General features: G+C 40.2%; 3 non-coding genes across 3 annotated transcripts; 1 reads left to right on the forward strand and 2 right to left on the reverse strand.

The window, feature by feature from the left end:
• Positions 1-9,873: 9,873 nt before the first annotated feature.
• LOC148572072 (small nucleolar RNA R71) lies at positions 9,874-9,981 on the reverse strand. Its single transcript, XR_015908469.1, has one exon. It is a non-coding gene; the product is annotated as a small nucleolar RNA R71 (small nucleolar RNA).
• A 19,894-nt stretch (positions 9,982-29,875) lies between these two features.
• LOC148572073 (small nucleolar RNA R71) lies at positions 29,876-29,983 on the forward strand. Its single transcript, XR_015908742.1, has one exon. It is a non-coding gene; the product is annotated as a small nucleolar RNA R71 (small nucleolar RNA).
• Positions 29,984-66,342: 36,359 nt separating this feature from the next.
• LOC148572074 (small nucleolar RNA R71) lies at positions 66,343-66,449 on the reverse strand. Its single transcript, XR_015880535.1, has one exon. It is a non-coding gene; the product is annotated as a small nucleolar RNA R71 (small nucleolar RNA).
• Between the last annotated feature and the right edge of the window lie 5,640 nt (positions 66,450-72,089).

Raw genomic sequence — 72,089 nt, forward strand, 5'->3', positions numbered from 1 at the left:
TCTGCCTCCGTTCACCCTCCCCTTGCCATTTTCTGTTTCTGCTTCTTCTGCAGGTTGTCAATTTTTTTTCCTAATTACATTTTCTTAGTTTAATTAGTTTGTTCAGTTTTGTTAGATTAGCCAGTTTAGTTATGCATGCTTAGTGGATTATAGGTGGTTAGGAAGTTATATCTGATTTGTAGTGGATTTAGGTTGAACTTTTTGGTTGCTGCTGATGCCTGGAATGAATGATTTTCTGAGCTGTTTTAATTGATAAATGATGGTTGTTGCAGTTTTGTTTCAAATTGTATGGTACTGCTTTATCCTTGTTAATGGCTGATGTCATGCCTTGCTTTATCCTTGCTACTGATTGCCATTTTTGTCTGTTAAATTCATATAAATTGATCCTGATTAGTGCTGATTTGATTTTAGTGAGTTTATATGGGTTGATTCTGCTGTTTGTTTAAATTTAGAAATGTCCTATTTACTGTCAGAATGCTGCCAAAATTTCTAAAAATTTGTGTTAATTGAATTCCAATTTGTGAATTGAATTTGGTAATTTGTTACTTTAGTTTTGTTTCGTGACCAAATTTAACTCAATAGGTTACTTTAATTTGTTCTTTTTTTTTTCAATTAAATATCTTATAAATCAATAAGAGGGATGGTATATAATTAGTATCTTTGTATAGAGACAACAGTGAAGAAAACACGAGGACCTACACAATGCTTGAAGATTCATGCAAGACAGTTGGAAGATAGAGAAGAAATTACTCTAGATATTGAAGGAGAGGCAATTGGTCCTACTGATGAAGCTGTAAACAACTTGAGCAAATTTTTGGGCACAGTGGCAAGGAATTCAAATTTTTGTCCATTCATTTACACAAATTGGAAGGGGATTAAAGATAAAGAAGCCATTTGGGAATATGTTCAAGTGAGAACTTTAGTCTTGTTTCTTTTAGAAAGTATCTGGAAATGTACACATGTATTTTATTCTTACTAGCAAATAATATTTGTGGACATGATGACTATTTGCTACTTAGCTATTTCAACTGTCTTTTGTTATTATATTTTTTGCAAACTTAGATGATATTGTAGATCTTACAACAATTTTTATAAGTTAAATTTGATGGAAAATGTTCAATTATTTTTCTTTAGTAACTAGATTCAAATAGTTTAGATTATTTATTGACACTAAATAATTAAAAAAAAAAACTGAAATCAAAGATAACCACATAATAAAACCGTTGCCAAAATACGACTCCAACGGTAACGCTTTAAAATCGTTATCTTAGATGACTATTAAATGGCAATAGCATCAAAACCGTTACCGAAAAACGACATCAACGGTAACGCTTTAAAACCGTTGTCCTAGATGTCTATAAACTGGCAATGGTTTTAAAACCGTTGCCGAAACTTGGCACCAACGGTAACGGTTTAAAATCGTTGGCTATTGAATAATAAAATCACAACAGTTTAAAACCGTTGCCTATCTAGTTACGGTATTAAACCGTTGTCATATTAACAGGAACGGTTTGAAACCGTTGCTTATTGAGTAACGGATGAAAACCGTTGTTTAAAATTTTCTGTTAAAACTGTTGTCTATGCTACTAACTGTGGCAACGGTTTTTCTGTTACCGTTGTCTTAGGTAAAAAACCGTTGCCTTTGAGCATTGGTAACGGCCGCATATACCACAGGTCAAAAACCATTGCCAAATTGCCTAAAGTTTTGGGAACGGTTTTTCAATCTACGGCAACGATTTTTGACCGTTGCGAAAAGCCTTATTTGTTGTAGTGTGATCCTCTCTTCTTTCTCTACATGATCATATGACTTATCAAGGCTGGAATCAAGGTGAGTTGGCTGCACCATCTCTCTTTTGATTCGGTTTCAAGGAAACATGGTTAAATATGTGTTTTCTTGATGTGATTTAGGAGGAAAAAATGCTTAAGGACCACCTGAAAGTTTAATTGAATTAGGAGCAGCAAAACCAGGTAGGGTGTCACGAAATTAATCTTGATTATTTGTGTTTGAGTTGTGTGAATGTTGTATAAATTGGCTGTGCTAAAAATTGGTTGCATATATGATTGATTCTTGGTGAAAATTTGGTGAAATTTTGATGAAATTTGATGAAATTCAAGCTTTAAAGTTCATGTTCTTGGGCAGCTGGAAAAACGAAACCCTAAGCTTAAATTCAGGTTCAATTTGTTTTAAAATCATGTAGAAAAGATGGGGTTTTAGTGGCTGGGAATTTATTTTGAATTTTGGTAAAAATCGGTTGCTGAAAAGACTGAAAAACGGGTAAAAACAGAGAAAGAATTTGAAGAATATACGAAGAACATGAAGAACACTTTGAGTGTGGTGAAGAACAATGAAGAACACCTTTTTGATTCATAAAAGGGCAAGGAAGTAATTAATTTGGTGTTTGGGGGTTATTTGGTAATTTCTGAAAGTTAGGGTGGTAAAAGTAGAAATATTAAAAGTTACGGGTGGTAAAAAGTAAATTTTAAAGGTTAAAAGTAAAAGTAAGTTAATTTTCGAAAATTTAATGATAAAATAATAAATAATAATAAAATATTAAATAATAATATTTAATTAAAAATAATATTTTAATAAAAATAATAAAATAATGCGAAAAAGGCAGTTTTCTGTAAAAGGTTTAGAAAGACAACTTTAAGCGTAGAATCTCATAATTACCTTCATAAAACACTTAGGGAGTGGTAATAACATGATAGTGAGGCAAAGATAAAGAAAAGATAAAAAGTTAAAGAAAAGATAAAAACCAAAGAAAAAGTCTGTAAAATTTTAATGACAGAAAAACAGACAGAGACTAGTGAACGAACTAGGGCAATTTAGTTAGTACTTGAGTTGCGACTAGGGTTAGGTGTTATATGAAAAGTTAAACTATTTCAGTATAGACTTAATGAACCTATACTTGGGACATGCTAACTATTCATACCGAAATTTACATAAGCTTTAAATACATATGTTAAACAGAGAAATCAGAGCAGAGTAAAGAAACACAGAGAACAGAGTAACCAGAGAAGAATAAAGGGATACAGAGAAAAGAGTAATTAGAGGAAAGTAAAAAGACAAAGAGAAAAGAGTAATGTGATAAAGAGAAATGGTTTGAGTTAAGATGTTATAAAAGTAAAAGCTGTAGAGTTTGTATAGCATGATTGAACAGAGAAAGAAAGAGGTACTACATAAGAATGTGAAAGTGATGATGAATAATGAGAATGTTAATGAATGATGATAATGAGAATGATTATGTAAGAATCTAATGCAGAGAGGCAATCAGATAGATGGTGGTACGACCACTGAGAACGCTTTCCTGGGATACCTTGCTATAATGCTTTGCTGTAAGACAGAGGTTGCTTACAGAGGTATCGAGATGAGTGTGCTCCTGTAAGACAGAGGTTGCTTACAGTGAGTGTGTTGTTGCTCCTGTAAGACAGAAGTTGCTTACAGTGAGTATGTTGTTGCTCCTGTAAGACAGAGCTTGCTTACAGTGAGTCTGTTGGGCGTATATCGGCTAATAAGTGCCGCCCTGCAAGACAAATGTTGCTTGCAGTGGATACCCTGCAAGACAAAGGTTGCTTGCAGTAGATATTGCCAACAGGAAAGCCTTATCCAGACAAAGGTTGCTGGGTAACGTCGGGAGCGGGTATGTAACCGACAGATGAGCTCATTACCTGCACTAGGGCTAGACATGCATCATACTTGGCTGTGCATTTTCCTCTGTTATGATTGTTGTATGAATGTATGCTTTCCTTGTTTGTATTCTATTCTCTGTGTCTGTGTTGTATTTTCTTGTATTTTTCTGTTTGTGTTCTGTTTTCTATTTTCTCTATTTCCTCTATTTATATGTATCTTCTATTTACTGCTTCTTGTATCCTGCTATTTGTCTACTAAACAACACAGAATTAATGAACTTAACTAATAACTCCGACCCTACTAAGAACTCCCCAGTTCTTACCCCTTCTCTCTCCCTTCCCCCTTTAGATGGAAGCATGAGTACCCTTCGGTAATTCGCTGACGATCGTTCCCAAAAAGGATTCTGCTCTAGATAGTCTTCTGAGTCTAGGGTGAATATCGTTCTCTGATTATATGTATATACTGTGAGACCAGCCAACGTCTGCACCCCGTTCATATGCGCACTTTAACCTAAATCCTATGTACAAGACTCCTGTTGTGTGGCTACTTGATGAGGTACTAGAGAGACGTCATATGGCAATGACTGATCGTGCAGAGGAGTAGCAGATGATGTTCTACCTTTTGATGACGTTCCACCTGACTTGAGTTTTGAAGACTTAGAACATACTTTCCCTCGCTTTAGTAGTTTAGAGGGACTAGGTGAGTATAGATTCTAGGCTAGCCTGGGCGCCAGCTTAGGGACTTCTTGAATAGGTCACGACCTGGGATATACAATATATATATATATTTATTATTTAGCTATATCTAGGGGTGAGTATAGATTCTAGGCTAGCCTGGGCGCCAGCTTAGGGACTTCTTGAACAGGTCACGACCTGGGATGTTGTATGTATATGTATATATATATATATATATATATATATATATATATATTATTTAGCTATATCTAGGGGTGTTCTAACTAAAAGGCTATACTCTAATAAAGCTGGATCACGGAATGTTATCAACTGCTTGAGATGTGTATTTATGTGTGGTTGTTTATAATTGTTTTATGTATTATCAGTTGTGAATTGATTATGAATGATACTGTTTGTTTTAAAAAAAAGTATCTCGCAAACTAATTACGCTTTTAACAATGACTCAGGCTCATATAATAAATAATAGATAATAATTAGGAAGACAAGTTGGTAGCGCTCAGTTTCTAGTATGATCATGACGTACCAGAAATTGGGTCGTTACACACTGGGCGTTTTTCTAAACGCCCAGGATGCTACAATTCTGGCGTTAAACGCCTATAATGGTACCCATTCTGGCATTTAACGCCCAAAAAGGTATCTTTGCTGGTGTTAAACGCCTAGTTGATGCTTCTTTTCGGCATTAAACGCCCAAAAACACCTCTTACTGGCGTTTTCATGACAGTGAGCTCCTTTTCTCTGTGAATCCTCTATATCTTTCTGTAACTCTGTGAACTCCTATAATTGAAAATTAATCTTGAAGATAATTTATATCAAACTCATATAATTATTATTTGAATAAGAAATAAACCTTGCTAATGGCTGGGTTGCCTCCCAACAAGCGCTTCTTTATTGTCTTTAGCTGGACCTTACTGAGCTTTTAATCTAGTCTCAGCCTTGAGCATTCTTGCTCAACATTACCTTCAAGATAATGCTTGACTCTCTATCTATTAATAATGAACTTCTTATTAGAATCAATGTCTTGAAGCTCCACATAGCCATATGGTGACACACTTGTAATCACATATGGTCCTCTCCACCGGGATTTCAGTTTCCCGGGGAAGAATCTGAGCCTAGAGTTAAACAGCAGAACCTTTAGTCCTGGTTCAAAGACTCTGGATGACAGTTTCTTATCATGCCACCTTTTTGCTTTCTCCTTGTAAATTTTTGCATTTTCGAAAGCATTGAGTCTGAATTCCTCTAGCTCGTTTAACTAGAGTAATCTCTTCTCTCCAGCTAACTTAGCATCTAGGTTTAGGAATCTGGTTGCCCAGTAGGCCTTATGCTCCAGTTCCACGGGCAGATGACAAGCCTTGCCATACACAAGCTGCTATGGAGAGGTTCCTATAGGAGTCTTGAATGCTGTTCTGTATGCCCACTGATGAGCGGATAATTTATACGCTTTTTGGCATTGTTTTTAGTATGTTTTCAGTAGAATCTAGTTACTTTTAGGGATGTTTTCCTTAGTTTTTATGTTAAATTCACATTTCTGGACTTTACTATGAGTTTGTGTGTTTTTCTGTGATTTCAGGTATTTTCTGGCTGAAATTGAGGAACTTGAGCAAAAATCAGATTCAGAGGTTGAAGAAGGACTACTGATGCTGTTGGATTCTGATCTCCCTGCACTCAAAATGAGTTTTATGGAGCTACAGAACTCAAAATGGCGCGCTACCAATTGCGTTGGAAAGTAGACATCCAGGGCTTTCCAGAAATATATAATAGTCCATACTTTGGAAAGAATAGATGATGCAAACTGGCGTTCAACACCAGCTCTCTGCCCAATTCTGGCGTCCAGCGCCAGAAAAGGATCCAAAACCAGAGTTGAATGCCCAAACTAGCACAAATGCTGGCGTTCAACTCCAAGAAGGACCTCTACACGTGCAACACTCAAGCTCAGCCCAAGCACACACCAAGTGGGCCCCGGAAGTGGATTTATGCATCAATTACTTATTTCTGTAAACCCTAGTGACTAGTTTATTATATATAGGACCTTTTACTATTGTATTAGACATCCTGGATTGTATTCTGATCCTGTGATCACGTTTTAGAGGGCTGGCCATTCGGCCAAGCCTGGACCTTTCACTTATGTATTTTCAACGGTAGAGTTTCTACACTCCATAGATTAAGGTGTGGAGTTCTGCTGTTCCTCAAAGATTAATGCAAAGTACTACTGTTTTTCTATTCAATTCAACTTATTCCGCTTCTAAGATATCCATTCGCACCCAAGAACATGATGAAGGTGATGATTATGTGACGCTCATCATCATTCTCCCTTATGAACACGTGCCTGACAAACACTTCCATTCTACATGCAACAAGCTAGAATGAATATCTCTTGGATTCCTTAATCAGGATCTTCGTGGTATAAGTTAGAACCCATGGATGGCCATTCATGAGGATCCGGAAGGTCTAAACCTTGTCTGTGGTATTCCGAGTAGGATTCAGGGATTGAATGACTGTGACGAGCTTCAAACTCGCGATTGCTGGGCGTAGTGACAGACGCAAAAGGATAGTAAATCCTATTCCAGCATGATCGAGAACCGACAGATGAATAGCCGTGCCGTGACAGGGTGCGTTGACCATTTTCACTGAGAGGATAGGATGTAACCATTGACAAGGGTGATGCCTCCAGACGATTAGCCATGCCGTGACAGGGCATTTGGATCATTTTCCCGAGAGAAGACCGAAAGTAGCCATTGACAATGGTGATGCATTACATAAAGCTTGCCATGGAAAGGAGTAAGACTGATTGGATGAAGATAGCAGGAAAGCAGAGGTTCAGAGGAACGAAAGCATCTCTATTCGCTTATCTGAAATTCTCACCAATGATTTACATAAGTATTTCTATCCCTATTTTATTATTTAATTTCGAAAATCCCATTACTATTTTATATCCGCCTGACTGAGATTTTCAAGGTGACCATAGCTTGCTTCATACCAACAATCTCCGTGGGATTCGACCCTTACTCACATAAGGTATTACTTGGACGACCCAGTGCACTTGCTGGTTAGTTGTGCGAAGTTGTGAACCATGGTATTGGCATCATGTTTTTGGTGCCATTACCAGGGAAAGAAAGAGCGATGAATTTTACATAATCAAAGTGTAATCACAATTTCTGCACACGAAGTTTTTGGCGCCGTTGCCGGGGATTGTTTGAGTTTGGACAACTGATGGTTCATCTTGTTGCTCAGATTAGGTAATTTTCTTTTTGTTTTCTCTTCAAAATTTTCAAAAATCTTTCAAAATTTTTTCCTTTGTTTTCAAAAAAAAAAAAAAAGAAAATTTTTTAAAATAAAAATGTTTTCAAAAATAAATTATTCTATGGCTTCAAAACTTTCAAGAATGAATTCTAGAGTTTCATGGTAACATGTTGAATCCTATCTGGCTGAAAAGCCATACCCAAACCCCTTTGGGATTGGTCTTCAACTAATCACCTCAATGGATGTAAATCCTTTCTAAAGCTTGAATGGCTATTAAGCCATGTCTGACCCTTTGATTGGAGCTTTAGACTAAAGAGCACAAGATTCCTGGAATTCATATTAAAGATTTTGAAATCCTTATTTTTGTTTTCCAAATAATTTTCGAAAAAAATACAAAAAAAAATTAGAAAATCATAAAAATCAAAAATATTTTTTGTGTTCTTGTTTGAGTCTTGAGTCATGTTATAAGTTTGGTGTCAATTGCATGTGCATCTTGCATTTTTCAAAAAAATCATGCATTCATAGTGCTCTTCATGATCTTCAAGTTGTTCTTGGTAAGTCTTCTTGTTTGATCTTTGCATTTGCATGTTTTGTGTCTTTTCTTGTTTTTCATATGCATTCTTGGATTCTTAGTGTCTAAGCATTAAAGAATTCTAAGTTTGGTGTCTTGCATGTTTTCTTTGCATTAAAAATTTTTCAAAAATGTGTTCTTGATGTTCATCATGATCTTCATAGTGTTCTTGGTGTTCATCTTGACATTCATAGCATTCTTGCATGCATTCATTGTTTTGATCCATAACTTTCATGCATTGCATCATTTTTCTTGTTTTTCTCTCTCTTCATTAAAAATTCAAAAATAAAAAAAAATATCTTTCCCTTTTTCTCTCATCAATTTCGAAAATTGGATTGACTTTTTCAAAAATTTTTAAAATCAAGTTGTTTCTTATGAGTCAAATCAAATTTTCAATTTGAAAGTCTTATCTTTTTCAAAATCTTTTTCAAAAATCAAATCTTTTTCAAATTTCTTAGTTATTTTCAAAAATTCCAAAAATATTTTTCAAAAATCTTTTTCTTATTTTTATATCAAATTTTCGAAAATAACAATAACAATTAATGTTTTGATTCAAAAATTTCAAGTTTGTTACTTGCTTGTTAAGAAAGATTCAAACTTTAAGTTTCAGAATCATATCTTGTAATTTCTTGTGAATCAAGTCATTAATTGTACTTTTAAAATCAAATCTTTTTTTCAAAAACTAATTTCTATCATATCTTTTCAAAAATATCTTCTTATCTCACCTTTTCCAAAAATTTGATTTCAAAATATCTTTTCTAATTTCCTAACTTCTTATCTTTTCAAAATTTGTTTCAACTAACTAACTAACTTTTTGTTCGTTTCTCATCTTTTTCAAAACCACCTAACTAACTCTCTCTCTATTTTCGAAAATATCTTCCCCCTTTCTCAAAAAGTTCTTTTTAATTAACTAATTATTTTAATTTTCGAAAGACTACTAACCTTTTTCAAAACTATTTTTCGAAAATTACTAACTCTTTTTCAAATATTATTTTCGAAAATCCTCTCCCTCTCTCATCTTATTCTATTTATTTATTCATCTACTAACATCTCTTCCTCACATCACAACACCAAATTCAAACCCCCTCTTCTATTTGTGTTCGAATTTTTTTCTTCTTCCTCTCTTCTTCTACTAACAATAAGGAACCTCTTTACTGTGACATAGAGGATTCCTCTTCTTTTCTTTTTCTCTTCTCTTTCTTATGAGCAGGGACAAAGAAAAAGGCATTCTTGTTAAAGCTGATCTAGAACCTGAAAGGACTCTGAAGAGGAAACTAAGAGAAGCTAAATTACAACAATCCAGAGAAAACCTTATTGAAAATTTCGAACAAGTAAAGGAGATGGCAGCCAAACCCAACAACAATAATGCAAGGAGAATGCTTGGTGACTTTACTGCACCTAATTCCAATTTACATGGAAGAAGCATCTCCATTCCTGCCATTGGAGCAAACAACTTTGAGCTGAAACCTCAATTAGTTTCTCTAATGCAGCAGAACTGCAAGTTTCATGGACTTCCATCTGAAGATCCTTTTCAGTTCTTAACTGAATTCTTGCAGATATGTGATACTGTTAAGACTAATAGAGTAGATCCTGAAGTCTACAGGCTCATGCTTTTCCCTTTTGCTGTAAGAGACAGAGCTAGAGTGTGGTTGGACTCTCAACCCAAAGACAGCCTGAACTCTTGGGATAAGCTGGTCACAGCTTTCTTAGCCAAGTTCTTTCTTCCTCAAAAGCTGAGCAAGCTTAGAGTGGATGTTCAAACCTTCAGACAGAAAGAAGGTGAATCCCTCTATGAAGCTTGGGAAAGATACAAACAGTTGACCAAAAAGTGTCCTTCTGACATGCTTTCAGAATGGACCATCCTGGATATATTCTATGATGGTCTGTCTGAGTTATCTAAGATGTCATTGGATACCTCTGCAGGTGGATCCATTCACCTAAAGAAAATGCCTGCAGAAGCTTAAGAACTCATTGACATGGTTGCAAATAACCAGTTCATGTACACTTCTGAAAGGAATCCTGTGAATAATGGGACGCCTATGAAGAAGGGAGTTCTTGAGGTTGATACTCTGAATGCCATATTGGCTCAGAACAAAATATTGACTCAGCAAGTCAATATGATTTCTCAGAGTCTGAATGGAATGCAAGCTGCATCCAACAGCACTCAAGAGGCATCTTCTGAAGAAGAAGCTTATGATCCTGAGAACCCTGCAATAGCAGAGGTGAATTACTTAGGTGAACCTTATGGAAACACCTATAACTCATCATGGAGAAATCATCCAAATTTCTCATGGAAGGATCAAAAGCCTCAACAAGGCTTTAATAATGGTGGAAGAAACAGGTTTAGCAATAGCAAGCCTTTTCCATCATCCACTCAGCAACAGACAGAGAATTCTGAGCAGAACCCATCTAGCTTAGCAAACTTAGTCTCTGATCTATCTAAGGCCACTGTGAGTTTCATGAATGAAACAAGGTCTTCCATTAGAAATTTGGAAGCACAAGTGGGCCAGCTGAGTAAAAGGATCACTGAAATCCCTCCTAGTACTCTCCCAAGCAATACAGAAGAGAATCCAAAAGGAGAGTGCAAGGCCATTAACATAACCAAAATGGCCGAACCCAATGAGGGAGAGGAGGACGTGAATCCCAAGGAGGAAGACCTCCTGGGACGTCCAGTGATCAATAAGGAGCTTCCCTCTGAGGAACCAAAGGACTCTGAGGCTCATCTAGAGACCATAGAGATTCCATTGAACCTCCTTATGCCATTCATGAGCTCTGATGAGTATTCCTCTTCTGAAGAGAATGAGGATGTTACTGAAGAGCAAACTGCCAAGTTTCTTGGTGCAATCATGAAGCTAAATGCCAAATTATTTGGCATTGATACTTGGGAAGTTTAACCTCCCTTGTTCATCAATGAACTAAGTGATCTGGATCAACTAACATTGCCTCAGAAGAGACAAGATCCTGGAAAGTTCATAATACCTTGTACTATAGGCACCATGATCTTTAAGGCTCTGTGTGACCTTGGTTCAGGGATAAACCTCATGCCCCTCTCTGTAATAGAGAAACTGGGAATCTATGGGGTGCAAGCTGCTAGAATCTCATTAGAGATGGCAGATAATTCAAGAAAACAGGCTTATGGACAAGTAGAGGACGTGTTAGTAAAGGTTAAAGGCCTTTACATCCCTGCTGATTTCATAGTCCTGGATACTGGAAAGGAAGAGGATGAATCCATCATCCTAGGAAGACCTTTCCTAGCCATAGCAAGAGCTGTGATTAATGTGGACATAGGAGAATTGATCCTTCAATTAAATGAGGACAACCTTGTGTTTACAACTCAAGGATCTCTCTCTGCATCCATGGAAAGGAAGCATAAAAAGCTTCTCTCAAAACAGAGTCAACCAGAGCCCCCACAATCAAACTCTAAGTTTGGTGTTGGGAGGCCACAACCAAACTCTAAGTTTGGTGTTGAACTCCCATATCCAAACTCTAAGTTTGGTGTTGGAGAGTCTCAACAATGCTCTGAACATCTGTGAAGCTCCATGAGAGCCCACTGTCAAGCTATTGACATTAAAGAAGCGCTTGTTGGGAGGCAACCCAATTTTTATCTAACTATATTTTTCTTAGTTATATGTCTTTATAGGTTCATGATCATGTGGAGTCACAAAATAAATATAAAAATTGAAAACGGAATCAAAAACAGCAGAAGAAAAATCACACCCTGGAGGAAGCATCTGCCTGGCGTTCAACGCCAGAACAGAGCATGGTTCTGGCACTGAACGCCCAAAATGGGCAGTATCTGGGCGCTGAACGCCCAAAATGGGCATCATCTGGGCGCTGAACGCCAGAAATGCACCCTGGAGAAGAGCTGGCACTGAACGCCCAGAACAAGCATGGTTCTGGCGTTCAATGCCAGAAATGGCCAGTAAATGGGCGTTGAACACCCAAAATGGGCACCAACCTGGCGCTGAACGCCCAGAGTTGCGTGCAAGGGCATTTTGCATGCCTAATTTGGTGCAAGGGTGTAAATCCTTGAACACCTCAGGATCTGTGGACCCCACAGGATCATCTCAGGATCTGTGGACCCCACAGGATCCCCACCTACCTCACATCCATCCACTCTTCCCCATAAACCTACCTCATAAACTCCACCTACCTTCAAAATTCAAAATCAATTTCCCACCCAAATCCACCCTAAATGGCCGAACATTCACCCCCCTTCCTTCCCTATATATAGCCCTCCATTCTTCCTCATTTTCACACAACATAACCCTCTCTTCTCTTCTTGGCCGAAACACAACCCCTTCTCCCTCTCCTCCATTTCTTCTTCTTCTTCATCTATTCTTTCTTCTCTTGCTCGAGGGCGAGCAAAATTCTAAGTTTGGTGTGGTAAAAGCATAAGCTTTTTGTTTTTCCATTACCATTGATGGCACCTAAGACCGGAAAATCCTCTAGAAAAGGAAAAGGGAAGACAAAAGCTTCCACCTCTGAGTCATGGGAGATGGAAAGGTTCATCTCCAAAGCCCATCAAGACCACTTCTATGATGTTGTGGCCAAGAAGAAGGTGATCCCTGAGGTCCCTTTCAAACTCAAAAGAAATGAGTATCCGGAGATCCGACATGAAATTCAAAGAAGAGGTTGGGAAGTTCTAACAAATCCCATCCAACAAGTCGTCATCCTAATGGTTCAAGAGTTCTATGCAAATGCATGGATCACCAAGAACCATGATCAAAGTAAGAACCCGAATCCAAAGAACTATGTTACAATGGTTCGGGGGAAATACTTAGATTTTAGTCCGAAGAATGTGAGGTTGGCGTTCAACTTGCCAAACATGGAAGAGAACGCACACCCCTACACAAGGAGAGTCAACTTTGATCAAAGGTTGGACCAAGTCCTCATGGACATATGTGTAGAAGGAGCTCAATGGAAGATTGACTCAAAAGGCAAGCCGGGTTCAACTAAGAAGATTGGACCTCAAGCCTGTGGCTAGAGGATGGTTGGAATTCATCCAATACTCCATCATCCCCACTAGCAACCGATCTGAAGTTATTGTGGATCGGGCCATCATGATTCATAGCATCATGATTAGAGAGGAAATAGAAGTTCATGAAGTCATCTCTAATGAACTCTACAAAATAGCCGAAAAGTCATCCCCCATGGCAAGGCTAGCTTTTCCTCATCTTATTTGCCATCTATGTTACCCAGTTGGAGCTTTCATAGAAGGAGACATTCCTATTAAGGAAGAGAAGCCCATCACTAAGAAAAAGATGGAGCAAGCAAGAGAGCCCATTCATGGAGCTCAAGAGGCACAGGAAGCTCATCACCATGAGATCCCGGAGATGCCTCAAATGCATTTTTCTCCACAAAACTATTGGGAGCAAATCAACACCTCCCTAGGAGAATTGAGTTCCAACATGGGACAACTAAGGATGGAACATCAAGAGCACTCCATCATCCTTCATGAAATAAGAGAAGATCAAAAAGCAATGAGGGAGGAGCAGCAAAGACAAGGAAGAGACATAGAAGAGCGCAAGGACATCATTGGTTCCTCAAGAAGGAAACGCCACCATCACTAAGGTGGATTCATTCCTTGTTCTTACTTTCTCTGTTTTTCGTTTTCTATGTTAAGTGCTTATCCATGTTTGTGTCTTATTACATGATCATTAGTAGTTAGTAACGTTGTCTTAAAGTTATGAATGTCCTATGAATCCATCACCTCTCTTAAATAAAAATTATTTTAATTCAAAAGAACAAGAAGTACATGAGTTTTGAATTTATCCTTGAACTTAGTTTAATTATATTGATGCGGTGACAATGCTTCTTGTTTTCTGAATGTATGCTTGAACAGTGCATATGTCTTTTGAAGTTGTTGTTTAAGAATGTTAAATATGTTGGCTCTTGAAAGAATAATGACTAGGAGACATGTTATTTGATAATCTAAAAAATCATAAAAATGATTCTTGAAGCAAGAAAAAGCAGCAAAGAACAAAGCTTGTAGAAAAAAAAATAGGCGAAAAAAATAGAAAGAAAAAGAAAAAGCAAGCAGAAAAAGCCAAAGCTCTTAAAACCAAGAGGCAAGAGCAAAAAGCCAATAACCCTTAAAACCAAAAGGCAAGGGCAAATAAAAAGGATCCCAAGGCTTTGAGCATCAGTGGATAGGAGGGCCTAAAGGAATAAAATCCTGGTCTAAGCGGCTAAACCAAGCTGTCCCTAACCATGTGCTTGTGGCGTGTAGGTGTCAAGTGAAAACTTGAGACTGAGCGGTTAAAGTCAAGGTCCAAAGCAAAAAAAAAAAAGAGTGTGCTTAAGAACCCTGGACACCTCTAATTGGGGACTTTAGCAAAGCTGAGTCACAATCTGAAAAGGTTCACCCAGTTATGTGTCTGTGGCATTTATGTATCCGGTGGTAATACTGGAAAACAAAGTGCTTAGGGCCACGGCCAAGACTCATAAAGAAGCTGTGTTCAAGAATCATCATACTGAACTAGGAGAATCAATAACACTATCTGAACTCTGAGTTCCTATAGAAGCCAATCATTCTGAACCTCAATGGATAGAGTGAGATGCCAAAACTATTCAAGAGGCAAAAAGCTATAAGTCCCGCTCATCTGATTGGAGCTATGTTTCATTGATAGTTTGGAATTTATAGTATATTCTCTTCTTTTTATCCTATTTGATTTTCAGTTGCTTGGGGACAAGCAACAATTTAAGTTTGGTGTTGTGATGAGCGGATAATTTATACGCTTTTTGGCATTGTTTTTAGTATGTTTTCAGTAGAATCTAGTTACTTTTAGGGATGTTTTCCTTAGTTTTTATGTTAAATTCACATTTCTAGACTTTACTATGAGTTTGTGTATTTTTCTGTGATTTCAGGTATTTTCTGGCTGAAATTGAGGGACTTGAGCAAAAATCAGATTCAGAAGTTGAAGAAGGACTGCTGATGCTGTTGGATTCTGACCTCCCTGCACTCAAAATGGATTTTCTGGAGCTACATAACTCAAAATGGCAAGCTACCAATTGCGTTGGAAAGTAGACATCCAGGCATTTCCAGCAATATATAATAGTCCATACTTTGGCTAAGAATAGATGATGCAAACTGGCGTTCAACGCCAGCTCTCTGCCCAATTCTGGCGTCCAGCGCCAGAAAAGGATCCAAAACCAGAGTTGAACGCCCAAACTGGCACAAATGCTGGCGTTCAACTCCAAGAAGGACCTCTGCACGTGCAACACTCAAGCTCAGCCCAAGCACACACCAAGTGGGCCCCGGAAGTGGATTTATGCATCAATTACTTATTTCTGTAAACCCTAGTGACTAGTTTATTATAAATAGGACCTTTTACTATTGTATTAGACATCCTGGATTGTATTCTGATCCTGTGATCACGTTTTAGGGGGCTGGCCATTCGGCCAAGCCTGGACCTTTCACTTATGTATTTTCAACGGTAGAGTTTCTACACTCCAGAGATTAAGGTGTGGAGCTCTGCTGTTCCTCAAAGATTAATGCAAAGTACTACTGTTTTTCTATTCAATTCAACTTATTCCGCTTCTAAGATATCCATTCGCACCCAAGAACATGATGAAGGTGATGATTATGTGACGCTCATCATCATTCTCCCTTATGAACACGTGCCTGACAAACACTTCCGTTCTACATGCAACAAGCTAGAATGAATATCTCTTGGATCCCTTAATCAGGATCTTCGTGGTATAAGTTAGAACCCATGGATGGCTATTCATGAGGATCCGGAAGGTCTAAACCTTCTCTGTGGTATTCCGAGTAGGATTCAGGGATTGAATGACTGTGACGAGCTTCAAACTCACGATTGCTGGGCGTAGTGACAGACGCAAAAGGATAGTAAATCCTATTCCAGTATGATCGAGAACCGACAGATGAATAGCCGTGCCGTGACAGGGTGCGTTGACCATTTTCACTGAGAGGATAGGATGTAACCATTGACAAGGGTGATGCCTCCAGACGATTAGCCATGCCGTGACAGGGCATTTGGATCATTTTCCCGAGAGAAGACCGAAAGTAGCCATTGACAATGGTGATGCATTACATAAAGCTTGCCATGGAAAGGAGTAAGACTGATTGGATGAAGATAGCATGAAAGCAGAGGTTCAGAGGAACGAAAGCATCTCTATTCCCTTATCTGAAATTCTCACCAATGATTTACATAAGTATTTCTATCCCTATTTTATTATTTAATTTCGAAAACACCATTACTATTTTATATCCGCCTAACTGAGATTTACAAGGTGACCATAGCTTGCTTCATACCAACAATCTCTGTGGGATTCGACCCTTACTCACGTAAGGTATTACTTGGACGACCCAGTGCACTTGCTGGTTAGTTGTGCGAAGTTGTGAACCATGGTATTGGCATCATGTTTTTGGCTCCATTACCAGGGAAAGAAAGAGCGATGAATTTTACATAATCAAAGTGTAATCACAATTTCTGCGCACCACCCACAGAGCATCATCCAAGCTTTTTGCCCAATCCCTTCTACGGGAAATTACAGTCCATTCTAGGATTCTTTTTAGTTCTCTATTAGAGACTTCAGCCTGCCCATTTGTCTGTGGATGATATGGAGTTGCTACTTTGTGGCTAATTCCATATCAGACTATAGCAGAGTAAAGCTGTTTATTGCAGAAATGAGTGCCCCCATCACTGATTAGTACTCTAGGGACACCAAACCTGTTGAAGATATATTTCTGGAGGAACTTCAGCACTATTTTAGTATCATTAATGGGTGTTGCAATTGCCTCTACCCATTTAGATACATAGTCTACTACCACAAGAATATACGTGTTTGAGTATGATAGCGGGAAAGGCCCATGAAGTCAATACTCCATACATCAAACAACTCAATCTCCAAGATCCTTTGTTGAGGCATGGCATAACCATGAGGCAGATTACCAGCTCTCTGGTAACTGTCACAGTTACGTACAAACTCTCGGGAGTCTCTATAGAGAGTAGGCCAGTAGAAGCCACATTGGAGAACCTTGGTGGCTGTTCGCTCACCTCTGAAATGGCCTCCATATTGTGATCCATGAAAATGCCATAAGATCTTCTGTGCCTTTTCCTTGGGCACACATCTACGGATTATTCCGTCTGCACATCTCTTAAAGAGATATGGTTCATCCTATAAGTAGTACTTTGCATAAGAAATCAATTTCTTTATTTGCTGCCTGCTGTACTCTTTGGGTATGAATCTTACAGCTTTATAGTTTGCAATGTCTGCAAACCATGGTATTTCCTGAATGGCAAATAATTGCTCATCCGGAAAGGTTTCAAAGATCTCAATAAAGGGGGAGGATGCCCCTTCTACTGGTTCTATCCGGGACAGATGATTAGCCACTTAGTTCTCTGTCCCTTTTCTGTCTCTTATTTCTATATTAAACTCTTGCAGAAGCAATACCCATCTTATGAGCCTGGGTTTTGAATCCTGCTTTATAAGTAGATATTTAAGAGCAGCATGGTCAGTGTACACAATCAATTTTGATCCTACTAAGTATGATCTAAACTTGTCAATGGCATAAACCACTGAAAGCAACTCTTTTTCTGTGGTTGTGTAATTTTTTTGTGCATCATTTAAAACACAGCTAGCATAATAAATGACATGCAGAAGCTTGTTATGCCTCTGTCCCAATAATACACCAATGGCATAGTCACTGGCATCACACATTAGTTCGAATGGTAATGTCTAGTCTGGTGCAGAAATAACTGGTGCTGTGACCAGCTTAGCTTTCAGAGTTTCAAATGCCTGCAGACACTCTGTGTCAAATACGAATGGCGTGTCAGTAGCTAGCAGATTGCTCAGAGGTTTTGCAATTTTTGAAAAATCCTTTGTAGACCTCCTATAGAATCCTGCATGCCCTAGAAAGCTTCTGATTGCCTTAACATTGGCAGGTGGTGGTAATTTTTCAATTACTTTCACTTTAGCTTGATCCACCTCTATTCCCTTGTTTGAAATTTTATGCCCAAGGACAATTCCTTCAGTCACCATAAAGTGACATTTTTCCCAGTTTAAAACTAGGTTGGTCTCTTGGTATCTTTTCAGAACAAGTGCTGAATGGTCAAGGCAGGAGTTGAATGAGTCTCCAAATACTGAAAAGTCATCCATGAAGACTTCTAGAAATTTCTCTACTATATCAGAGAAGATAGAGAGCATGCACCTATGAAAGGTTGCAGGTGCATTGCACAGACCAAAAGGCATCTTTCTGTAGGCAAACACTCCAGAAGGACATGTGAATGCTATTTTCTCTTGGTCCTGAGGATCTACTGTAATTTGGATGTAACCTGAATAGCTGTCCAAAAAGCAATAATATTCATGACCTACTAGTCTCTCTAGCATATGGTCTATGAATGGTAAAGAAAAGTGATCCTTCCTGGTGGCTGTATTGAGCTTTCTGTAATCAATACACATACGCCACCCTGTAACTGTTCTTGTAGGGACCAGTTCATTCTTTTTATTATGAACCATTGTCATGCCTCCCTTCTTGGGGACAACTTGGACAGGGCTCACCCAGGGGCTATAAGAAATAGGATAAATAATCCCAGCCTCCAGTAACTTGGTGACCTCTTTCTGCACCACCTCCTTCATGGCTGGATTTAGCCGCCTCTGTGGTTGAACCACTGGCTTAGCATCGTCCTCCAATAGGATCTTGTCCATGCATCTTGCTGGGCTGATGCCCTTAAGATCACTTATGGACCACCCAAGAGCCGTCTTGTGTGTCCTTAGCACTTGAAGTAGTGCTTTCTCTTCCTGTGGATTTAAAGCAGAGCTTATGATCACCGAAAAAGTGTCACCTTCTCCCAGAAATACATATTTCAGGGATGGTGGTAGTGGTTTGAGCTCAGGTTTAGGAGGTTTCTCTTCTTTCAGAAGAATTTTCAGAGGCTCTTTTATTTCCTCTGATTCCTCCAGATCAGGCTGAACATCTTTAAAGATGTCTTCTAGCTCTAATGTGCATGGTATCAACACTCATGCAGTCTTTTGATGTGTTTGGATGCTTCATTGCCTCAACAACATTCAGCCTGAACTAATCCTCATTGACTCTCAAGGTCACTTTCCCTTTTTGGACATCAATGAGGGTTCGTCCAGTTGCTAGGAAAGGTCTTCCTAGAATGAGAGTTGTACTCTTGTGCTCCTCCATTTCCAGCACTACAGAGTCAGTGGAAAAGGCAAATGGCCCAACCTTGACAATCATGTCCTCAATTATGCTTGATGGATATTTAATGGAGCCATCAGCAAGTTGAAGACATATCCGGGTTGGTTTGACCTCTTCAGTCAAGCCAAGCTTTCTGATAGTGGATGCAGGGATTAGATTGATACTTGCCCCAAGGTCACATAGAGCTGTCTTGGTACAAGTACCCTCTAATGTGCATGGTATCATAAAGCTTCCGGGATCCTTAAGCTTTTCTGGTAAGCTTGTTAGGATGACTGCACTGAATTTTTCAGTGAGAAAAACTTTTTCTGTTTCTCTCCAATCCTTCTTATGACTTAAGATCTCTTTCATGAACTTAGTATAAGAGGGTATTTGCTCAAGTGCCTCTGCAAATAGAATCTTTATTTCAAGAGTCCTGAGATAGTCTGTAAAGCGGGCAAATTGTTTATCCTTTTCCGCTTGGCGGAGTTTATGAGGATAAGGCATTTTGGCTTTATATTCTTCAACCTTAGTTGCTGCAGGTTTATTTCCTACAGAGGCAGGTTGAGAAGCCTTCTTGAGGGAGTTATTATCAGCACTTGCAGGTGTCTGATCCCTCATTGGCGTTTGAACGCCAAGATTGGACATGGATTGGGCGTTTAACGCCAGACTCCTACCATTTTCTGGCATTCAACTGGACATGGATTGGGTGTTTAACGCCAGTTTTTCACCCTTTTCTGGCGTTTGAACGCCAGACTTATTCCTCTCTGGGCTCTTACTATCCTCAGAGGGATTTTGGGTAGCAGGTTGCTCATCCTCTGTCAGCTGTTCCTTTCTTGGCTTTTTGCTGCTTTGAGTTGAGATATTTAATATTTTTCCACTTCTTAATTGAACTGCTTGGCACTCCTCTGTTATCTGTTTTGATAACTGCTGTTTTGTCTGATTCAATTGTGATTCCATATCCTTGTTAGCATTTTTGGTTTCTTATAGCATCTCCTTAAATTTTGCTAACTGCCTTGTTATAGAAGATAGTTGCTGATTGAGTTCAGCAACTTGTTCCTGAGGATTAAAGTCAGTTGATACTGCCTTAGCTTCTTCTTTCATGGAGGACTTATTACTTATGTACAGATGCTGATTTCTAGCAACTAGATCGATAAGCTCTTGAGCCTCTTCAATAGTCTTTCTCATGTGTATAGATCTACCAGCGGAGTGGTTTAGAGATATCTGAGCCTTTTTTGTAAGCCCGTAGTAGAAGATGTCTAATTGCACCCACTCTGAAAATATTTCAAAGGGGCATTTCCTTAGCATCCCTCTGTACCTCTCCCAGGCATTATAAAGGGATTCATCATCCTCTTGTTTAAAGTCTTGGATGTCCAGCCTCAGCTGTGTCATCCTTTTTAGAGGGAAATATTGATTCAGGAATTTGTTTGATAATTGTTTCCATGTTCTTATGCTTGCTGTAGGTTGGTTATTTAACCACCTCTTAGCTTGATCTTTTACAGCAAATGGAAACAGTAATAATCTGTAGACATCCTGATCTACTACCTTGTCACGTACTGTGTCAGCAATTTACAAGAACTGTGCCAGAAACTCAGTAGGTTCTTCCTGTGGAAGACCGGAATACTGGCAATTTTGCTGCACCATGATAATGAGCTGAGGATTTAGCTCAAAACTGCTTGCTTTGATGGGAGGTATACAGATACTGCTCCCATATGCAGTAGTAATGGGGTTAGCATATGACCCCAGAGTCCTTCTGGACTGTTCATTTCCATTTAGGTCCATGATGGATAAAAGGGAATTGATATGAATTGCAAATAAAATATATTTTTATTTTTATTTTATTTAAGTAGAAACGAACTGAATAATTAAAAATAAATAAAAATAATAAGATAAAATAAAATAATATAAATTTCAAAAACTAAGAGAAAAATAAATTTGAAAACTAAAATAATTACTTAATTAAGAAGATTTGAAAAATTTTGGATATGATTTTTGAAAAAGATTTTGAATTTTAAATTTCAAAACTAAGATAAGATAGAAAAAAGTTTTAAAATAGAAATCTGAATTTTTAAAGGAAAATTTGAAAATTAATTAAAATAAAGAGAAAATATATTTTTGAGTTTAATGAAGAAAGAGAAAAACTGTAAAAATGACACCAAACTTAAATTTTTAGATCAAAACAAAGGAAACAAATAGGGAAACTTTGAATATCACGATGAACGCTAAGAATAACTTTTGAAAAATTTTTAAGAAAATAGAAACACAAAGGACCCAAAACATAAAATATTTTTATATTCTGAGCACTAATAATTGAAAAAAATTGAAAGAAAAATAAAATCATGCAATTGACACCAAACTTAAAATATGAAACTAAACTCAAACAGAAAAACTCAATTATTAGTTTATAAAAATTTTCGAAAAAAAATTGAAAAAGAAAATAAGGATTTAAAAAAAAAGTTTCAACCAAAAACAATAATAGAAGACACAATTTTAGTGATTCTAAACTAAAAAGATAAATTTTTCCTAATCTAAGCAACAAAATAAACCGTCAGTTGTCCAAACTCGAACAATCCCCAGCAACGGCGCCAAAAACTTGGTGCACGAATTGTAAATCACACTTTTCACAACTCGTACCACTAACCAGCAAGTGCACTGGGTCGTCCAAGTAATACCTTACGTGAGTAAGGGTCGATCCCACGGAGATTGTCGGCTTGAAGCAAGCTATGGTTATTTTGTAATTCTTAGTCAGAAAATTAATAATAAAAATGGTTGGGTTTATGAAGAGTAATTAACATAAAATAAATAATACTTGTTATGCAGTAATGGAGAACAGGTTGAGGTTCTGGAGATACTCTGTCTTTTGAATCTCTACTTTCCTACTGTCTTCTTCTTCACGCACGCAGGTCTCCTTCCATGGCAAGCTATATGTTGGCGGATCACCGTTGTCAATGGCTACCAGCCATCCTCTCAGTGAAAAGGGTCTATGTACATGGCTAATCATCTGTCGGTTCTCACTAATGTTGGAATAGGATCCATTGATCCTTTTGCACACTGTCACTGCGCCCAGCATTCATGAGTTTGAAGCTCGTCACAGTCATCTCTTCCCGGATCCTACTCGGAATACCACACACAAGGGTTAGACTTTCTGGATCTCAGGAATGCTACCAATTGATTCTAGCTTATACCTCAAAGACTCTGACCTCACAGATTTGAATGCTCTGTTGTCAGGAGATGCAATCAAACGTATGAGCCAGGAACACAAGAGATGCACACTCAATCTAAGGTAGAACGGAGGTGGTTGTCAGGCACGCGTTCATAGGTTGAGAATGGTGATGAGTGTCACGGATCATCACATTCATCATGTTCAAGTGCGAGTGAATATCTTAGAATAGAAACACGCGTGATTGAATGAAAAACAGTAGTAATTGCATTAATTCATCGAAACACAGCAGAGCTCCTCACCCCAACCATGGAGTTTAGAGACTCATGCTGTAAAAGATACAATTTCAAATGTAAAATGTCATGAGGTACATAGTAAGTCTCTAAAAGTAGTTTTTATACTAAACTAGTGACCTAGGTTTACAGAAAATGAGTAAACTAAGATAGATAGTACAGAAATCCACTTTCGGAGCCCACTTGGTGTGTGCTTAGGGTGAGCATTGAGCTTTATACGTGTAGAGGCTTCTCTTGGAGTTAAACGCCAGGTTGCAGCCTGTTTGTGGCGTTTAACTCTGGTTTGTAACCTGTTTCTGGCGTTTAACTTCAGAATAGGGTAGGAAGTTGGCGTTTAAACATCAGTTTATGTCGTCAAAACTCGGGCAAAGTATGAACTATTATATATTGCTGGAAAGCCCTAGATGTCTACTTTCCAACACAATTGAGAGCGCGTCGATTGGGTTTCTGTAGCTGCAGAAAATTTATTTCGAGTGCAGGGAGGTCAGAATCTAACAACATCTGCAGTCCTTTTTCAGCCTCTGAATAAGATTTTTGCTCAGGTCCCTCAATTCCAGCTAGAAAATACCTGAAATCACAGAAAAATATACAAACTCATAGTAAAGTCCAGAAATGTGATTTTTGCATGAAAACTAATAAAACTACACTAAAAAGTAGCTAAATCCTACTAAAAACTATATGAAAATACTTGGTGTGCGAAATCGTGATCATTCCTTCTTTGGTAACGGTGCTAAAAACTCAATACGCACGTTCATGTTCTTAATTCTATTTCACAACTTCATACAACTAACCAGCAAGTACACTGGGTCGTCTAAGTAATAAACCTTACGTAAGTAAGGGTCGATCCCACGGAGATTGTCGGCTTGAAGCAAGCTATGGTCACCTTGTAAATCTCAGTCAGGCGGATTCAAATGTATTAAGAGATTATAGTGTACTAAAAGATAATTAAAATAGAATAGAGATACTTATGTAATTCATAGGTGAGAATTTCAGATAAGCGTATAGAGATGCTTTTCGTTCCTCTGAACTTCTACTTTCCTGCTGTCTTCATCCAACCATTCCTACTCCTTTCCATGGCAAGCTTTATGTAGGGCATCACCGTTGTCAATGGCTACATCCCAGATCCTACTCGGAATACCACAGACAAGGTTTAGACTTTCCGGATCTCGGGAATGGCCATCCATGGGTTCTAACTTATACCACGAAGACTCTAATAGCTCGGACTCGGTCCCCTGTATTAGATATCTAAGAGATACTCATTCTAGCTTGTTTGCATGTAGAACAGAAGTGTTTGTCAGGCATGCGTTCATAGGTGAGAATGATGATGAGCGTCACATAATCATCACATTCATCATGTTCTTGGGTGCGAATGGATATCTTAGAATAGCAATAAGTATGAATTGAATAGAAAAACAGTAGTACTTTGTATTAATTCATGAGGAACAGCAGAGCTCCACACCTTAATCTATGGTATGTAGAAACTCTACTGTTGAAAATACATAAGTGAAAGGTTCAGGCATGGCCAAATGGCCAGCCCCCATAAAGGTCTAAGATAGCATAAAATTAATCAAAGATAATCCCAATACAATAGTAAAAAGTCCTATTTAAACTAAACTAGTTACTAGGGTTTACAGAAATGAGTAAATGATTCAGAAATCCACTTTTGGGGCCCACTTGGTGTGTGCTTGGGCTGAGCATTGAGCTTTACACGTGTAGAGGTCTTTCTTGGAGTTGAACGCCAGTTTGTAACCTGTTTCTGGCGTTTAACTCCACTTTGCAACCTGTTTCTGGCGTTTGACTCCAGAATGCAGCATGGAACTGGCGTTCAATGCCAGTTTATATCGTCTATCCTTAATCAAAGTATGGACTATTATATATTACTGGAAAGTCCTGGATGTCTACTTTCCAACGTAATTGAGAGCGCGCCATTTGGAGTTTTGTAGCTCCATAAAATCCACTTTGAGTGCAGGGAGGTCAGAATCCAACAGCATCTGCAGTCCTTCTTCAACCTCTAAATCTGATTTTTGCTCAAGTCCCTCAATTTCAGCCAGAAATTACCTGAAATCACAGAAAAACACACAAACTCATAGTAAAGTCCAGAAATGTGAATTTTAATTAACAACTAATAAAAATATACTAAAAACTAACAAAATTATACTGAAAACTATGTAAAAACAATGCCAAAAAGCGTATAAATTATCCGCTCATCACAACACCAAACTTAAATTGTTGCTTGTCCCCAAGAAACTGAAAATTAAATAGGATAAAAAGAAGAGAATATACTATAAATTCCAAAATATCAATGAAACTTAGCTCCAATCAGATGAGCGGGACTTGTAGCTTTTTGCCTCTTGAATAGTTTTGGCATCTCACTTTATCCATTGAAGTTCAGAATGATTGGCATCTATAGGAACTTAGAATTCAGATAGTGTTATTGATTCTTCTAGTTCAGTATGTTGATTCTTGAACACAACTACTTTATGAGTCTTGGCCGTGGCCCTAAGCACTTTGTTTTCCAGTATTACCACCGGATACATAAATGCCACAGACACATAACTGGGTGAACCTTTTCAGATTGTGACTCAGCTTTGCTAAAGTCTCCAATTAGAGGTGTCCAGGGTTCTTAAGCACACTCTTTTTTGCTTTGGACCTTGACTTTAACCGCTCAGTCTCAAGTTTTCACTTGACACCTTCACGCCACAAGCACATGGTTAGGGACAGCTTGGTTTAGCCGCTTAGGCCAGGATTTTATTCCTTTAGGCCCTCTTATCCACTGATGCTCAAAGCCTTGGATCCTTTTTATTACCCTTGTCTTTTGGTTTTAAGGGCTATTGGCTTTTTGCTCTTGCCTTTTGGTTTAAAGAGCTTTTGGCTTTTTCTGCTTGCTTTTTCTTTCTCTTTCTCTTTCTCTTTTTTTTTCGCTTTTTTTTCTGTAAGATTTTTTATTCACTGCTTTTTCTTGCTTCAAGAATCATTTTTATGATTTTTCAGATTATCAAATAACATTTCTCCTTTTTCCTTATTCTTCAAGAGCCAACATATTTAATATTCATAAACATCAACTTCAAAAGACATATGCACTGTTCAAGCATTCATTCAGAAAACAAAAAGTATTGTCACCACATCAAAGTAATTAAACTAGTTTCAAGGATGAATTCGAAATCATGTACTTCTTATTCTTTTGTAATTAAAATAATTTTCATTTAAGAGAGGTGATGGATTCATATTCATAACTTTAAGGTATAGACACTTAGACACTAATGATCATGTAATAAGACACAAATATAAATAAACATAAAGCTCAGAAATTGAAAAACAGGAAATAAATAGACAAGGAGATTAAGGAATGAGTCCACCTTAGTGAGGGTGGCGTCTTCCTCTCCTTGAAGAACCAATGGTGCTCTTGAGCTCCTCTATGTCTCTTCCTTGCCTTTGTTGCTCCTCCCTCATAGCTTTTTGATCTTCTCTAATCTCATGGAGGATGATGGAGTGCTCTTGATGCTCCACCCTTAGTTGTCCCATGTTAGAACTTAATTCTCCTAGGAAAGTGTTGATTTGCTCCCAATAATTCTGTGGAGGAAAGTGCATCCCCTGAGGCATCTCAGGGATTTCATGGTGGAGAATCTCCTCATGCTCATGTGGAGGTCCATGATCTCTTGTTTGCTCCATCCTTTTCTTAGTGATGGGCTTATCCTTTTCAATGAGGATGTCTCCCTCTATGTTAATTCCAGCTGAATTGCAGAGGTGGCAAATGAGGTGAGAAAAGGCTAACCTTGCCAAATTAGAGGACTTGTCAGCCACCTTGTAGAGTTCTTGAGGTATGATCTCATGAACTTCCACTTCCTCCCCAATCATGATGCTATGGATCATGATGGCCCGGTCTACAGTAACTTCAGACCGGTTGCTAGTAGGAATGATTGAGCGTTGAATGAACTCCAACCATCTTCTAGCTACTGGTTTGAGGTCAAGCCTTCTTAGTTGAACCGGCTTGCCTTTTGAGTCAATTTTCCATTGAGCTCCTTCCACACATATGTCCATGAAGACTTGGTCCAACCTTTGATCAAAGTTGACTCTTCTAGTATAGAGGCGTGTGTTTTCTTCCATCATTGGCAAGTTGAACGCCAACCTTACATTTTCCGAACTGAAATCTAAGTAATTCCCCCGAACCATGGTGAGCCAATTCTTTGGATTCGGGTTCACACTTTGATTATGGTTCCTAGTGATCCATGCATTTACATAGAACTCTTGAACCTTTAAGATCCCGACTTGTTGAATGGGGTTGGTGAGAACTTCCCAACCTCTTCTTTGAATCTCAAGTTGGATCTCTGGATACTCATTCCTTTTGAGTTTGAAAGGAACCTCAGGGATCACTTTTTTCTTGGCCACAACTTCATAGAAGTAGTCTTGATGGACCTTAGAGATGAATCTCTCCATCTCCCATGACTTAGAAGTGGAACCAATTGCCTTCCCTTTCCTCTTTCTAGAGGTTTCTCTGGCCTTAGGTGCCATGAATGGTTATGGAAAAACAAAAAGCTATGCTTTTACCACACCAAACTTAAAATGGTTGCTCGTCCCCGAGAAAAAGAAGAAAGAAAGAAGTAGAAGAAGAAGAGAATGGAGGAGATGGAGGGAAAAGTGGTTTCGGCCAAGGGGTGAAGAGAGGGTTGTGTTGTGTGAAAATGAAGAAGGAATGAGGGGTTTATATAGGAGTGGGGAGGGGTTTAAGGTTCGGCCATTTAGGGTTGGGTTTGGGAGGGAAATTATTTTGAATTTAAAGGTAGGTGGGGTTTTTGGGGAAGAGAGGATGGATGTGAGTGGTGAATAGGTGATGGGGAAGGGTGATTTAGTTGATTGGTAAGGGGTATTTGGGGAAGAGTGTTATGAAAAGGTGTGAAGAGGAGAGAAGAAGTAGGTGGGGATCCTGTGGGGTCCACAGATCCTGAGGTGTTTGAGGATTTCTCATCCCTTCACCTTTTAGGCGTGTAAAATGCCCTATATATGCAATCCTGGCGTTTAACGCCAGACTGCAGCATGTTTCTGGCGTTAAACGCCACTTCCATGCATGTTTTGGGCGTTCAACGCCAGTCCATAGCATGTTTCTGGCGTTGAACGTCAATATGGTGCATGTTTCTGGCATTAAACGCCAGTCTGATGCTTGTTTCTGGCGTTTAACGCCAGCTTTTCTCTGGGTGCAATCCTGGCGTTTAAATGCCAGACTGCTGCTTACTGGCGTTTAAACGCCAGTAAGTCCTTCCTCCAGGGTGTGCTGTTTTTAATGCTATTTTTCATTCTGTTTTTAATTTTTTTGTAGTTTTTGTGACTCCACATGATCATCAACCTAATAAAACACGAAATAATAAAATAGATATAATTTAAATAACATTGGGTTGCCTCCCAACAAGCGCTTCTTTAATGTCAATAGCTTGACAGTGGGCTCTCACGGAGCCACACAAGTGATCAGGTCAATTTTGTAGACTCCCAACACCAAATTTAGAGTTTCGATGTGGGGATCCAACACCAAACTTAGAGTTTGGCTGAGGCCTCCCAACACCAAACTTAGAGTTTGATTGTGGGGGCTTTGGTTGACTCTGCACTGAGAGAAGCTTTTCATGCTTCCTCTCCATGGTTACAAAAGGAGATTCTTGAGTTTTAAACACAAGGTAGTCCTCATTCAGTTGAAGGACCAACTCTCCTCTATCCATATCAATCACAGCTCTTGCTGTGGCTAGGAAGGGTCTTCCAAGGATGATGGATTCATCCATATCCTTCCCAGTGTCTAGGATTATGAAATCAGTAGGGATGTAAAGGCCTTCGACATTTACTAACACGTCCTCTACTTGTCCATAAGCCTATTTTCTTGAGTTGTCTGCCATCTCTACTGAGATTCTGGCAGCTTGTACCTCAAAGATTCCCAATTTCTCCATTACAGAGAGTGGCATGAGGTTTATCCCTGACCCAAGGTCACATAGAGCTTTCTCAAAGGCCATGGTGCCTATGGTACAAGGTATTAAGAACTTTCCAGGATCCTGTTTCTTCTGAGGCAATGTCAGTTGATCCAGATCACTCAGTTCATTGATGAGCAAGGGAGGTTCATCTTCCCAAGTCTCATTACCAAATAATTTGGCATTCAGCTTCATGATTGAACCAAGGTACTTGGCAACTTGCTCTTCAGTAACATCTTCATTCTCTTCAGAAGAAGAATATTCATCAGAGCTCATGAATGGCATAAGGAGGTTTAATGGAATCTCTATGGTCTCCAGATGAGCCTCAGAGTCCTTTGGTTCCTCAGAGGGAAGCTCCTTATTGATCTCTGGATGTCCTAGGAGGTCTTCCTCACTGGGATTCACGTCCTCTCCCTCCCTTGCAGGTTCGGCCATGATGGTCAATTCAATGGCCTTGCACTCTCCTTTTGGGTTTTCTTCTGTATTGCTTGGGAGAGTACTAGGAGGGGTTTCAGTGATCCTTTTACTCAGCTGGCCCACTTATGCTTCCAAATTTCCAATGGAGGACCTTGTTTCATTCATGAAACTTAGAGTGGCCTTAGATAGATCAGAGACTATATTTGCCAAGCTAGACGGGGTCTGCTTAGAACTCTCTGTCTTTTGCTGAGTGGATGATGGAAAAGGCTTGCTATTGCTAAACTTGTTTCTTCCACCATTGTTAAAGTTTTGTTGAGGCTTTTGTTGATCCTTCCATGAGAGATTTGGGTGATTTCTCCATGAAGGATTATAGATGTTTCCATAGGGTTCACCCATGTAATTCACCTCTGCTATTGCAGGGTTCTCAGGATCATAAGCTTCTTCCTCAGAAGATGCCTCTTGAGTACTGTTGGATGCAGCTTGCATTCCATTCAGACTCTGAGAAATCATATTGACTTGCTGAGTCAATATTTTGTTCTGAGCCAGTATGGCATTCAGAGTATCAATTTCAAGAACTCCCTTCTTCTGAGGCGTCTCATTACTCACAGGATTTCTCTCAGAAGTGTACATGAACTGGTTATTAGCAACCATGTCAATGAGTTCTTGAGCTTCTGTAGGCGTTTTCTTTAGGTGAATGGATCCACCTGCAGAAGTATCCAACGACATCTTAGCTAATTCAGACAGACCATCATAGAATATATCCAGGATGGTCCATTCTGAAAGCATGTCAGAAAGACACTTTTTGGTCAGTTGCTTGTATCTCTCCCAAGCTTCATATAGGGATTCACCTTCTTTCTGTCTAAAGGTTTGAACATCCATTCTAAGCTTACTAAGCTTTTGAGGAGGAAAGAACTTGGCTAAGAAAGCCGTGACCAGCTTATCCCAAGAGTTCAGGCTATCTTTAGGTTGAGAGTCCAACCACACTCTAGCTATGTCTCTTACAGCAAACGGGAAAAGCATAAGCTTGTAGACCTCGGGATCAACCTCATTGGTCTTAACAGTATCACAGATCTGCAAAAATTCAGTCAAGAACTGAAAATGATCTTCAGATGGAAGTCCATGAAACTTGCAGTTCTGTTGCATCAGAGAAACTAATTGAGGTTTAAGCTCAAAATTGTTTGCTCCAATGGCAGGGATTGAGATGCTTCTTCCATGTAGATTGGAATTAGGTGCAGTAAAGTCACCAAGCATTTTCCTTGCATTATTATTATTTTCGGCTACCATCTCCTCTTCCTTTTCAAAAATTTCTGTAAGGTTGTCTCTGGATTGTTGTAATTTAGCTTCTCTTAGTTTCCTCTTCAGAGTCCTTTCAGGTTCTGGATCAGCTTCAACAAGAATGTTCTTGTCCTTGCTTCTGCTCATATGAAAAAGAAGGGAACATAAAATAATAATAGGGATCCTTTTTACCACAGTATAGAGGTCCCCTTGTGTGAGTAGAAGAAAAGAAGAAAAAGAATGAAGAAGAGAAGAATTCGAACTCAGAGGAGAAGAAGGGGTTCGAATTTTTGGGTGAGGAGAAGTGTTAGTAGATGAATAAATAAATAGAAGGAGATGAGAGATAAGAAAGGAATTCAAAAATTAAACAAAATAAAATAAAAATATTTTAAAATTAAATTTAAAATTCGAAAATTAGTAATTAAAATTAAAACAATTAGTTAATTAAAATGAAATTTTGAAAAAGAGGGAAGGAATTTTCGAAAATTAAAGGTAGAGAGTTAGTTAGGCAGTTTTGAAAAAGATAAGAATCAAACAAAAAGTTAAGTGGTTAATTGAAAAAGATTTGAAAATCAAATTTTGAAAAAGATAAGAAGTTAAAAAAAAGATTTTGAAATCAAATTTTGAAAAAGATGTGATTGAAATTTAAAAAGATGTGATTGAAACAAAAAGATAGGATTGATTGAAAAATATTTGAAAATTAAATTTTGAAAAGATAGGAAGTTAGAAAAGAAGTTAGAAAAGATTTTGAAATTAATTTTGAAAAAGATATGATTGAAACTTAATTTGAAAAAGATTTGAAAATCAAATTTGAAAAGATTTGATTTTGAAAATTAAAGTTGATTACTTGACTAACAAGAAACTTAAAAAGATATGATTCTAGAGTTTAAGATTGAACCTTTCTTAATAGGCAAGTAACAACTTTGAAAAATTTTGAATCAAAACATTAAATGCTAATAAAATTTTCGAAAATTAAGAAATAAAATAAGAAAAAGATTTTGAAAAATTTTAAAAAGGGAATTCGAAAATATGAAAAGAAAATTGAAAAGGATTTGATTTTGAAAAAGATTTTGAAAAAGATAAGATTTTTAAATTGAAAATTTGATTTGACCCATAAAAACAACTAGATTTTTAAAAAAATTTGAAAAAGTCAACTCAAATTTTCGAATTTGATGAGTGAAAAAGGGAAAGATATTTTTTTTTTATTTTTGAATTTTAATGATGAGAGAGAAAAACATAAAAAAGACTCAATGCATGAAAATTTTGGATCAAAACATGTGATGCATGCAAGAACACTATGAATGTCAAGATGAACACCAAGAACACTTTGAATGTCAAGATGAACACCAAGAACTTATTTTTGAAAAATTTTCAAGAAAAGAAAACATGCAAGACACCAAACATAAAAATTTTTATTCTTTAGACATTAATAATTCAAGAATGTATATGAAAAACTAGAAAAGACACAAAACAAGAAAATATGAAGATCAAACAAGAAGACTAGCCAAGAACAACTTGAAGATCATGAAGAATACAATGCATGAAATTTTCAAAAATAATTTTTAGAAAATTAAAAAGATGCAATTGACACCAAACTTAAAAGTTGACTCTAGACTCAAGCAAGAAACATCAAATTATTTTTAGTTTTTATGATTTTAAAATTTTTTTTGGATTTTTCGAAAATTAATTTTGGAAAAACGAAAAAGAAGAAATTTTTTTTGTATTTTTCGAAAATAAGAAATAAAAAGCTTAAAATTAAAATAAAATTACCTAATCTGAGCAACAAGATGAACCGTCAGTTGTCCAAACTCGAACAATCCCCGGCAACGGCGCCAAAAACTTGGTGTGCGAAATCGTGATCATTCCTTCTTTGGTAACGGCGCTAAAAACTCAATACGCACGTTCATGTTCTTAATTCTATTTCACAACTTCGTACAACTAACCAGCAAGTGCACTGGGTCATCCAAGTAATAAACCTTACGTGAGTAAGGGTCGATCCCACGGAGATTGTTGGCTTGAAGCAAGCTATGGTCACCTTGTAAATCTCAGTCAGGCGGATTCAAATGTATTAAGAGATTATAGTGTACTAAAAGATAATTAAAATAGGATAGAGATATTTATGTAATTCATAGGTGAGAATTTCAGATAAGCGTATAGAGATGCTTTTCGTTCCTCTGAACCTCTGCTTTCCTGCTGTCTTCATCCAACCATTCCTACTCCTTTCCATGGCAAGCTTTATGTAGGGCATCACCGTTGTCAATGGCTGCATCCCATCCTCACTTTGGAAATGGTCCAATGCGCTGTCACTGCATGGCTAATCATCTGTCGATTCTCGATCATACTGGAATAGGATATACTATCCTTTTGCGTCTGTCACTACGCCCAGCACTCGCGAGTTTGAAGCTCGTCACAGCCATCCCTTCCCAGATCCTACTCGGAATACTACAGACAAGGTTTAGACTTTCTGGATCTTAGGAATGGCCATCCATTGGTTCTAACTTATACCACGAAGACTCTAATAGCTCGGACTCGGTCCCCTGTATTAGATATCTAAGAGATACTCATTCTAGCTTGTTTGCATGTAGAACGGAAGTGTTTGTCAGGCACGGGTTCATAGGTTTGAATGATGATGAGCGTCACATAATCATCACATTCATCATGTTCTTGGGTGCAAATGGATATCTTAGAATAGGAATAAGTATGAATTGAATAGAAAAACAGTAGTACTTTGTATTAATTCATGAGGAACAGCAGAGCTCCACACCTTAATCTATGGTGTGTAGAAACTCTACCGTTGAAAATATATAAGTGAAAGGTTCAGGCATGGTCGAATGGCCAGCCCCCATAAAGGTCTAAGATAGCATAAAATTAATCAAAGATAATCCCAATACAATAGTAAAAAGTTCTATTTAAACTAAACTAGTTACTAGGGTTTACAGAAATGAGTAAATGATTCAGAAATCTACTTCCGGGGCCCACTTGGTGTGTGCTTGGGCTGAGCATTGAGCTTTACACGTGTAGAGGTCTTTCTTGGAGTTGAACGCCAGTTTGTAACCTGTTTCTGGCGTTTAACTCCACTTTGCAACCTGTTTCTGGCGTTTGACTCCAGAATGCAGCATGGAACTGGCATTCAACGCCAGTTTACGTCATCTATCCTTAATCAAAGTATAGACTATTATATATTTCTGGAAAGCTCTGGATGTCTACTTTTTAACGCAATTGAGAGCGCGCCATTTGGAGTTCTGTAGCTCTAGAAAATCCACTTTGAGTGCAGGGAGGTCAGAATCCAACAGCATCTGCAGTCCTTCTTCAACCTCTGAATCTGATTTTTGCTCAAGTCCCTCAATTTCAGCCAGAAATTACCTAAAATCATAGAAAAACACACAAACTCATAGTAATGTCCAGAAATGTGAATTTAATTAAAAACTAAGAAAAATATACTAAAAACTAACTAAATTATACTGAAAACTATGTAAAAATAATGCCAAAAAGCGTATAAATTATCCGCTCATCAATACTCCCAAAAAGCGTATAAAATATCCGCTCATCAGTACCTCTTTAGACTCGCCCTCCTTCACCCCGTGATGCTGCAACTGAGAAATCTTTGGATCCTCTATGATTATTCCTTGATGTTTTTGTGTATAGCCCGGCTTGTGGACTTTGAACCTTTTATATTTTGTAATTTGTGGTTTCTAACTGCTGGATACTTTTAGTTGCTTTTCTATTAGCAACTTTATTTGTTGAAAAACAAAGTAGCTTCCCAGGCTCTTGGGTTCGACTTTAGGTGGCCTCTTGAGTCTTGTTATTATGGTAACTTTGCTCTTGCTTGTTTATTGCTTTGCTTAATATTTTCTGGCATCTTTAGGGTGTTGGGATCTTGTTGTCCGACCTCTTTTGATTGCCTTTGTGCTTTTAAACTTTGTAGTTCGGTTCTGTTGTGGATTTCTGGGTCCAACTTGCGTGCCTTCTATCGGCCTAAAGTTATTTCTAGTAATCCATTTTGTTTGGACCTTGGTTAGGTCTCTTTTTATGGATTACTTTTATAACTTTTTGTGGTTGCTGGGAGGCCGATTTCATCATGTTGGTCCCTTCTAAGTTATTTCTAGTAATCCATTTTGGATCTTTTGTCAGATCTCTTTTAGAGATTAATTTTTATAACTTTTTGGTTTTGGGCCGACTTTATCACGTCGGTCCCTTCTAAGTTATTTCTAGCAATCTATTTTGGATCTTTTGTCAGATCTCTTTTTATGGATTACTTTTTATAACTTTTTGTTTTTGGGCCGACTTCATCACGTCGGTCCCTTCTAAGTTATTTCTAGTAATCCTCTTTTTTGGACCTCTGTCAGGTCTCTTTTAGGGATTACTTTTTATAACTTTTTGGTTTTGAGCCGACTTCATCACGTCGGTCCCTTCTAAGTTATTTCTAGCAATCCTCTTTTTTAGGGCTGGCCAGGCCTCTTTCCAGGGATTTACTTTTTATAACTTTGGTTATTGTGGTCGACTGGTTCGACTTCTTCTACGTCGGCCGGTCTTTAAGTTATTTTTAGCAACACATTTTTATTAAGACCTCGTCAGGTCCTTTCTATGGATCACTTTCTATAACTTCATGCATTATTCTATTTTTGTCACTTTTTCATCTTTGCTAATTTTGTAGAAATTGGGTTTGATCCCCGTTGGTCGACCTTCTGATGAATTTGGTTTTCATCTTTGTTGGTCTTTACCGTGATCGTACAGTGAATTTAATTTTCACTTTCTGCCGATCTGTAGCTTTATAATCGGGCGATAAATTTTTTGTGTTTCAGATTAATGCGTCTTGATAAAGGATTTATAGGAAATCTGAAAAACTTTATTCAAAATAGAAAATATGCAAATATATACATGTGGGAGTTTTACTCCTCTAAGTTAGGTATTTTATGAATCTTAGCTTGGTGCCTCGTTAAAAAACCTTTCCAGGAAAAAGAGTGCACCTTATCCTAAGATCCTTATTACTTCTAACTATAATACCTTCGTAGGTTGCAAGCGTGCCATGACCTGGGAAGCTCTTGCCCTTCGAGTTCGGATAGTCTGTAGTAGCCCTTTCCATGAACTTTTATGACTTGGTAGGGTCCTTTCCAGTTTGCTGCCAGTTTTTCTTCTCCAAGTCGAGTTGTTCTGATATCATTTCGGATTAGGATGAGGTCGTTCTCGACAAAACTTCGCAGCACTACCTTTTAATTGTATCTTGAAGCCATTCGACGTTTTAATGCCTCTTCCCTGATCCGAGCTCTTTCTCGAATTTCTGGAAGTAGGTCGAGTTCTTCCCTTTGAAGTTGGGAGTTGGCCTCTTCATTGTAGTGGATCACTCTGGGCGACCCTTCTTCGACCTCCACTGGGATCATTGCCTCCATTCTGTAAGCTAACCGGAAGGGTGATTCCTTTGTGGTGGAGTGTGGAGTTGTTCGATATGCCCATAGGACTTGTGGGAGCTCTTCAGCCCAGGCTCCCTTTACATCCTGTAATCTCCATTTTAGCCCGGCTAATATGACTTTGTTAGCAGTTTCTGCTTGTTCGTTAGCCTGGGGGTGTTCTACGGATGTAAATTGGTGTTTTATGTTTAAATCGGTCACCAATTTTCTGAAACCTGCATCTGTAAATTGAGTGCCATTGTCTATGGTGATGGAGTATGGAACCCCAAACCTTGTGACAATGTTTTTATATAGGAATTTTTGACTTCTCTGAGCAGTGGCGTTAGCTAGGGGTTCCGCCTCGATCCATTTTATGAAATAGTCTACCCCCACTATGAGGAATTTGACTTGTCTTGATCCTTGAGGGAAGGGTCCGAGAAGATCGAGTCCCCATTTTGCGAATGGCCAGGGTGAGGTTACGCTGACGAGCTCCTCTGGCGGAGCAATATGAAAGTTGGCATGTTTCTGACATGGTGGACATGTCTTTACGAATTATGTTGCCTCTTTTTGTAAAGTCGGCCAATAAAATCCGGCTCGGAGTACTTTTTTGGTAAGTGCCTGTGCTCCGAGATGGTTGCCACAGATGCCGCTGTGTACTTCTTCTAAAACTTCTTTTGTGTTGGAAGTCAGCATGCATTTTAATAGTGGTGTCGAAATCCCTCTCTTGTATAGAGTATTATTTATGATGGTGTAGTATTGTGCCTCCCGTTTTAACCTCTTTGCCTCCTTCTTATCTGTAGGGAGTGTTTCTGTTTTAAGGTAATTAATTATGGGAGTCATCCATCCTTGATCCAGACCTGTTATGGCTAGGATCTTTTCTTCTTCAAAGATTGACGGGTTCTGCAGCATCTCTTGGATGAGGCTTCTATTGTTGCCCCCTGGTTTGGTGCTGGCCAATTTTGAGAGTGCATCAGCTCGAGCATTCTGTTCTCGGGGTATGTGGCAGACCTCATATTCCCCGAGTTATCCGAGCTGTTCCTTGGTTTTGTCCAAGTACTTTTTCATGGTGGGATCCTTGGTTTAGTAACTCCCTGCTATTTGTGAAGTGACCACCTGTGAGTCGCTGAAGATGATAAGCTTTTGAGCTCCAACCTCCTTAGCTAGCTTTAAACCAGCTAGTAGTGCCTCATACTCAGCCTGGTTGTTTGAGTCAGGGAACCCAAATTTGAGGGAAAGTTCGATTTGGGTTCCCTGGTCGCTTTCAATTATCACACCCGCGCCACTTCCAGTTTTGTTTGAGGAACCGTCTACATAGAGATTCCATTCTATAGGGATTTCTGGGGTGTCTGTAAATTCTGCAATGAAGTCGGCCAAATATTGCGATTTGATGGCTGTCCGAGCTTTATATTGAAGGTCGAATTTGGACAACTCGACTGCCCATTGTAAGATTCTTCCTACTAAATCTGTTTTCTGCAGAATGTCTTTTATGGGCTGGTTGGTCCGAACCCTGATAATGTGGGCTTGGAAATATGGACGGAGTCGTCGAGATGTTAATATGAGAGTATAGGCGAATTTTTCTATTTTTTGGTAGTTTAATTCGGATCCTTGTAGTGCTTTGCTAATGAAGTATATAGGTTGTTACCCACTGTCGTTTTCTCAGACCAGTGCTGAGGCTACTGCCCGACTTCCTACTGCAAGGTACAATATAAGTGGTTCTCCTTCCCGTGGCCGAGTTAGGATAGGTGGTTGTCCCAGGAACCTTTTGAAATCTTGGAAGGCCTGCTCGCACTCCATTGTCCATTCGAACCTCTTTTCCTTCCTTAGAGTGGCATAGAAGGGTATATATCTTATTGCTGATTCGGCTAGAAATCTGGACAAGGCTGCCAATCTTCCATTGAGTTGTTGTACATCTTTGACACAAGTCGGGCTTTTCATGTCGAGTATGGCCCGGCATTTATCTGGATTCTCCTCGATTCCTCTTTGTGTGAGCATAAAACCCAAGAATTTTCTAGCTTCTACTGCGAAGGTGCATTTTGTAGGGTTAAGTCGCATGACATGCCTTCTTATAGTGTCGAATACTTGGGTGAGGTCGGACAGTAACGTCTCTTCACTTTGTGTCTTTATTAACATGTCATCCACGTAGACTTCCATGATTTTCATGGTGTGGTCTGCAAAGACCTTATTCATTAATCTTTGATAAGTAGCTCCTGCGTTTTTGAGTCCGAAAGGCATGATGATGTAACAATAGTTTGCTTTTGGGGTTAAGAATGAAGTTTTTTCTTGATCAGGTGGGTACATCGGAATTTGATTGTATCCCGAATAGGCATCCATAAACGAGAGGCATTTGTATCTGGAGGAGGCATCCACCAGTGCGTCGATACTTGGGAGTGGATAAGGATCCTTTGGGCAGGCTTTGTTGAGATCAGTATAGTCGGTGCACATCCGCCATTTCCCGTTTGATTTTTTCACCAAGACGACGTTAGCTAGCCATAGCGGGTACTTGACTTCTCTTATGAATCCTGCCTCCAGTAGAGCTTGTACCTGCTCTTCCACAGCTTGGGATCGTTCTGGTCCAAGCTTTCTACGTTTCTGCTATACTAGCCGAGATCCTGGGTAAACTGCCAGCTTGTGGCACATCAATTTAGGGTCTATGCCCGGCATGTCTGCGGCTTTCCATGCAAAGAGATCGACATTGTCTCTTAAGAACTGTATGAGCGAGTCTTTTATGTCTCCTTTTAAGATTGTGCCAATATTGGTTTTTTTGTCTGGGACATCCCCGATCTGGACTTTTTCTAATTCGCCTTTGGGTTGTGGATGGAGTTCTTCCCGCCCTCGAACTCCACCAAGTTTGATGGTGTGGAATTCTTCTCCTCTGCCTTTGAGGTTTAGACTTCCGTTATAACAGTGGCGCACCGTTTTCTGGTCTGCTTTTATTGTAGCTATTCCTTCTGTAGTTGGGAACTTCATGCACAGATGTGGAGTCGAGACTACTGCGCCGAGCTGATTTAACGTTGTCCGACCTATTAAGGCATTGTAGGCTGAATTCACGTCGACCACGATGTAGTCTATATTGAGTGTCCTTGACCGGTTTCCTTTTCCAAAGGTTGTGTGTAGTGAGATGTACCCAAGTGGTTGGATTGGAGTGTCTCCTAGCCCGAACAGGCTGTTCGGGTATGCTCTGAGTTCTTTTTCTTCTAGGCCGAGTTTGTCGAAGGCAGTTTTGAACAAGATGTCGGCCGAGCTTCCTTGGTTTACCAGTGTGCGGTGGAGATTTGCGTTGGCCAATGTGATAGTGATGACCATGGGATCCTCATGTCCCGAGATGATGCCGGCTGCGTCCTCTTTAGTAAAAGTGATTGTGGGGATGTCGGGTGCTTCCTCTCTTCCCTCGACATGATATACATCTTTAAGATGTCTTTTGCGAGATGATTTGGAGATCCCTCCTCCTGCAAATCCGCCGTGTATCATGTGGACATGTCTCTCAGGTGTACGAGGTGGTCGTTCAGCCCGTTCGACATCTTCCTCCCTTCTTCTTTTTCTTGGTTTGTCTGCTCGGCTGGCTAAGTACCGATCTAACTTTCCCTCTCTCACCAGTTTTTCTATGACATTTTTTAAGTCGAAACATTCGTTGGTGGAATGTCCATAGATTCGATGGTATTCACAATATTCAGCCCGATTTTCTCCTCTTTTTTTGCTTTTGAGTGGTCGAGCTGGGGGTATCTTTTCAGTATGGCATACTTCTCGGTAAACATCTACCAGAGATACCCGAAGAGGGGTGTAATTATGGTATTTCTTGATCTTTTCTCCATGCTGATATTCTTTTTTCTTGGACTCTTTATCCTTATCTCGGGAGGAATAGGAGAATCCGGATTTTGAGGTCTCTCCTTGATACCAGGGCATTTTGGCCAGTTTCACTGACCTTTTCTTTATGGTTTTAGGGTAGTTTCATGCACTTTCTTAAGAAATAAGCAAGTTTTGGGTAAATAATCACTTACATCTTGATTCAAGCAAACATTGTGAATTTTACATGATTTCATGAGAATTATGCATGAATTAAATGACAAAATTGAATGATGGATGTCTCATAACTTGGATTAGAGCTTTGATGCACTTTATTGCTTGATTTCAGGACAAAGGAAGCAAGGAAGAACCACGATTAGTAGCCACGTTAGTCTAGCTAACGTGACCACTAACGTGGAATAGAGGCTAGCTTGCAACATTAATGAGAAAAGTGATCGCCATTAACGCCTTCGTGAGCCATCATAGCCCACGTTAATTGCCACGTTAACTATGTTAATGTGGAAGCTAACATGGAAGAGAAGTAGAACTCCAACGTTAGTGGTAAAAGTAAGTGCCACTAACATTCCAAAGTGGCAGCGGGCCACATTAAGAGTCACGTTAACTCAGTTAACGTGAACTCTAACGTGGATGAGGAAGATAATGCCAACGTTAGTGACACTCACCTTTGTCACTAACGTTGGAATAAGCTCATACTTGCCACGTTAAGAGTCACGTTAACCTAGTTAACGTGGACTTTAACGTGGAGGGAGCAAGGAATTACCAACGTTAGTGGCACTCACCTTTGTCACTAACGTTGGATTAAGCCACTATGAGCCATGTTAGTTGCCACATTAATTACATTAACGTGGAAGCTAACGTGGAGAAGAGGGATGATGAGCCAATGTTAGTGACACTCACCTTTGTCACTAACGTTGGAGATGGCTATCAATACCACGTTAGAAGTCACGTTAACCTAGTTAACGTGAACTCTAACGTGGAAAGTAGGGGCGCTTTGAAGCGTTAGTGACAAAGGTAAGTGTCACTAACACTCTCGAAGATTTAGCAAGCCTACGTTAAAGGCCACATTAACTATACTAACGTGCACTCTAACGTAGGAAGAAAGGGGTACTCTCAACGTTATTGGAAAAGGTAAACCCCAGTAACATTTACAAAGGACCAAGAAGCAACGTTAGTGGTCACGTTAGTGCCACTAACGTTGAAGTTAACGTGGACCATTTTTGGGTTAGGAACGTTAGTGAAAAAGGTGATTGTCACTAACATTCTCGACCCCATAGTTTCACTTAACGTTAACGCCACTAACGCCCCAAGCTAAAGTCCATACCTACTGCACATTTTCTCTGCAAGTAAAGCTGAGCCCACTAAAGAAGATAACTGCTTCAACTTAAGATCCAAAAGCCCATATCCAAGAGTTGAAGAAGCAACTAGAAGATCAGAAGGATAGTATAAATAGGGAGAACTTTGAACTAGAAAAGGAGCTTTTGGGCATTATTAGAATTACTCTCTGTATTTTTACTTTCTCTGCAACTTCTAGTTTAACTTTTCAGAATGTATTCTCCATCTTTGTTTTCTATTCCCAGAGCTATGAACAACTAAACCCCTTTCATTGGGTTAGGGAGCTCTATTGTAATTTGATGGATCAATAATAGTTTTCATTATTCTTCTTCTTTCTTTTCTCTTGATTTTACTAGAAAGCTTTCAATCTTCATCCAATTGAGTAGTTATCTTGGAAAAGAAGCTATTCATACTTGGATCTCTTCGGAACCTTGGAAGAGGAATGAAGAGATCATGCTAGAAATGCTTTCTCATGTTGGACCAAATTGGGGTTTGGACGGATATAGTGATATATAATCCTACCAACACTTTGATTTGGAAATACATGTGGTATAATCAGTGACCATACCTCATATCTTCTCATGAGCAATTGGACCAAGGAATTGGCTATTGATCAAGATTTGAGAGATTGAATTACCAAGGAATTGTAATTCAATCACTTAAGATTGCCAAGGAGATTAATGAATGCATTGATTGAGGAAGAGATGAAAATGAACTTGATCCGGAGGATGCAACATCTCCTAAGCCCAATGAACTCCCCATTTATGATCTTACCCATTCTCTTTAATTTCTGCCAATTACCTTTATGATCATCTTCCCCATTCCCATTTAAGATTCTGTAATTTATTTTCCGTCATCTATTTTCAGCTCTTTATTTCCAGCATTTACATTTTCTGCTATTTATTTTTCCGTCATTTAATTTCCTGCAACTCTCAAACCAAATTCTGCTTAGCTCAACTAGAGCATTCCTCCAATTAAAGTTGCTTGACCAATCAATCCCTGTGGGATTCGACCTCACTCTATTGTGAGTTTTTACTTGACGACAATTCGGTATACTTGCCGAGGGAGATTTGTTGAGAGACAAGTTTCCGTGCATCAAGTTTATGGCGCCGTTGCCGGGGATTGATTTTGTATCAACAATGATTAAATTGGTGGATAACTAGATTGAGCATTTTCCTTTTGTTTGATTTAGTTTCATCTGAGTAATTTACTTTCAGTTTTAGTTATTTCATTTCCTTTACCTTTCACCCATTAGTGGTGTTACCTGCATTTTGTTTTAATATTTGGTTCACTGACCCACTAACTGTTTGATATATTGCATCACTCACACTAACAGCATTTCTGCAGAAAATATTGTCTGCATCTATCTTTCTTGCTTGTACCTTATTGGGTGTATGACAGGTAGAAGAAGCAGGGCTTCAACTTCCTTTGAATCTGAACCTGAGAGGACCTTCCTTAGATTAAGGAGGGAAGCAAGAGGGAAGAGAGTAGTTGGTGCTGAGGAAGAGGAGGAGTACTGATAAACCCATATTTTATGATATATTTTGTGCTTAATTTGAGTGATTTATTCAATCCTTCACCCACTTATTCATATTAATTGCATGGTTTTACTTCTCCTTCCTTATTATATGATGTATGTGAAAAACATGTTCCCTATGCTTTAAAATTAATTATTTTAATTACCTTTATTTCTATTCGATGCCGTGATTAGTGTGTCGAGTAGTTTCAGATCTTCTAAGGCAGGAATGACTCAAAGGATGGAAAGGAAACATACAAAAATGGAAGGAAAGCACAAAACGGAGTCCTTAAAGAAACTGGCATCCACGCGATCGCATGGATGACGCGATCGCATGCCAACCGCGAATCAACAGCGACGCGGCCGCATGACTGACGCGACCGCATGACAAGAAAAGCTCCGAACTGACACGACCGCGTGACCCATGCAGACGCGTGACAGAGGCCACGCACCAGAAATTGTAGAAAACGCTCATAGCAAATTCTGAGGCCCTTTTTGGCCCAAATCCAAGTCCAGAAGGCATAGACCAGAGGTTATGAAGTGAGGGAATGCATCCATCCAAGGAGAGCTCGCCAATTTTTACTTTCCATGAATTAGATTTAGTTTTGAAAGAGGTTCTCTCCTCTCTCTTTAGGATTAGGATTTAGATTTAGGATTTTCATTCGCTTTCAGGATTATCTCTTTTGATCAGGTTCAATATTCCTTTTATTTACTTTTGCAAGCTACTTTATGAATCCTTTCATGTTACAGATTACTCTTTTATTAATGTTATTTGAGGTATTTCAGTTTAATATTGATTTCTCTTATTTATGCTATTGTTGCTTTTACTCTGAAGACATTTTTATTCCAAGTACATTTATTTTTCTCCTTTTGGTCTTGGTTAAGAAATCAGTAATTCAAGAGTTATCAAACTCAAACGTGATTGATAATTGTTATCTTTGTTAATTGAATTGAACTTCAATAATCCCAATCTTTTCTTAGGAATTAAAATAGGATCCAAAGATCAAACCAATTAATCCCTTGACCCTCCTTTATCTTAGTAAAGGTTAACAAAGTGGAATTAAGATTCAATTCTCATCATTATTGATAAGAATAGCCAAGATAGGACCTCTAATTTCTCATACCATTCCCAAAGTTTATTTATAGTCATTTATTTATTTCACTTGCTATTTAAATTACTTGTTCTTCGTTTACTTTAATTGCTAATTAAACTATTCGTTATTCATTCTTGAAACCCCCATTTACAATCTCCATAGCCAATAATAAGAACATACTTCCTTGCAGTTCCTTGAGAAGACGACCCGAGGTTTGAATACTCGGTTATCAATTATAAAAGGGGTTTGTTACTTGTGACAACCAAAAGGTTTGTACGAAGGGATTTTTGTTAGTTTAGAAACTATATCTACAACGCGACTGTTTTATTAAAATTCTTTACTGGCAAAAATCCTAAGGTCAAAATGGCGCCGTTGCCGGGGAACTGCTAACGTGTGCCTTATTATTGGTTATTGTAAATATTTTTCTTTTACTTGTTTATTTATTTCTGTTTTTCCTTTTTAATTTTATTTGCTACTATGAACTCTCACCCCTCTCGCTTTGAGTTTGGTTCTAACTTTGTTGAAGGAAATAGAAGTTACAGCAGGAATCTGCATCAAGGTCAGACCAATCAAAGATGGATGGAGCCAAGAGGATCTAATCAACCCTTCAGGCAACAACACCCCTCCAAGATATCATGGACAACGACCATTCTACAATGCACTAGCCATATATGACCCTACCTTGACCCTAACCCCATTACAACCTAAGGAAAAGACCTCATGATAATTGTATGCATGCATTGAATAATTGTTGATTGTTAGATGAAAAACAATTCTTGGAAAGCATGATTAGGGGAGAATTGAGAGAATAAACCCCAAACACCGAGTGATTAGAGTGCAAACACTTCCGCCGAGGGTTCGATGCTCAATCCTTTGATTCCCGGCTCTCGCGAGCATTCCTCATGCAAGGTTTCACATATTGCATTTGATGCTTAGAAAGTGGCAAGTCCTATGCTTTGACCATCGTTGTACCCCATGTGCTTGCATATGTCCTAAGAAGGTTAATTTGCTCCCAACCAATTGGATAGTGGCACTAGTCATAGTTGCATGCATATAAGTAGGTTGCACTTCATGAGTCTTATACTTTTGCAATCCCTCGGTCTTCTGTGTTTCTTTGCATTTCTCTAAGCATGAGGACATGCTAGGATCTAAGTGTGAGGAGGTTGACAAACCCCAACTTGAGGGTTTATCTTGTGCTGATTTCAGGGGTTTTATCAATGATTCCACACACTTTCTATATGAAAATACAAGATTTTGCATTCCTTTCCTAGTTTCGCCTCATGAATGAAAACATGCTTATTTCGCACTAAAATAGATACATTTCCAATCTTCTCTTGATGCCATTCGATGCCGTGACTTGTGTGTTAAGTGGTTTCAGGATATAGAGTAGGAATGGACCGAAAGAGAGAAGGAAGACGGGTACAAAGGAAGGAAGCATGAGGATTAAGCTTTGGAGATTTCCACATGGGCGCGTGCGCGCACCTTGCGCGCCCGCGCGGATAGGGCAACGTGGAGCCGAAGCCAAGAGCCGGCTTGAGAAGCGGCTAAGCCAGGATCTTCATGGGCGCGCACGCGTACATCACGCCTCCGCGCACATTACAAGACGTCTCAACGGCGCGTGCGCGCCGATTTGCAAATATGATTTTTTAAGAAGTCACGTGACTTAGGCATGGAGGCAGTTAAGGATTTCACTCTTGGAGAAACACCTTGGCGGGAAAAGCTTAAGAAGACCAAAGGAACAAGGGTTAAGGACACTTTTAGTTCATTTTCTAGATCTAGATTTTTTGGGGAGAGAGGAAAGTTAGTTACACTTTTGGGAGGAAGAAGAGGGAGATTCCAAGCTTCACTAGGGTTCATCCTCTTCTAATTTCTGAATTTTCAATGACTTTTTGGGTGAGATCCATTACAATTCTCACTCCACTTTGTTCATGTCATAGATTTTCTTCTCCAATTTCAAGTAGTAGATACAATTGATCAATTCTCATAGATCTAGAATTCAACTTTGTAATTTTGGATTTCATCTCTATTTTAGATTTTCATTGCTACTCTTTGAGACTTGTTGTTAGATCTTTGTGTTGCAATACTTTCAATTCAACTTTTCTTCTTATTTTACTATGACTTTCCTTCTTGCTCACCACATGTTTGATAAAATGACAACACTAGATATAGAGTAGAATTTTCACACTTGGCATAGGGTTTGGTCCTTGGAAGAAGTTGAATAGTTGTATCGATAGTTGATTTGGAATTAGGGATTGCTAATTGGCTTGGAGTGCACTAAAGCTAGATTCCCATAAGGTGAAGCTAGGACTTGTGACTCAAGTTGATTGCTTTCATTTGACTTCCCTCTATACCTAGGGGATAACTAAATGAAGCAAGGCCTAATTGTTGTCAATATTGAATAGACTATAAGGATAGAAATTCTAATGCCAACCCTAAGCCAAGTCTTTTGATAATTGATTGTTTGTTTCTCATTACTTGCTAAAACCTTCAAAGAATTCCAACAAAGCTTACTAAATCAATAAGATGCACACTTTGGCAATTCCAAGGGAGAACGACTCGGGGGACTAGTACTCTCGGATACAACAAAGGAATTAGATAACTCAAGTGTCACTAATTACTCTACCTAGGCCAAGAGGAACAAAATCTAACTAATAGCTATAAGAGGCATTTCATCAAAAACATAGAGTGCAATACAAGTAAACACATAAATTTGCAAGAATTAAAGAGAGATCTAACTACAAAGGCAAGAGGTCCACAATAGAAAACTAAATCAATCATGAAACAACAAAGAACTTACCGATTGTATTGAAGGAGAAATGTAGATCTACAAAAGAGAATTCACAAACTACAAACTAGTACTCTCGGATATAGATTGTAGATTTGTTTGATGAATGATTTTGCGTCGGTTTAGACTATACTACGATTGATCATTTGATAATTTCTATACCGGCAAAAATTCATTTGTCAAAATGGCGCCGTTGCCGGGGAGTTTGCTTAGTGTGCCATGTTATTGTTTTGGATTAAGTGTGTATATATGTACATAGTGCACTTCATTGTAAATTGCTTAATTGATTAACTCCTCATCGTTACAATGAATTCCATTTCCCCTTCATTGCATGACGCGTTCACAACCGAATCCGAGCTTAGCCCCTTTTGATCCGGAAATAGAACGAACTTTGTTTCATATTAGGCAAGCTCGGAGGCAGCTAAGATTTGGAAGGGTGAAGAGGTTTTCACCACCTCAACCACCTTACTACAAGTGAACATTGAACCGTCACTCAAAGAAGGCATTAATCATACTCCCACCAATCTCACTAACAACACTTCTTTTGTTTTAGGTACTAATACCATGGACGCTCCAAGGAGAGTTACTATCAAGGAAGCGGGTGCACCGGATTATGTCCTTCAACCCCTTCATGTAACTCACCCCAATTTGAATGCGAACTTTGAATTGAAGACCGCTTTGATCAATCTCCTACCCAAGTTTCACGGACTTCCCGCACAAGACCCTATTCGACATCTCAAGGACTTTCATCGCATATGCTCAACTACTAGACGAGAAGGTTCCGATGAAGTTGCTATATGGTTGTTTGCTTTCCCTTTCTCTCTTGAGGACAAGGCCAAAGAATGGTTCTACACTCTCTCTAGTGAAGTTACCTCCGATTGGGACCTACTTAGAAGGGGATTCTTGGATAAATTCTTGCCCCCGGAAAAGATGGATAGGCTAAGGAAAGAAATGTCTTGTATTGTGCAAGGTGAGACGGAACCACTATATGAGTATTGGGAACGGTTTCGCAAACTACTAGATGCGTGCCCTAATCACATGCTCGACACTCAAGTATTGCTTGGATACATATGTCAAGGGATGTGAGAGCAAGATAGAACCCTCTTGGACACTTCTAGCAATGGTTCTTTGTCCAAATATAAAACCGCGGAGGAGGCATGGCAACTTATTATTGACTTAGCCGAATCCAATCAACATATGAGGCGAAGAGTCAACCGTCCAAGGACCGTGAACGAGGTATCAACTAGTAGTGAAGCCACCGCTCTAACTCAATCCTTGAATGAGATGACATCCGTCTTGAGGCAACTCCAATTGAATCAACAACAACCACAACAACCTCAATCATATCAACAACACCCTCCACCATCTCAACAACACAACCAACAACAATTGGTCCCTCAACGAGTATGTGGCATTTGCTCTTGCTACTCTCACTACACGGATGAGTGCCCAAACCTTCAAGAAGACAACACTTTGGCGGCCACCCATAATTTCTATGACTGCCCCAATCAAGGGTACTACCAAGGAGGTAATCCTAACCAAGGGCACCCTTATCAAGGAGGAGGCTACAACCAAGGTAGTGGACACAATAATCAAAATTGGAAAGACAATCATCAACAAGGGAATAGGGATAACAACAACAATGGAGGAGGTCAAAGATGGAACAACAACTCATAAAATTTCTCACAAAACCGACCATACAACTTACAAAATCAACCATACAATCAACAAAACCCACAAAGAAACTACCAAACATATCAACCACCACATCAAAGACCACCGCCCAATCAATCACAAGCTCCTCAACTCACATATGCAACCACCCCCTCCAACCAAGACGAAACACTCCGGACCGTCATCCAAGGCCAAAAGGAATTACAGAACACACTTGCTTCCGGCCTCACCGGCCTCACCTCTACACTACAAGCTCTTCTTGCATGCATGGACACACCATCAACCCCCACTCCTCAACCCCCAATCCAAAGTGTCATTCCCTCTCAACCTCAACCAAACCCAAAGGGGGGCATCAATACCATCACCCTTAGATCCGGTACACAACTAAAAGAGAAGGAAGCAAAGGACCCAAGTCCTATCACAACCGCCCAAGGGGAAGAGAGAATAGATATAGAAGAGGTAGTGGAAGAGGAGACACCACAAGCCACAGTTGAAGATGAAGCCCAACCAACAAGGGAGACAACCAAGGCCAAAAGAACCTTGGAAGAAGAAATTGCTCAACCACTTACATTTCCAACACTTGCAAAGAAAGCAAAAAAGCGCATAGAACTCGACCCCAAAATGGTAGAAATGTTCAAGAAAGTTGAGGTAACCATCCCCCTCTTCGATGCCATCCATCAAGTTCCTAGATATGCTAAATTCCTCAAAGATTTATGCATAAACAAGGATAGAATTCTTGAATTGGAAACCATCCCATTGGGGAGTTCTATTTCCGCTTTGATGGGAACATTACCGGAGAAGTGTGATGACCCGGGCCCTTGTATGGTCACTTGCACCGTCAATGGAGTTCAATTTAGAGATTGTATGTGTGACCTCGGAGCATGTGTTAGTATCATGCCGCTCTCCGTTTATCGGGTATTAAACTTGTCCCCACTAAAAAGGTCGACGGCAAGATTTGTCCTAGCGGATAAAAGCATAATAACCGTAGCGGGTGTTGCGGAAGATGTATTGGTGAATATAAAGGGGTTGGTGTTTCCGATTGACTTCTATGTCCTTGAAATGCCGTCAAGCGAAACCGAGAGAGCATCCTCTATCCTACTTGGAAGGCCCTTCTTGAGAACTTCTAGATTTAAGCTTGATGCTTACTCGGGGAACTACTCATTTGAAATTGATGGAAGAATTGTAAGCTTTAGCCTAGAGGAAGCAATGAAGCATCCACCGGAGAACCATTCTCTATTTCGGTGTGACCCAATCGATAACATAGTAGCCGAAGTGCATCTTGCAAGATTAGATGAGAAGTACATGGTCAAAGAGGCAAATGAAGAGTCAAGCGAACTAAATACCACACATCATACAAGCCATCCGGAGACTCAAACTTCAAGGAATGACAAGAAGATGGAATTGAAGCCACTACCACCTCACTTAAGGTATTCATACCTTGATGAAGCCGAAAAGCTACCCGTGATAATTGCACAAGAGTTAACTCCTCAACAAGAAGAAAAATTGCTGAATGTATTGAGGAAAAACAAAAGGGCAATTGGGTGGAGTTTGGCGGATCTAGTGGGAATAAGCCCCCAAGTATGCGAGCACCGCATATTTCTTGAAGAAGGAGCAAGACCGGTCCGATAACCTCAAAGGAGACTCAACCCAACTATTCTTGAGGTGGTAAAGAAAGAAGTCACTAAGCTACTTGAGGCGGACATCATCTATCCTATCTCGGATAGTGAATGGGTAAGCCCGGTCCAAGTAGTGCCAAAGAAGTCCGGAGTGACAACAATCAAAAATGAAAGTGGTGAACTTATAGCAACAAGAGTGCAGAATTCTTGGAGAGTATGCATAGACTACCGAAGATTGAATGCGGCCACAAGAAAAGACCATTTTCCACTACCATTTATCGATCAAATGCTTGATCGGTTAGCCGGTAAATCATACTATTGTTTTCTTGATGGCTACTCCGGATACTTCCAAATTCATATTGCTCTAGAAGACCAAGAAAAAACCACATTTACTTGCCCCTTTGGAACGTATGCTTACAAGCGTATGCCATTTGGCCTATGCAATGCACCGGCAACGTTCCAAAGATGCATGATGAGCCTATTTGCGGACTTCCTAGAGCAATCAATGGAAGTTTTCATGGATGATTTTAGCGTGTATGGTGAGTCATTTGAGCATTGCTTAGGTAACCTTGAAAAAGTCTTAGAAAGATGCACCAAAACAAACCTTGTCTTAAATTTTGAAAAATGTCATTTCATGGTCAAACAAGGCATTGTTTTGGGACACATAGTATCAAAGGAAGGCATCTCCGTAGATCCGGCAAAGATAAATGTCATATCTAGTTTACCTTACCCCTCCTCCGAGAGGGAAGTCCGTTCTTTTCTTGGACATGCAGGATTCTACCGGAGATTCATCAAGGACTTTAGCAAGGTGGCCCTACCTCTTTCTCGATTACTACAAAAAGACACCGAATTTGAGATGAGCAAGGAATGTATGGAAGCATATGACAAACTCAAGGTAGCATTGACACAAGCCCCTATTGTACGAGGACCCAATTGGACTCAATCCTTTGAAATCATGTGTGACGCTTCGAATTATGCGATAGGAGCCGCGTTAGCACAACGCGAAGGTAAGATTCCCTATGTCATAGCTTATGCTTCCAAAACATTAGACGGAGCCCAATCCAACTACACCACTACCGAAAAGGAACTTCTAGCTATTGTTTTTGCTTTGGACAAGTTCCGAGCCTATCTTCTTGGTTCCAAGGTAGTAGTGTACTCGGATCACGCGGCACTAAAGTACTTGTTGGCAAAAAAGGAATCCAAACCGAGATTAATTCGTTGGGTGCTCTTATTACAAGAATTTGATTTGGAAATCAAAGATAGGAGCGGTGCCCAAAACCTAGTGGCGGACCATTTAAGTCGCCTCGAACACACAAAAGGCGACACCACTCCTATCAATGATTCCTTTCCTTTAGATGCTTTGCATGCAATCTCGGAAGTGGTTCCTTGGTATGCCCCAATAGCAAACTATTTGGTTTCACGCACTTTCCCTCCCAATCTCAACAAACACCAAAAGGATAAGCTGAAAAGCGAATCCAAATACTATATTTGGGATGATCCCTATTTGTGGAGGTGTGGAGCGGACCAAATAGTGCGACGGTGCATACCTCAAACCAAATTCTAAGCAATCTTGGACACTTGCCATGCTTCCGAAGGAGGTGGTCACTACGGACCCCAAAGAACGGCAAGAAAAATCCTTGATTGCGGATTTTGGTGGCCAACTCTTCTCAAAGATGCTTCTCTCTATTGCAAATCTTGTCCCCAATGTATTAGGTTTGGAGATATTTCCAAGAAGGACGAAATTCCCCAACAAAATATGCTATTTTGCGAAATCTTTGACGTATGGGGAATCGACTTCATGGGACCATTTCCAAATTCCAATGGCTTCCTCTACATCTTGCTAGCCGTCGATTATGTGTCAAAATTGGTTGAGGCAATCCCCACCCGAACGGATGACGCTAATGTTGTGTATTCTTTTGTGAGGAACAACATCATTTGTCGCTTTGGCGCCCCAAGAGCAATCATAAGTGACCAAGGATCCCACTTTTGCAACAAAAGAATAGACGGCCTCATGAGAAAATATGGCATCATCCACAAAGTCGCCACGGCTTACCACCCTCAGACAAACGGCCAAGCCGAAGTCTCTAACCGGGAAATCAAGCATGTATTGGAAAGGATTGTAAAGCCGAATAGGAAAGATTGGAGCATTAAACTCTCCGATGCATTGTGGGCCTATCGAACGGCTTACAAGACACCCATTGGCATGAGCCCCTTCCGGCTTGTATATGGCAAAGCATGTCACCTACCGGTAGAGATCGAACATAAAGCTTATTGGGCCGTAAAGGAGTGTAATATGAGCTTGGGTGGGGCCGGAGTAGAGAGAAAGCTTCAATTGGCTGAATTAGAATGTATGAGATTGGAAGCTTACGACAACTCCAGACTTTATAAGGAAAAGTTGAAAGCCATCCATGACAAGGACATTAGGAGAAGAGAATTCCGACCCGGTGACCTAGTCCTTCTCTACAATTCAAGGTTGAGATTACTACCCGGAAAGCTTAGATCAAGGTGGGATGGGCCCTACCAAGTGGAGAAAGTAGAACCTTATGGAGTCTATCACTTGCGCCACCCATCAAACCCGGACATCTTCAAGGTAAACGGGCACCATCTCAAATTGTATCATGGTGAGCAAAGAAAGAACGCCAAGGAATTTGAAGTGTTCCTCTTGAGGGATGCAACTCTTGAATAAACACTATAAGCTGTTGAAAGTCCAACTTAAGGACATTAAACAAAAGTGCTAGGTGGGAGACACCCCACCATGGTAAGATCTTCCTTTGAGACTTGTACATAGACACTTGACTTCATGTTTGTTAGCTAGATTTTAATGACAACTCCCCTTCATTTGTTGACTTCATTTGCTATAGTGCTTAAGTGGCTGTATGGAAAGGGGGGTTTGAAATGTTGAAAAGGGGTAACCACTTGCAAATTTAGAAAAAACCCACCCCTCTGCGCGTGCGCGCACATGGCGCGTCCGCGCACATGAGCGAAATCCGTCAATCGAAGCGCAAGCGCATGGCGCGCGTCCGCGCCGATTGCTTTGCTGCCCCCCTAGTACATTTTACAGAGAGTTAAGCCGCTCTCAAGCCTACACTAAGCCACCAGCCCAGCACCCTTGCCGCGTGCGCGCACCTGGCGCGCACGCGTCCATACAAAGCGAGCACAGAATGCGCGCGTGCGCCACAGCCGCGCACGCGCCCTTTCACTCTGCACTCCTCTCTGGGCCATTTCACAGAGAGTTGAGCCCCCTCCAGGCCCCTCTCATGCCTGGGGCACAACCACGAGGACGCGCGCGCGCCAAAACGCGCTGAAGCCATCTCTGGTACTTCTTCCAGAGAGTTAGGCCACCCCTATGCCTCTCCTGTGTCCCCAGCCCAAGCGCATGGGTGCGCACGCGACCTGCGCGCGCGCGCGCCCCTAGCCCACCTCGCTCCCTGCGCGAGCGCGCACCGCGCGCGCACGCGCCGGTGATCGACGCCTTAAAAATAAAAGGGACACACTCACCCCTTCATTCTCATTCCACCTCTCTTCTTTTTCCATATCTTTCTACATCTCACAAGGTATTATACTAGGCCCCCTCTTAGTCCATTAATCTGTCATTTAATTGCACCATCTTTTAGGTAGCTTCCTTCTTCTTTTTCTTCTCTCTTCCCTCTTTCTCTAGTTCCTCCCTTGGGATGTCTTTGCTCCCTCTTCTCTCTCAATCCAATTCTTCATGAGCATTTGGGTCTCAAACTAACTTACATGCATAGATGAATGGTGTTACTTACTTTTCTTGCACTCAATATGCATTACATCCATTAATAATGGATTGTGGAAAGTTACATTGCTCTCATTTTCACATAATCACATACTACTTGAGGGATGCACACCAAGTGTTCGATGAAAGGCACACTTGAATTTTGGACTTATTGTGACTACCTTGCCTCTCAACCAAGCACTTTTGAGTGCATCCCCACTTTCCACAAACCATTCATCCCCATTTTCTTAGCTTGCCTTCTACTTATGGCCCCTAAGGGTATGTGCCTCTCATGCCTCTTCCTTGCATGCTTAAACTACCCTTGCACCACATGAAAATTATTTGCCTTGCTCTTCACACATTATCCTAGTTACATGTTGCAGCTGTCATGTAACAAAGATACCCATATTCTATGGCATAACTTTCATTACATAGAGCTCATGTACCTCCATTTCTTTGGGTTTGATATTTTCCTTTCTTGCTTCTACAGGATGGTCATCAAAAGGGACAACGGGAAAGGCCCCAAGAAGCCGGCCTCCAATAAAGCGCGCCAAGAACTAACGGCCAAGCCCCTCCTGAAGAAGACTAAGGGCCCCGTTGACGTTCTAGAGAAGGACAACCCTCCTAAGGATTCAAACAAGTTTCCCAACCGTTACTGCGAACTTGTTTACTCCAGAATGATTGAAAGGAATTACCATCCGGAACCCCTCCTAGTCTTACCGGCTCACCTCAGTCCGATTGTGATGCCACATATTGACCGGAGGCATTGGAGATTCCTCTTGAGGCAACCAACGGAGGCCAATCTCTCATGGGTGGTGGAATTCTACTCCAACTTCCACTCACCTCATCTCACATCAATATTTGTGCGCCGGAAACAAGTGTCGGTCACAGTGGAAACCATCCGTGAAGTCCTTGGAATTGCACCGTCAACGGATGCATATGACGCCTACCAAGAAGTCTTGGCTACATGCGTTGACCGCGCATTCGATTGGAGCGCAATCCTCCGCGTCATTGCTTTACCCGACGCATATTGGATTCGGGGGACCATAAAACGAAGACCCAAGGGTTTAGATGTCCGCCACCTCACTCAAGAAGCCACGGCATGGGCCCAAATTCTAGCTCATTACGTGCTCCCAAGCACGCATGGGTCATCCATCACCGCCAAGCTTGCCTTATTGATATGGTGCATCTTGACCGAGAAACCGGTCGACGCTCCGCGTGCCATCCGCCAATCCATGGGGTGCATTCATGCCAAGGGAAATCTACCATTCCCCGCTTTAGTGACGGCTTTAGTTGCGAAAGCCGGCGTCATCCGGGAGACTAAAGACAGGCGAACCTCAATACCGGTCGATGGTGATATCATTCCAACCAAGAGATGCCTCAAGCCTCCGGAAGTCACCAAGGACATTGAACTACCCACACCAACTGGCCACGCTACCACTTCATCTACATCACAAAAACCGGCCGCCCAACGCCTTGAAGACCTTCACAACAAATTAGACCGTTATGAGAGGCGTAACTAACGCCGCTATGCTCATGTGAAGAGGCTTCTAAGCATGATCACCCCACCAATGGAGGAACCCGATATCTCCACCTCCACCGCAACTTCAAGCGGAGATAGCAATGGCATTGGAGATGTGGCACGCTCGGAGCTCAATCAACCAGCGCGCCTAACCTCTAGCACGGAGGACCGTGCTAAGTTTTAAGTGTGGGGAGGTCGGCCGACCGATCTCCGTAGGTAACATCTGAATAAATCTGAATAAATTAGGATAGGTTGCATGATTAGGTCTTAGTTGGCACCATTCGCATGATAAGCCTGCCTGGTTGGAACAATGAAATTCTCTCTTAGGAAACCAACATTTTGGGGCAACCATGGCATTGCAAATTTTAAATGCTTTGATGCAAAAGTTGCATGAAGAATTATATTTTGGAACATGGTTTTGAGCTAAGAACACAAGCTTGTGAGATTTGAGCCTAATGGTGTGGTTACATCTTATAACCACTTATCTTTCCTTCTTGTGCGCATTATTCTCCTTCCATGACTGTGATCTTTGATTTGTTTGACTCTTTATGTCCATTATTTGGTGTATTCATGCATTTATATGATTGAGGCCATCATTTCATTAGCTCACTCAACCAAACGGCCATACCTTCTACTTCCTTTGTTAGCCAAACTTGAGCCTACGATTAACCCACTTTGTTCTTAATTTAGCACATTACAAGCCTTAAAGCGGAAAACAATAAAAGTCCTTATTTGGATCTTTGATTAGCTTAGGCTAGTGTGTGTGAGTATCATTCAAGTGTGGGAACCTTGGGGCATTGGGTGAATAGAAGGGTATTTTGTATTATTATTGGAATATTGGGAATTGGGTACATACTCATGAATTGATCAAATGTAAAACCTTATGCATTGACGCTCTTGTATATAAAAAAAATTGAGAAAAACAAAAGAACAAAAGAAAAAGAAGAACAATATGGAAAAGAAAAAGAAAAATAGAAAAAGAAAGAAAAAACAAAGAAAAAAAATATAATAAATAAGGGACAAAATGCCCCAAAGCGAAGCTCAAGAGGAATCAATGCATAAGTATTGTGAAACGAAAAGAAAATGCATGAGTATGTGGAAAAGTGAGGAATGGGTAGTTAGGCTAGTACTTAATTGTATAGGTCATTATATGGGTTAGGTGGGAAAGTTTAAGTTAATCAAAGATTCAAATCCTAAGTCCACTAGCCATATATGACCCTACCTTGACCCTAACCCCATTACAACCTAAGGAAAAGACCTCATGATAATTGTATGCATGCATTGAATAATTGTTGATTGTTAGATGAAAAACAATTCTTGGAAAGCATGATTAGGGGAGAATTGAGAGAATAAACCCCAAACACCGAGTGATTAGAGTGCAAACACTTCCGCCGAGGGTTCGATGCTCAATCCTTTGATTTCCGGCTCTCGCGAGCATTCCTCATGCAAGGTTTCACATATTGCATTTGATGCTTAGAAAGTGGCAAGTCCTATGCTTTGACCATCGTTGTACCCCATGTGCTTGCATATGTCCTAAGAAGGTTAATTTGCTCCCAACCAATTGGATAGTGGCACTAGTCATAGTTGCATGCATATAAGTAGGTTGCACTTCATGAGTCTTATACTTTTGCAATCCCTCGGTCTTCTGTGTTTCTTTGCATTTCTCTAAGCATGAGGACATGCTAGGATCTAAGTGTGAGGAGGTTGACAAACCCCAACTTGAGGGTTTATCTTGTGCTGATTTCAGGGGTTTTATCAATGATTCCACACACTTTCTATATGAAAATACAAGATTTTGCATTCCTTTCCTAGTTTCGCCTCATGAATGAAAACATGCTTATTTCGCACTAAAATAGATACATTTCCAATCTTCTCTTGATGCCATTCGATGCCGTGACTTGTGTGTTAAGTGGTTTCAGGATATAGAGTAGGAATGGACCGAAAGAGAGAAGGAAGACGGGTACAAAGGAAGGAAGCATGAGGATTAAGCTTTGGAGATTTCCACATGGGCGCGTGCGCGCACCTTGCGCGCCCGCACGGATAGGGCAACGTGGAGCCGAAGCCAAGAGCCGGCTTGAGAAGCGGCTAAGCCAGGATCTTCATGGGCGCGCACGCGTACATTACGCCTCCGCGCACATTACAAGACGTCTCAACGGCGCGTGCGCGTGCCTTGCGCGTGCGCGCCGATTTGCGAATATGATTTTTTAAGAAGTCACGTGACTTAGGTGTGGAGGCAGTTAAGGATTCCACTCTTGGAGAAACACCTTGGCGGGAAAAGCTTAAGAAGACCAAAGGAACAAGGGTTAAGGACACTTTTAGTTCATTTTCTAGATCTAGATTTTTTGGGGAGAGAGGAAAGTTAGTTACACTTTTGGGAGGAAGAAGAGGGAGATTCCAAGCTTCACTAGGGTTCATCCTCTTCTAATTTCTGAATTTTCAATGACTTTTTGGGTGAGATCCATTACAATTCTCACTCCACTTTGTTCATGTCATAGATTTTCTTCTCCAATTTCAAGTAGTAGATACAATTGATCAATTCTCATAGATCTAGAATTCAACTTTGTAATTTTGGATTTCATCTCTATTTTAGATTTTCATTGCTACTCTTTGAGACTTGTTGTTAGATCTTTGTGTTGCAATACTTTCAATTCAACTTTTTTTCTCATTTTACTATGACTTTCCTTCTTGCTCACCACATGTTTGATAAAATGACAACACTAGATATGGAGTAGAATTTTCACACTTGGCATAGGGTTTGGTCCTTGGAAGAAGTTGAATAGTTGTATCGATAGTTGATTTGGAATTAGGGATTGCTAATTGGCTTGGAGTGCACTAAAGCTAGATTCCCATAAGGTGAAGCTAGGACTTGTGACTCAAGTTGATTGCTTTCATTTGACTTCCTTCTATACCTAGGGGATAACTAAATGAAGCAAGGCCTAATTATTGTCAATATTGAATAGACTATAAGGATAGAAATTCTAATGCCAACACTAAGCCAAGTCTTTTGATAATTGATTGTTTGTTTCTCATTACTTGCTAAAACCTTCAAAGAATTCCAACAAAGCTTACTAAATCAATAAGATGCACACTTTGGCAATTCCAAGGGAGAACGACTCGGGGGACTAGTACTCTCGGATATAGATTGTAGATTTGTTTGATGAATGATTTTGCGTCGGTTTAGACTATACTACGATTGATCATTTGATAATTTCTATACCGGCAAAAATTCATTTGTCACCTATAGACCAACCTCTCAACATAACCTCGAACCACCACACTCACAAGCTTCTCTTCACCATTCGCCACCGTATGATCCTTTCCTACCCCAGTTCCAATCCAATCACCCCCAAGCACCACCACTTCCCTATGTTTCATGTCCAAATCCATCACCCCAAGAATCAGAGGTTCGCCTCAAGACAACAGTAAATAAACTTCAAACAACCATTCGACAACTAGAGCAAGCAGTAATTCAATTAGCTTCTAGACGCGTGAACATTCAAGGACCAACCACAGCCCCATGTGGACAATCTAATGAAGAGCGTAGCATAAAGGAGACACTAAAAACTCCAGTGGATAAGACAGAGCATGAATTCGTACTAGAACAAGTAGAAGAAGCTGTCATTGTACAAGAAGAAGAGTTGGTTGAAGATCTAGGAGACGCTGAACCTCCATGGGAATCCAGAGTTGAGGAGAACTCCGTCAAGGACGTTACAGTTGATGCTAAGGAGGATATTGCACAATCCCCAAGGCAAGTTATTTATGAAGAACTAGACGGAATAACCCAGGACACAAATTCCCTTGATGATGATAGTCACAAGTCTAGCTCTCTTAGTAATGAACTTGCATCCGCAAGTGAATTCTCTGAGTTCGAAGAATCTTCCCCAAGTGAATACGAAGATGATGCGGAGGTAGATTTCTCTCAACCTCTAATCTATGACTCAAGTGATGAGGAAGACATAGAAGACTTTGACCAGGACTCAGATGCATTTGAAGAACCTTGCAAGGAAGTGGAGGAATTCACAGAAGAGCACAAGGGAGAAGAACTTACAGAACCACCAGAAACACCTACCCCAAGGCCATTACCACCTAATACAAGCTTCAAGTGGGTACAATCCTTAACCTTTAACTTTACTTATTCACTTGAATATGGTTTACATAAAACAGATGGCCAGCTTAGAGCTCTCTGCGGCTTTAAGAGTAAGAGGAAAATGGCTCGCACTCAAAGCTGGTGCACAAGGTTCAATAATGCTCCACGCTTCAACTCGAAGTGCACGGATTGGTATCATGCTCAATTGAATGGATCTCGGAAAATGTTTGGTCACTATGGTGAGAATCTACTTTCTAAACCGCCCGGATGGAAAAATATAGATCAAGACAGAGGCGGATTTAAACGCAAGGCTTGGGATCATGGATTCTATTCTGACATTCGTCACCCCGGGAGCTTGACAATCTGTTTGAAGCTGCTCAGAAGCTTTACATGCCTAGTTTGGGACCACGGAGGCTATTGGCATTCCAAGCATTGGTGGAGATTTCTGGATGAATTTAAGCATAAGCCGCCATAGCAGAAAGCTCCTCCAATGTCCAACTTAAGGACTTTAACAAAAAGTGCTAGGTGGGAGACAACCCACCATGGTATGATCGTTTCTTTTTAATTTTTATTTAGTTTTATTTGCTTTCAAGTTTTATTTTATTTTATTATATTGAACCTGGAATTTTGCATCTCACTCATATTAATCATTGCATTCTGCACTTTTCATGCATATGTATAATAAAAAAAAGGGTGCGCGACACGACCGCATCACTCATACGATCGCGTCATATTGTGAAAAACACTACCCACGCGATCGCGTCACCCACGCGGCCGCGTGATATGGAAATCGGTGTAAGGATCCAACGTCCAGAAAGTTGGGCTGGAATTGTGCGGCCATTGTGCGTCTAGCACAAAATGGCCCACGCGATCGCATGCCCCATGCGATCGCGTCACATGCACACAACCAATCCCACGTAACCGCGTAAGCGACGCGATCGTGTCACATGGATTGCACAAATCCCAAAGGGAGACAGAGAGTTGCGCTGAAACGATGCTGGAATCGTGCGTTTAGCATAATTTCCAGTGATGCGTTCGCATGCCCCATGTGATCGCGTCATCCCCTCTCTTACCCCTCCATGCGATCGCGCGACCCACGCGATCGCGTCAACCCCATTTTCACCACAACCACGCGATCGCGTGCCCCATGCGATCGCGTGGATTTAAAATTATAACCCCCCTATTCACGCGAACCCTACCAGTCGCGCAGCCCCCCCCTCCCCCCAAACCCTCTCCTCCCTCTCTTCCTCTCCCACCACCAACCACCGCCAGCCACCGTCCGACCACCGACCACCCAGACCCCGCCGACCACCCAGAACCGAACCCCGCCGACCACCCAACCCCCCCTTCTTTTTTTCCCCCCTCTTCCTTCTTCCTCCACCCAAAACCACCCCTGCCTCCCTCCTCCGCGAGCACCACCCACTGCGCTGCCATCAACCGCTGCGCCCCCACACCACCCACAACCACCCTTCCTTCCCCCAAAACCCCATTACCCCCCCTCTTCCCCTACCTACCTCCAAACAGCACCACCACCACCAGCCACCGCGCCGGACGCCACTGCCCCGTCATCCCCAGCCACCTCTCTACCCCAACTTCCTTCATTCGTCTCCCAGGTTCCGCAAAACGTCACCCTTTTTTTCATTCATAGTTAGTTCTTAATTTTTTTCTGTTTATGTTCATATTTAGGCTAGTTAGATATGCATGTTGTAGTGGATTTTAGGTTGTTAGGTAGCCTAGGATATGGTTAGTGGATTTAGGTCTGTTTAATTGCACCGTTCGTGTTTATTGCTTTATGTTTTGCTATCCTGCTGCTGCTGTGATGTTAGTTCATATGCTGTAATTCCTTATTTCATGCTGCTCTTTACTCTGTTTTTCATGATTCTTATTCCTTATATGTAATTGCAGCTTTATTCATAATTCATATGAACTATTTGATTGCTGTTTATTTTTCGGGACAATCCAATTTTAGCCGGAATGCTGCCCAAATTTCTGTAAAATATTTTCATTCATGTTTTGGTTTTGGCATTTTGAACTCTATTTTCCTCTGCTTTAACCAAACCATTTCATGAATGTCAGGGCATGCTTTCTATCCTTTTTGATTTCCTGGTTCATAAACTGCATTTGTGATGTTTTGATTCCAATTTTTGCTTTCTCTATATCTATTTGAATCAGCATCAACCTATTTTCCTTATGTGGTTATGAGTTACCTATAGTTTCTAACTGTGAATACTTGTTACTTGGAATATTTTTATTATGCCACTTACTTTAACCCACTTTCTACTAACTCACTAATGTTAACTTCCTAAACTCTTTTTCACTTCTAACCAAACTAACCTTTTAAAATCTTTCTTCTGGTTTTTCACTTTCTTTTAACCTTCTAACCATGGCATAATGTTAATTTTTCTATTTCACATGAATTCAATTACATTTTGGATTGTAAATTCTTCTTTTCAAACTTCTAACTCCTATACAATCCTTAATGCACATTTACTTAACTCATTTACCTCATTCTAATTCTCCTTTGCCATTTTGTGTTTCTTTTGACTATTTGCCTATTTATTTTTCTATTTTTATTATATCCTGGTTTTCTGTTTTTCAGGATGTTTGATTCCCAGAGAAAGGGAAAAGGAAAGGCTACCACTGGCAAACGTAAAAGAGGAGATTCATCTATGTCCATCATAGATCTAATGCATGATGCCTCCTGGCGGGAGAAACACTTTACCCCGCAGGAGAAGGCTGACCAACTGCTTCCTGCCACTGATCCAATAAAATTTACAAACCGATACTGTGAGCTGAAGTATCCAGTGTTTGCAACATCCAGGAACCTATAACTGGAGAGAACTCTGAAGATCCCAGAAGAACTCCAGCAGTACACCTCTGACCAAATCAAACAAAGAGGCTGGTTCTTCCTGGAGAGACATCTGACTGAGGTCAATGCATCTTGGGTTAGAGAATTCTACTGCAATTACTTCAAAACCTCCCTAGATGCAGTGAACCTCAGAGGGAAGCAGATTTTGGTTACTGAGGAGGCAATTGAAGATGTTCTGAAGCTTCTGCCCAAATCTGATCAGCCAGACGGTTATCAGAAAGCTGAGGATATGTGCCTTGGGAGGATGCTGATGAGAGGCCACCTGTTGCAGAATGCGAAAAGATTATCCTGCACAGCAGAAACTTTCTGGCCTTGGGTTACAGACCTCCAACCCTCCCTGGTGACACTGCCACACCATCTGCTGGCCCCTCTTCCTTTACAGCTACACATTCCACCACCACTGCACCTCCACCTGCCCCAGAGCCCATCTATCATCAAGTGCACCGCCTGTTTTGACGGCTTGACCAGATGGAGCGTCGCAACAAGCGACGCTATGAGCACCTGAAGCTGATGATACGCTCTGGCGACATCCCCTCCGAGCCTGACACACCATCCGAGGCATCTGAGGAGGAGGCGGATGATCCCGAAGCTGAGACCCACCCATAGAGAGAGACAGAGCAGGCAGGCACAGAGCAGGCTGCACCACAGGCAGAGGTTCCACATCAGATCCAGGCTGCAGATCCTGAGATCCCTATCCAGACAGCACTTCCTCTACAGCAGCCAGATCATCAGCCCACCACCACAGAGACTTCAGCTACCATTCCTTCCAGTGATGACACCCCTTCACACCCTGCTTGATTGAGCATCAGGGACGATGTTTCATTTTAAGTGTGGGGAGGTCACCATCTTTGGCGTATTATCTTGGTGAACCACTACAGACTCTTTTTCTTTTATTTTGGATATTTTTCTGTATTTTTCTCTCTATTTTTATTTTTATTTTCTGAGTATTTATACATTGCTACTTTTATATATTTTTACTCTATTCCTGCATTCTGCATTAGTTTAGTTTGCAATTCTAACTTATTAGTGGATTAATTAGTATAGTTTACCCTTTTTAGCATAAGATAACTTAGTTTAAATTGGAAAATATAAAAAGGAAGTAAGCTAGGAACTTGAACATAACAGAATCAAATCCATAAACCTTGTATATGTAGCATTACACAATGTAGTTAAACTAACAACATTTCATCAAGGAGAAACATTAAAACCTTAAAGGCCACCCTAAATAATTTTTTTATGAGAATAATGGGAATTTTTAACTAAACCTGCATAACATATATGAATGATATATGATGTTTGAGTTAGAGAACACACAGCCTGTGAGTCTTGAGCTTAATTATATGGTTACATTCAAACCATAATTTCATCCCTGTGTGTTTCGCTTCTTTTTATTCTGATGTTCTTTACTTTGTTTTAATCTATATGTCCAGTTGTAGAATATAGATACATACCAAGAAAGTGATTGATGCCATTATTTGATTTTAACCCACATGTCTCAAAAATAGCCTACCTTTTACATCACCTTTGTTAGTCCCCTTGAGCCTTTAAATCCCCCTTTTTTTTTTTATAATAACCACATTACTAGCCTTAAGCAGAAAAATAAAATAAAAATCCCAAGTTGAATCCTTGGTTAGCTTAAGAAAGAAATTGTTTACTGTTTAAGTGTAGGAAAACCCATTGGGAACATAGATGATAAAAAGAAAGGGTAGGAAGTTGAAAGAAATAAAATTAATCAAAATAAAATTTTTGGGAAACATGCTCATGTGAGATTAAAATAATTAATTTACCATGTGCATTAAAAAAAAAAAATATATATATATATATATATATATATATATATATATATATATATATATATATATATATATATATATAATTTATTATAATATTTTAATTTTCAGCATTTGAATAAAGGGGATACAAAAGAATTCCCCAAAATGCAAAATAAAAACAATGCACATGGGATAAAAATAAAGATCAAGACATGAGCATGTAACATCAAAAGTGAAAAAAAATGGAAAAAGAGGTGAAGAAGCTCTAATTTAGAAAGTATGTATGTTAGGTGAAATCTTAGACTAATCAAGGATTCACTTAATTAGCTCACTTAGCCTTATACATATACCTTTACCTTTACCTTGGCCCCATTACAACCTTACTTAAGACCTCATGATTTTTAGTATGACTATATTCTATAATTGTTGATTGGTTAGATGAAGAACAAAGTTATAGAAAGTAAGAATAAAAAGAAGAATAGAGTGATTAACCAAATAAACACTGAGTGACTAGAGAGTAAACACAAAATCTAGTGAGGGTTCAATAACTCATCAACATATATCTATGCTTAATTTACTAATTGTTTTGCAAGTTTGTAAAATATTTTTCTTTCCCATCTCATTTGCAAAGGTGCTTTATTATTTAAGGGTTGGCTATGTATATATATGATTCCTTGAGAATGTGAATTAATTTAACTACATGCAAGCTTTATATATGAGTGAATAAATTAGAATTGCATGACTCATTTAGGTAGTTGCATTTAGAATAGGTTGCATTGCATAAAATTCCACCACTTTAACCTTACCTTACTCTTTACCTTGGATTTAGCATGAGGACATACTATTGTTTAAGTGTGGGGAGGTTGATAAACCCATATTTTATGATATATTTTGTGCTTAATTTGAGTGATTTATTCAATCCTTCACCCACTTATTCATATTAATTGCATGGTTTTACTTTTCCTTCCTTATTATATGATGTATGTGAAAAACATGTTTCCTATGCTTTAAAATTAATTATTTTAATTACCTTTATTTCCATTCGATGCCGTGATTAGCGTGTTGAGTAGTTTCAAATCTTCTAAGGCAGGAATGACTCAAAGGATGGAAAGAAAACATACAAAAATGGAAGGAAAGCACAAAATGGAGTCCTTGAAGAAACTGGCATCCACGCGATCGCATAGACGATGCGATCACATGCCAAGCGCGAATCAACAGCGACGCGGCCGCATGACTGACGCGACCGCGTGACAAGAAAAGCTCCGAACTGACGCGACCGCGTGACCCACGCGGATGCGTGACAGAGGCCACGCACCAGAAATTGTAGAAAACGCTCATAGCGAATTCTGAGGCCCTTTTTGGCCCAAATCCAAGTCCAGAAGGCATAGACCAGAGGTTATGAAGTGAGGGAATGCATCCATCCAGGGAGAGCTCGCCAATTTTTACTTTCCATGAATTATATTTAGTTTTGAGGGAGGTTCTCTCCTCTCTCTTTAGGATTAGGATTTAGATTTAGGATTTTTATTCGCTTTCAGGATTATCTCTTTTAATCAGGTTCAATATTCCTTTTATTTACTTTTGCAAGCTACTTTATGAATCCTTTCATGTTACAGATTACTCTTTTATTAATGTTATTTGAGGTATTTCAGTTTAATGTTGATTTCTCTTATTTATGCTATTGTTGCTTTTACTTTGAAGACATTTTTATTCTAAGTAGATTTATTTTTCTCCTTTTGGTCTTGGTTAAGAAATCAGTAATTCAGGAGTTATCAAACTCAAACGTGATTGATAATTGTTATCTTTGTTAATTGAATTGAACTTCAATAATCCCAATCTTTTCTTAGGAAATAAATAGGATCCAAAGATCAAACCAATTAATCCCTTGACCCTCCTTTATCTTAGTAAAGGTTAACAAAGTGGAATAAAGATTCAATTCTCATCATCATTGATAAGGATAGCCAGGATAGGACCTCTAATTTTTCATACCTTGCCAAAAGTTTATTTATAGTCATTTATTTATTTCACTTGCTATTTAAATTACTTGTTCTTCATTTACTTTAATTGCTAATTAAACTATTCGTTCTTCATTCTTGAAACCCCCATTTACAATCTCCATAGCCAATAATAAGAACATACTTCCCTGCAGTTCCTTGAGAAGACGACCCGAGGTTTGAATACTCGGTTATCAATTATAAAAGAGGTTTGTTACTTGTGACAACCAAAACGTTTGTACGAAGGGATTTTTGTTGGTTTAGAAAGTATATCTACAACGTGACTGTTTTATTAAAATTCTTTACTGGCAAAAATCCTAACGTCAAGTACTTTGAAACAAACATGGATGAGAATATGGAGAACCATCATGAAGAAGAGGCTTACAACCATGGCAGAGAAGGTCCAGCGCATCAGGCTGGACAAGAGAGAAGAGTTATGGGCTTTTACATCAACCCAAATCCAGGAAACTATGGAAGTAGCATCCAAAGGCCAACCATACATGCCAACAACTTTGAACTAAAGCCACAGCTCATCACCCTTGTTCAGAACAATTGTTCATTCGGAGGAAGTGTCCAAGAAGACCCCAATCAACATCTAACCACCTTCCTGAGGATATGCGATACTGTGAAATCTAATGGTGTTCACCCTGACACCTATAGACTACTTCTGTTTCCCTTCTCACTCAAGGACAAAGCATCTAAATGGCTGGAATCCTTTCCAAAGGAGAGTTTAGCAACCTGGGAAGACGTGGTGAACAAATTCTTGGCAAGATTCTATCCTCCTCAACGAATCAACAGGTTGAGAACTGAGGTACAAACCTTCAGGCAGCAAGATGGTGAGACTCTATATGAAGCATGGGAGAGGTTTAAGGACCTGACAAGAAGATGCCCGCCAGATATGTTAAATGAATGGGTGTAGTTACATATTTTCTATGAAGGCCTTTCGTATGAATCAAAGAAGGCAGTGGACCACTCATCCGGGGGATCTCTGAACAAGAAGAAGACCATTGAAGAAGCCATAGATGTCATTGAGACTGTAGCAGAGAATGACTACTTCTATGCTTCTGAAAGAGGCAACACTAGAGGAGTGATGGAGCTAAACAATGTGGATGCACTGCTAGCTCAAAACAAGCTTATTACCAAGCAGCTGACTGACCTTACTAAAAAGATGGAGAGGAATCAAGTGGCAGCAATCACCACCTCAGCAGCAGCTCAAGAAGGAGTGAATGAAGAAGCAGAGGGTGATCAGGAACAAGCCAACTACATTGGAAATTCACCTAGGCAGCACCATAACCCATACTCCAAAACATATAATCCCGGTTGGAGGAACCACCCAAAATTTGGTTGGGGAAACCAACAGGATCAAGGCCAAGATCAGAGACGCCACAACCCCAACAACAATGCAGCTCACCAACACTCCAAACAGAGGTCATATCAACACCCACCTAACAACACTTCTTAACATCCATACCAAAGTCAAAATGACCCTTCTCATCCTTCCAATCTCAACTCTCCATCATCGGAAGAAAGACTATCAAGGATTGAGACTCTACTTGAGGGCATATGTAAGGAAATTCAAGATAACAAGGTGTTCAAGGAGGAGGTGCGAGCCAATATCAAGAACCAGGGAGACACCATCAAGAGGCTGGAGTTTCAAGTGGGATACCTTTCTGAGAAGATCCCCAAACCTACTGATAGCTTCCCAAGTGACACAAAAAAAAATCTGAGAGGTGAAGTAGGTCAAATGGGAAGATTGCAAGATGGTTACTATAAGTGATAAGGAGACTGAGGAAGAGCCGAACAAACCATTAGAACAACTTGAAGATACATCAGCAGGAAAGCAGGAAGAGAATCATCAAGAAACCACAATCACACAGAAGGAGCTGCTGATACTCTATGCACCCTTTCCCCAAATACTCAATGGTGGTGTAGAGAAGAGAATATACTCAAGGTTTCTTGACATGTTTGCATCTCTCCATGTAAACATACCATTCATCAAGGCCCTCCAACAAATGCCCTCATACATTAAGTATATATAGGAGCTGCTAACCAGGAAAAGCTCACTCAAGGGAGGACAAACAATAGTGATGAATAAGGAGTGCAGTGCTCTTACTCAAATAGAGTTGCCTACAAAAAGGAAGGACCCAGGGAGTTTTCACATCCCCTGTGCCATAGGAGAAACACTGATTGATAAGGGACTCTGTGACCTCGGAGCAAGCATCAACTTAATGCCTCTATCTCTAATGAAGAAGCTGCAGATCAATGAGCTAATGCCCACAGATGTAGTCATCAGGCTGGCTGACAAAACTCAAAAACAAGCAGTGAGAGTGGTTGAAAATGTGTTGGTGAAAGTGGGAAACTATTTCCTCCCCACAGATTTTGTCATATTGGAAATGGAAGAGAGTCCCATCCATCCAATCATATTGGGAAGACCGTTCCTAGCTACAGCCAGAGCACTCATAGATGTGGAGCGAGGAGAGCTAATACTGAGGATACATGATGCACAACTCGCATTCAATGTCTTCAAACCCTCACAAGAAGCAGACCAGGAAAACAAGGAACCAAGGGAAAATCACAACAAAGCACTGGTGGAAGAAACAAGTACTGAAGCACAAAATGTACACCTGAGAATCCCCTTGGTTGATAAGGAAAACAGCCAGAAGGTGTCACAGCCAAAGAAAACTCAAGTGGAACCAAAACCACCAGAATCAGATAAGACCAGCAACAAAATCTCCCTAGGACAAGAGACCACAAAGAGCAGGATAATAGCAAAAGAAACAAAAAATAAGGCACCAAGGAGATGGAGGAACAAGAAGATCCCTATAGAAGATTTCTCTCCAGGGGATAAAGTGATCTCAGCTTACTTCCCAAATATCCCATCTCATCTCCCCACCATCCCATCTCAGCTACCCAAGGTCTTCACCATCAACAAAGTTCTCTCCCTAGAACATGTAGAGTTCCTTGATAAAGCCAATAGATATAGGTTTACTGCAAGAGGAGAAGATCTGAAGCACTACCAACCACCCTGACAAAAGACAGAACGTCAAGCTAGTGACGCTAAAGAAGCGCTTCATGGGAGGTGTTCATACCCTGGGTCGAGCTACCCGACCTGGGATGATTGGCGACAAAGCGACCGACCTCTTCAGGTCAGGCTACCTGACCTCTTCTCAAAGAGGTCGGGCAAATCAACAGGAGAGCCCAATAAAGGGCCCAAATAGAGGAACACGACCCAAATCCACAGGCCGTCCAAGCCTATAGAGATAAGGGCAGTTCCCTTGAAGATAAGCTGACCTCAACTCAAAAGATAAAGATAAGATAAGATAACTAACTTATCTTATCTAAAAAGGTCACTGTCACACCATTATAAATACACTGGAGCACCCAGGTATAACTCATACTCTGATTCTACTAAAAAACCTGCTTAATACCCGTGCTAACTTAAGCATCGGAGTCTCTTGCAGGTACCCCCCACCCTCCGGTGGCTAAGGATCAGCAGTGCAGCAAGTCCAACAAGTCGGACACAACAGCTCCGGCCGTCACCAGCCAGCCGAACACGCCATCTCTGACCAGTACAGAAGATCTCATCCGAGATCGATCTCCAGTTTCAGGTAACCCTCGGAACATTAGCACCGTTGCCGGGGAACCTGGAAGTCATCCCAACACCATGGCGGACAACCATGACAACGACCACAATTCAGATCTAGAAAATAGAACGCCGCACAAGAACGCGGACACTACACTGAAGGATGCTCCGGAATCTAACAGGGACAAAAACTCATCAAATCCCGGGGTAATAGAAGCACTTCAAGATCGCTTAAAGCAACTCGAAAAAGAAACCCAACAACAACGAGAGGTTGGGAAGGATCTTCAAAGAGAGGTACGGCGACGTCGAGAACTGGAAGACAAACTCCTATAACTTGAAGCCGATCTCAAAGCAAAGGCTACCCGGACCACTCCTGAGGACAACTCTCGCAAGGATCAAGATCCATTCACTAGGTAAATCATGAAGACTAAAATCCCTAAAGACTTTAAACTTCCGGATATGACTTTGTATGATGGCACCATAGATCCCAACCATCATCTCAGCAATTTCAGAAGCAGAATGTACCTCACCGACGCTTCAGATGCCGTTCGCTGCAAAGCTTTTCCAACAACTCTCACGAAGACAGCAATCAGATGGTTCGACAACCTACTTCCAAAGTCCATCTCAAACTTTGAAGACCTGGCCAAAAAATTTCTAGCCAGATTCTCCATCCAGAAAGATAAGGCCAAGCACGCCCACAGTTTACTAGGGATCAAGCAAGGAGATCAGGAGAGCCTCCGCAACTACATGGAAAGATTCAACAAAACATGCATGGACATACAAAGCTTACCAAAAGAGGCTGCCATCATGGGACTCATCAATGGCCTACGAGAGAGACCTTTTAGCCAATCTATATCAAAGAAGTACCCTACCTCCTTAGACGAAGTACAAGAGCGAGCAGAAAAATATATCAACATGGAAAAAAATGCTAGGTTGGGAGAAACCTCAAAATCTGGGACCTCCTACCGAGATAAAGACAAGGAATCCAAGAGGAAAGAAGATCGACAAGGGGAAAAAATCAAAAAATACCATAATTACACTCCTCTCAGGGCATCCCTAGTCGACGTATATAAAGAAGTCTGCCATACAGAGAAAATCCCCCAGCGCGGCCACTCAAAGGCAAAAGGGGAGGAGGAAACGGGAAGGAATACTGTGAATACCATCGAGTCCGAGGGCACTCCACCAACGAGTGCTTTGACTTAAAAAATATTATAGAAAAATTGGTGAGAGAAGGAAAATTATATCGATTTCTGGCCACTCGAGATAATGACCAAAGAAAGAGACGAATGGACGAAGATGCCAGACGAACTGAACGATCACCTCAGACACCAGAGAGACACGTCCACATGATACACAGCGGATTCGCAGGAGGTGGGATCTCTAAATCATCTCGCAAAAGATATCTCAAAGAAGTATATCATGTCGAGGGAAAGGAGGAAGCACCCGACATCCCTGCGATAACATTCACTAAAGAGGACGCATCCGGCATCATCCCGGGACACGACGATCCCATGGTCATCACTATCATACTGGCAAACGCTAATCTACATTGCACATTAATAGACCAAGGGAGCTCTGCCGACATCTTATTCAAAACTGCCTTCGACAAGCTCGGCTTGGAAGAAAGGGAGCTTAAGGCATACCCAAACAGCTTGTTCGGACTGGGAGATACCCCAGTACAACCACTGGGATACGTATCACTGCACACAACCTTCGGAAAAGGGAACCAATCCAAGACGCTCAAGATAGACTACATTGTAGTCGACGTGAGTTCAGCCTACAATGCCCTAATAGGTCGGACCACACTAAATCAACTTGGTGCAATAGTCTCGATCTCGCATCTATGCATGAAATTCCCAACTACTGAAGGGATAGCTACAATAAAAGCAGATCAAAAGATGGTGCGCCGCTGTTATAACGAAAGTCTAAACCTCAGAGGTAGAAGAGAAGAGTTTCATACAATTGAGCTTGGCGGAGTGCAGCAACGAGAGGAACTCCGTCCGCAGCCAGAAGGCGAGATAGAGAAGGTTCAGATCAGAGACACCTCGGACAAAATAACTAATATCGGAACAATCCTAAGAGGAGACTCAAAAGAATTACTGATACAATTCTTACGCGATAATGTCGATCTCTTCGCATGGAAAGCCACAGACATGCCAGGCATAGACCCCAAGCTAATATGCCACAAGTTGGCGGTCTATCCAGGATCTCGGCCGGTGCAGTAGAGACGAAGAAAACTTGGGCCAGAGCGATCCCAAGCTGTGGAAGAGCAGGTACAGGCACTACTGGAGGCAGGATTCATAAGAGATGTCAAGTATCCACTATGGTTAGCTAACGTCGTCTTGGTGAAAAAATCAAATGGGAAGTGGCGAATGTGTACTGATTACACTGATCTCAACAAAGCCTGCCCAAAAGATCCTTACCCACTCCCAAGTATCGACTCTCTGGTATATGCTTCCTCCGGATATAGATACCTCTCGTTTATGGATGCATACTCGGGATACAACCAAATCCCCATGTATCCACCAGATCAAGAAAAGACCTCGTTTTTAATGCCGAAAGCAAATTACTGCTACATCGTGATGCCCTTCGGTCTCAAGAACGCGGGTGCTACTTATCAAAGGCTGATGAACAAAGTCTTCTCAGACCACATCAGAAAAATCATGGAAGTCTATGTGGATGACATGTTGATAAAGACACAAAGCGAAGACACATTACTGTCCGACCTGACTCAAGTGTTCGACACTATAAGGAAGCATGACATGCGACTCAATCCTGCAAAATGCACCTTTGCGATAGAAGCAGGCAAATTCCTAGGTTTCATGCTCACACAAAGAGGAATTGAAGCAAACCCGGATAAATGCCAAGCCATACTCAACATGAAGAGCCTCACCTGTGTCAAAGAAGTGCAGCAACTCAACGGGAGATTGGCCGCCCTATCCAGATTCTTAGCAGGGGCA

This window comes from Arachis ipaensis, chromosome B3 (genome assembly GCF_059453495.1).
Source record: "Arachis ipaensis isolate K30076 ecotype BB chromosome B3, ASM5945349v1, whole genome shotgun sequence".
Lineage (NCBI taxonomy): Eukaryota > Viridiplantae > Streptophyta > Magnoliopsida > Fabales > Fabaceae > Arachis > Arachis ipaensis.